A 72,089-nucleotide genomic window follows, 5' to 3' on the forward strand; every position below is an offset into this window, starting at 1 on the left:
AGTATTTATTTTGTAGCTCCATAAGATTCATCTTAAAGGACTCAGCTGGAAGCATTCCCAGAAAACCTGCAGTTTTGAAAATTCAGCCCAAAGCAGCTCAACTGGGATCATGAGACATTCTATGAACAAGAGCTTCCAAAACTCTGAGTCTGACCACCTGGGGAAGAAGCCAGTCGCTTTCCTTTCAGCTGAGCTAAGGCTCATTATTTATTCATCTACTAGAATTATATAGACCCAAGCCTCGAGGGAGTCCTCCACATGTACCCTCATACATGTGAAAGAGGATGAAGACTGCAATATGATTAATGTGGAAATGTGCTTTGATTGTATGTGTATAGTCTATAGTGGGTTGTTTGCCTTCCTGGGGAGGGGAGGGAGAAAAAACATTTGGAACTCAAAATCTTATGAAAGTGGATGTTAAAAACTATATGTGTAATCAGAAAAAAATTAAATGCTATTAAGTGGGGGAAAATAAACAGAACAAAATTGATTAATGAGGACAAAAAGGGGGTTGCAGATATTTCCTTTGGAATTTCAATAGAAATCAACACTGAATATCAGCTTCTGGGAGAACTGGGTGGGACTTTTCTATTCTGGTACCTTTTAAGTACATTTCCATAAAACATTGATAGTTGCTTCCTTGGGCATATAAGCCACATCATAAATGCTAAATTTCCAATATTATTTATTCATCTACTGGACTTGGGAGGATCCACATCTTTAAAGAGTCCAAGATATTGTACAGGAAACCCTTGAGCAATTAACAGTTCTCATTGGCTGGTGGAGAAGGAAGTATAAACCATGGAGAACAGAAATAGGAGAAGGAAAAATCCCATACAAATACCTAACAACAATAAGAGTTCATCTTTATATGTCATGTTTTACATGTTCTCATTTATTATCATAACAGTCCTATGAGGTCTGCAGAGCAAGCATTATTATTATTACTACTCCCATTTTTATAGATATGGAAACTGAGGCTCACATAAGTAATGTGATTTATGTAAGGTCACATAGCTAGTAGGTGGTGGGATTCTGGCTAAGCCTTTCTGGTTGCTGGTCCTGGGCTCTTCCAAGTCCAGGCAACAATATTTATTAAGACCTTACTATGTGCAAGGCATTATGGGTTAAGTGCTGGCAATACAAATACAAGCAGAAAAAAAGGACAACCCCTGCCCTCAAGGACCTTACATTCTAATGGGAGAAGACCACCCAAAAGGAAGCTGAAAAGAGGTGAGCAGAGAAGTGGGAATAGCGTAGGAAGGGACATGGTAGAGAAAATCCAAAGAGGCTGGGGTACAGCCTGGAACTGAATGGAAACATGCGAGTCCTTCTTAAAATGGAGCTTTGGGGAGGAACCAGCCAGTCAGAGGAAGAGGCTAAAGAGGCACTGGGTACCTCCATTGTGAGGGCTAAAGAGTGAAGAGGTTTCTGTGACATGGTAGAGAAAGTTTGGAAAGACAGGAATGCAGCCTAGACTATAGAAGTCCTTCTGGCCAGGCTTGGACTTGGGGGCCTTGCAAAAGACCCTGGGGCTTTATTTCTCCCCAGCTCAGTAAGAGAAGCTAAGGAGATCAGGAATAGAGAACGGGCGGAAGGAGTTTTCTGCTACAATGTTAGTTTAGTTTAGTTTTGTTTTGTTTGTAACAAGCTCATTAGAAAAAGGGAAACACACAGAAAGGAGGGAGGTGGCAGGGTCCCCCCCCCCAATGGTGGTGACATTGGTCATTCTCCTCAAATCCACACCTAAAGGGAGACTTAGAAAGATGAAAGCTAAAGGGACAAAGTAGGTGGTGCAGTGGTGGGCTTGGAGTCAGGAAGACTCATCTTCCTGAGTTCAAATCTGGCCTCAGATGTTTCTTAGCTGTGTGACCCTAGACAAGTCACTTAACCCTGTTTACCTCTGTTTCCTCATCTATACAATGAGCTGGAGAAGAAAATGGCAAACCACTCCAGCATCTTTGCCAAGGAAACCCCAAATGGGGTCACAAAGAGTCAGACACAACTGAACAACAACAAAGAGGCAAACAAGATAAAAGATAGTGGAATAATTTTTTGGGTCTGTGTGTTTGCTTCTATGACAAGTGCTCAAACAAGGGGCTGAAGAACTGAGTTTAAAATAGACATGGAGGAACTGGTGGTCCCGATCCTGTGCCCCCAGCCTTACTTGAGCTAGGTACAAGTGTCAGTCATTTCTAAGCATGCCCTTTTATTCTGCTTTATATCTTATTTCGCATAAACACCTGTGGTTAACCCCACCCTTAGCATTTCCTGGTGTCCTTTTGTCCTCGGCAAGATGGTGTGGGACAGCTCTGGGAGCCCCACCACAAAAAGTGACCTTTCTTAGCACAGGACTGGGATCTCAACCAGCAGCCCATTGAGCTTTCATTTTCTGTTAACGGGGACAATCATAAGTCTCTTGTGTGCTTTATAGCTACACATATAAGGACAAAATTACTACCAACTTGGGGCCTTTACCTCTATCTCATCAGACCACAAACCTAAACCTGTCGTGACGTCCTAGTGGGTATATCACTGACAGAGAAGGTCTCCAGAATTCACAATGGTGGAGCAAGCAGGAACCATCTGCAAATTTTCAGACCACTATTTAGACATGAGGGGTTGGGAGGGAAGGAATGGGAAGTAAAGGACTAACAGCAAATTCTACACTCAACTTTGCTTTCATCACAGTTGGATGAACAAGTCTATAAGAATATAACTACAAGCCTCACTCTGATTTTGCAGTAGCCATATTTAAAGGAAAAGTATGACCTATATTCAGACCAATATGATATTCTTTTTGTGACTCCCACAGACTAATAGTAAACACTCAAGAAATCTTTTTTAGGGAGAACAATAATTCCACTATTAGCAGGGATGCAGAACAAAATGTCACTTAACTCCACCCTGCCCCTTACAATCTTGATAACAGAAGCCTTCAGAATTTTTATTTTCATGGGCCACAAGTATAGGAGTGGAATAGAATTGAAAAAAAAAACCTTTTCAAATAAAAGGATTGAACCCAGGGAGTAGCCAACCAGATAGAATCAAATGGGTTCAAAGGGCAGATTTAGCCTAAGGCTATGGGCTTCTGCTTACAACCTAGCTAGCTGAAGCTTTGGGGTTTAAATTACAAAACAGTGAGAAAAATTCTGAACTTCTGTGCCAAAATAGCGAAATATTCACCCTTCAAGGAATGGGATCCCAGCAGTAGCAATTCGGAGCAAAACCAGCAGGTGGCAGCATAAAAGAGCAGATGATTGCACAGAGCTGTTCCTATGTGTCAGACCAGCAGATGGCAGCAGAGAGCATCCCAGTTGTTTGTGGCTAAGCTCATGCAGCGCACAACTAAATCCCATCAACACACGAGCCCAGATAAAAGCCCATCCTGAAAACTGAATTATCCTCCAGCACAGCCCTGAATGTACCCCTGGGTGTGGCGGAGGGGAGACTTTCCTTGACATTTATTTTGCTACAATGTTTAATTAGATAACCTTTGCTTTGAAAAAAAAGTATCCTGTGATGTATCTATTAAAAGCAAACATCAGTGGGGACTTGGGACCTATGACTATGAGTGGATGAATGAATGAATTAAAAGGTGCTTATTAAGTGAAGATCCAGATACAAAAAGTGAAAGTTTCTACACTGAAGTGGCTTGTTATTCTAATAGAAGGAAGGGTGTTTTGATTTGGTGAGTAGAGTCAAAGGGGAGTGGATTGACACAATCTTTCTAGAAGTAATAAGAGTATTGATTTGATGATCATTCCCAGAGCCAGAGGTGGAAAGGAAGGAAGAGGTATACATACGCTGCAGCAAAGTGCATGGCAAGAAGATGTTCATCTTCAAGGGTAGGTGGAATGGGAAACGTGGCTGGGTCCAGTTAGATATGGCAGGCCATGTGAGTTTTTGCTTGCACACTCCCCCATCAAGACAGCTTGAGTCCCAGGGTAAGAACTACAAAACTGAATAGATTTAAGACCCACCCGCCCCACCAAGGAGTCCAGAGGGTACAGTGGCAGAATGGATGGCAAGCAGACGGACAGGGCTGGCAACTGGGGCTGGCTAGATGTACATTTACCATATGAGTTTCTGCTCAATTACTCCCAGTCAAGAGAGCATAGGTCCCAGGATGGGAGGGCCAAAGTTCAGTAAATTAACTTCCCCTGGCATGAATGGATGAGCAAGAGAGTATAAACCTGGGGAAGTTTTCAGGGGATCAGTGACTGAGGTTGAGGCTGGGCTGTACTTTGTTGAATTGAATAGATTCTTCTAAACCAAAAGTTCATGTGTAGTTTAAACAGAGGAGCATACCACCCTCTTTCAGGCTGGGCATGATTCGGGTCTGTCTGGTGTTTAAGCTTCAGACTGGAATAAAATGTGGCATTCATAGACCATCTAGCCCATCCCAGCTTAGACTAGAATGCCCTTTACAAGATGGCAGCTTTCTCTTGAAGACCTCCAGTAAGGGTGTCCTAGGCTGGTGATGTCAAATTCAAAATGAAATGGGGGGGGGGGCCACTAATCCATATATAAGGATCCCTGCAGGCTTATTGACTTAGTTTTAAAATGTAGTATCATTTATGCTTTATTGTATTTTTATTTGTTTTGTTAAATATTTACCAATTACATTTTAATCTAGTTCAGGCTGTGGTCAGGAAGGTTGTGGCAGTGTGTTTGACACCTCTATCCTAGACCACACTAGCAGCTATGGGGCTTAGGGCTTCCACACAATAACGGGGAATACCATCAATGTGTAAAGCAATAGACCTTTATCATGGCATGTTTTCATTCATACAAGAGGAGGCCCAAAATGAAGCTCTCTGGGGTAAAGAATAAGGGGAACAGGGACAAGGATACAGCCACAGAGACTGCCCTCAGAATGTCAGGAGTAGTGGTCTTCAGAACATAGCAGGAAGGGGAAGTGAGTCAGCAATGATCAGCACTTGGTCTTAGCTTACCGGCCTTCACTAAGCTCTTGGACAGCCTCCTAACTGATGTGTAGGGAGACTGAGGAATAGTCACCTCCAAAGCAAGACAGATCCTTTTTTTTTAAGTTTTATTTTAAATTTCATTGCTGAGTTTTATTTTTCCATTGCAAGCATTTACAGATTAATCCCACTTTATGGTAAGTCTCTTGCAACAAAGTAAAACAACTATAAAACAAGATTAATAGTGCAGAGATCTTATCTTGAAGTACATGCAATATTTCACATCTGTAATACACACACATATACCCACAATTCTTTATTTTTTTTTAATTAACAAAAATCTATTTTCTCTCCCTCCTCTCCTCCCCCACCCCAGTCCCATCAGGAAAAGAAAAAGTAAAACAAATCCCTTTATAGCAAATATAGATAGCCAAACAAGACAAATTCTCCCAAGGGCTGCATTCAAACATCTATGTTTCATTCCACACCCTAAATTCATCACCTCTCTGTCATGGATAGCATGTTTCATTGAAGGTCCTCTGGAATCATGAATAGTCATCATATTGACCACAGTTTTTATTCCAACAACTCTCAAAGTAGCTTATTTTTACAGTGTTGTCATCATTGTATAAATCATTTTCTTTATTTCATTTTTCATCCATTCATAGAAGGGTTTTTTTATTATTTCTTTTTATAATATTGATGTTATAATACAAATTGTTCTTCTGGTCCTTCTCATTTCCCTCTGTCTCCATTCATCAAGTCTTCCCACGTCTCTTGAAATCATCTATTTCCTTATTTCTTACAGCACAATAGTACTCGCTCACATTCATTACACCCCAACTTATTGTCAATTTTGGGCATCCCCATATTTTGCGGTGATAGGGAAGTTGCCACTACAAAAAGCTGCTGTAAATAATTTTGTACATGAAGGATGTCTTACTCTTTCTATAATCTCGTTTGAGAATAGACCTAGCTGTGATATAGCTAGAGAAAAAGATATGCACTATTTAGTAACTTTCTGTGTGTAATTGCAAATTGTTTTCCAGAATGGTTGCACCAGGGGTATGCTGGAGCCAGCTCAAACCGGCTCCCTAGAGTCGAGTGTTTAATTTTCAGTGTGAGCATTTGCACCTTGAAAAATGGCAAATACTATAAATTGACCTAATATATTCTTTTGTTTATTATCTAGACCTAAGAAAGTGATGGAAAATACGTTAATAATGCAAATTAAACATAAAAGTATGTTGTGCCTACATTTTTTAAAACTTTCTTAAAAACATTCACCAGTGCATCCCTGGTTGAACCCATCCACAACTCTACCAATAGTGTATCAACACGTCTGTTTTCCCATATTCCTTCCAACATGTATATATTTTCTTTTTTGTCATCTTTGACACTCTGATGGATGTGAGATAAAATCTCAGAACTGTTTTGATTTGCATTTCTCTAATTAGTAGTAATTTGGAGCCCTGGATTTCTTCCCTTGATAACTGTCTATTCCTTAAACCATTTATCAATTTGGGAATATCTCTTTTTCTTAAAAATTTTAATCAGTTCTTCATATATCTTAGAAATAAGACCTTTATCAGAGAAACTTATTGCAAAGCTTTATTTTTTTCCCTGTTGTTTCCCTTTTAATCTTAGCTTTATCAGATTTGTTTGTGAAAAAAACCTTTTAATTTATGTAATCAAAATTATCTACTTTATATTCCGCAGTCCTCTGTGTTCCTGTTTGGTCATGAACCTTTTTCCTATCTATAGATTTGATAGGTAATTTTTTTTCATCTTTCCCTAATTTATTTATGATGGGACATTACCTCACTTGATATTAACAAATTTGTGAAGCAGACACAAGAGGGTTTTTGGTGGGGTAGGGATCTGTAATTCCACTGCTGTAAGTAGCTTCCTAATAATGAAAACCTCTCTACCAATGCAGATTGATCGGTGTTCTGCAGCTTCCAGGGTTCAGAGACTTGCCTGGGGCACTGAGAGGTTAGTTAAGTGACTTCTTTATGCTAACAAAACTACTAATAACAGAGACAAAATTCATACCCAGATGTCACGGATTTTATAATGGTGGGGGAGGAGAAAGAGGTGCATATTCAGGAGCATCTAGTGGGCTTCCTTCCTCTCTTGTCACAGGCAGGGAGACTTAAGGAGCTGGCCAGGGCAGGTGGAGGTTTACAAGTAAGGGGCATAGAGGTTTTCAGAAAGGGCACAAGTAGGGATATAAAGAAAGAGGAGGTGTCAGGTCTAGGTCCAGAATAGGGAAAGCTTTCAGCAAGTGAGCCAGCTGTAGGTTCTCCCCACCCTGAGCCTTGATCCATCCCTTCTTTGAGACCTCTGTTTTTCTTGAGATCACAACAAAATCCTCCTCCCCAGAGAAAGTCACTCTTTGATTAACCCTTAGCTTTCCTTGCCAACTTCAGCTCCTTTTGTACATTATTTCCTATTCTTTTAAGACTGTACCACAGTTTGGTATTCACCCTCCATCATTTCTCCTTCTTTCCTTATTCTGTACATTTTTTTTCATCTAAATTGGATGAGGGGCAGTAGAGTGAAGAGACTAGAGAATGGTCCTCAAAGTCCAGAGGACCTGAGTTCACGTACTAACACATACATGCTGCATAACCCTAGCCAAGCCCCTTACCTAGCCCTTCACAACCTGTTACCTTCCTGCCTCTTTAATATTCTGAAACCTTACTCCCTTCCACATACCCTATGATCCATTGACACTCTCTCCTTGCTGTTCCTCACACAAGACTCTGTCTCTCAACTCCCTGCAGTTTCACTGGCTTTTTTCCATGCCTAGAATTCTCTCATCTCTGCCTCTTGACTTCACTGGCTTCTTTCAAATCTCAGCTAAAATTCCACCTTTTTTTTTCTTTTTTTCTTTTTGTTAGGCAATGGGGTTAAGTGACTTGCCCAGGGTCACACAGCTAGTGTTATGTGTCTGAGGCCGGATTTGAACTCAGGTCCTCCTGAATCCAGGGCCGGTGCTCTATTTGCTGCGCCACCTAGCTGCCCCAAATTCCACCCTCTTCAAGGAGTCCTTCCCCATCTCCCTTAATACTGGTGTCTCTATAATTATTTCCAACGTATTCTGTTTATGTCTTGTTTGTACATAACAATTGTTAATGTACTGAATGAAAATCTGTATCCCCACATTATCCATAGGCTTGGTATGATTAGAAAACTGGAATGGTGAAGGATGGGATGGGATGGGATGGGATGGAATGGGACAAGGTGATATAGAATGTGATAGTATAGGATGAAATTGGATGGAATGGGATGGGATAATATAAAATGAGATAGTATAAGATGGAATGGGTGGGATTTGTGGGATGGGATGGGATAGAATGAATGGAATATCTCAGTGGAATGCAATAAAGAATACTTTCTGAGTGATCTAGATTCTAGAGGAATGACCTTATATACAGAGAGCCAGGTGGGTAGTTCCCCCATAACAACAAACTTCTTTTCTTGAACAATTAGGGAAAAAGCCTGGGCATGTATGATTGCTTGAGAGACACTGAAGTGGAAAGGTTAATTTGCTAGAGATTACTATAGTGGAAAGTGTGTTTGACCTGGCATGTCTTTTGCCTCTTTTTGTATCCCAAGCCTGGCACGTAGCAGTGAATAATAAATGATTATTGACTAACTGGTGCCATATGTCTTGGATTTACATTCCAGCTCCAACCCCCTGTAGTTATACAATCCTGGGGTAGTGTTAACCTCCAGTTTCTTCATTTATAAAATGTGGACTCTATGGAATTTAAGGTCCCAGGGCAGCAGACAGCAGTGAGTATCAGGTAGGGCTACAGGTCCCTGTGACAAAAAAAAAAAGCAACAGACAGTAGAGAGGGGGAGAATACATGGTCCCCAGAAACAGTAGTGGGTAGCAGGTAGACAAGGGCCTCAGAGGCAGTAGACAACAGATGGAATGAGCAGAAACCTAGCTCTCAGCAACAGTGGACGAGACATCAGCTCCCAGCAGCAGTGGAAGCTAGGGAAGCTAGGGACCCTATTGCTGTACTGTAACATAATCTCTCCACATTATGGAAAGTAGAGCACACAGTGATCATCAGACCAATGTAGGGCATTGTTAGGAGGGGCCAGATTTTATGGCAATAAAGAGGAAGTGAAGGCATCTAACCCCCAGAGAAGAAGGGGGTAGTCCCTCGGAGGTCTCTCAGAGGGCAAAAATTTCCATCACTACCCCACTCTGGTCTCCCAGAGATGGAGAGTCATGAGCATTAAGAGGGTAGTGGTATGAGGCAATTCTCCCTGACTTGTGATGAGGATTGTAACTATACAGAAAGTGTCATCATGTTGGCTATAGCCCTGATGCAACTCCTGCTTATAGTCACACTGAGACTCCCACTATGAATTACAAAGATTTGACTTCATATGGACCTGATTATTTAAACCCAGGATTTGGTCCTTATTGGGACTCTGCAAGATTCAGTCACTCCTTCAGGGAACTATAACATTGTTTGGGTTGGGTTGGGTTATGTTTCCACATTAGTTTTTCTCTTCCTCTTTTTGCCTTTATCAACCTTCTTGATTACCACAGGCATGGGATAGCATGGCACCTGATGAAGATATGGCCAACAATATTAGAGGTGCTAAAGCTCAGAATAAGCTGAGGCTGGCAAGGAAAAGTAAGGCCAAGAATACGGTTGGTGGCTGGTTATTTTTTAAGAGATGGGGGGGGGAAGACCCATTGCTTGGGGTGGATGGGACAAGGATAACTGACCACAGAGAGAAAGTAGAGCTGCTCAGTTCTTGCTTCTGTTTTCTTTACCAAGTAAAGTGATCTTTGCACTGGAGAAGACAGAACAGAAATGCCTTCAAGGATATGCCCAGAACAAATGAAGAAATCACTAGGGAGCAATCAGCTGCCCTTACTGAATTCAAGTCACCTGAACCAGATGAACTACCCCCTCCAGTCCAAAGGATGCCATCTTCCAAAAGAAATGGGTTAGCTTTAGGTTGGGAATAGTTCTTGCTTCAGGAAAAATTGGCTTTATTTCACTGAGTTTGAGAATATCTCTTTTCACACCTTAAGCCCCAGAGGGTTTTTTTTTTAATCCTTTCTTTTTTATGAATGAATTGGGCATTGGCCCCAATTGCTGTGTGGGTAAAAACCATAATGGACTTCTACTGCTTCCCGTGATACTCTTCAATTAGTGGTGTTACTTTTTTTTTAAGGAAGCATTTTTGAAATGCAAAGGAAGATGGCTTATTGACATTGTATCATGATTTACAGTAAAGTGTGATACTTTATTGGCAATTTTTTTGGAAAAACACAACAGCCTAGCAAAAAGTAGAGGGCAGACGTGAACAAGCTTAAGGATGGGATGAGATGTGCGAGGCAAATTCCTACAAGACTATTTATAGGGCAAGAGATGAGACTGGCTGATGGCCACATGATGACTCTTCCCCAAAATAAGTGTGTTATTTTCATTTCTGCCTGATTTTAACTGGTTGGAATCTGCTGTACTTCACACCACTCTTTAAAAAAACAAGTAAATTAGATTTACCAGGCCTCAGATTTGTTCCTTACCCTCTTAGAATTTATTGGCCTATGTTCTTCAGCCCTCCCTACTTCACACCAGGCAGGTATCCCAAAACTTCTTAAGACCTTCCAGAGGAGCCTATAAGAGCCTAATTACTAGGCCACTGAGCTAGTAAAGGCCAGTGTCAAATTCCAAGTATAGAATAAACACAAAAAGAGTTATCACACATAACCAAGAACGGTGTAAAGCTAAAATGCCAACCCCTTCCTGTCTGCTTCCATGTAAAAGGATTACCTAGCCCTCTCCACTCTAGAGGCAGCTAGGTGGTACAGGATAGGATAAAGCCCCCATAAAGTCAGGAATATCTGAGTTCAAAAATGATCTCAGAGACTAGCTGTGTGACTTTGGGCAAGTCACTTAATTTCTATCTGCCTCAGTTTCCTCAACTGTAAAATGGGATAATAGTAGCACTTATCTCCCAGGGTTGTAGTGGAGATCAAATGAGATGATATTTAGAAAGCACTTAACACAGTGACTGACACATAGTAGATGTTTAATCAAAACTCAGTTCCTTCCCTCTTCTACCACTGGTCTGGTCTGGTTTTGATTATTTTCTCTTTTAACAAACCAAACCAGGCCTGAATAACTTGAGCGGATCTTTTTCATTTTATTAACCTACTGAAGTTGTGATAATGTCTGGGATGAGATATAATGACCCAGAGTCATGAGAGGCGATCAATAAAGGCTACCCAGGAGGCTAGAAAGTCATTGGGTGGTGAATTTGCATTAAGCAGGTGGGAGGAAGTTAAGCTTAGAATCACAGCAGAAAAGATCAGGGAGCACAGGGCCCTGAGTGAGGAGCTAAAACAAACCAGGGCCGCAATCATTCAAGAAAAATTAACCTTTATCCTCCCACCAGGCAGGGCTGGATCCAGGAACACGAGCCAGAGAAGGAACTGAAGAGCCGTGAGGGGCTGATGCCTGTCCCAAAGGTGGGACATCTAGATCAGTGGTGTAAAATAAGGAATTTTTTTTAATCTTACCAATGAAAGTTGCTTTGTCCTTGGCTAATGCTTACTTTGCCGTTTCGCATGAAACCAAACTGATCTGATCAATAAACTAAGGAAGTACTGTGCCGTAAATTTCTTTCTGTGAAGTGTCATGAGCCCAAGAAGTCAGTCCCTCCCAGGCCTGAGGGGCTCTACAAAGATTCTGGCAGGGACCTGACTGTATTTGCTAAGTACGACGCCCTCCTTAAATGCAGGATGGTTGGAGCTCCAATAAATGTTTGATGATGATAATGACTTGATGGCCCGCCATTCCAATGTAAGGAAACAATCTAACGAAATCCAAGTAGCCACCAAACAAACAGAATAGCTCTTATAAAAAGTCCACCTGGTATGGACTCTGCAGTAATAATATCTTATGGTCTCTAATGGTAACACTAAGGAACATTGGTAAATACACCCTTCTGGCCTTGAGGAACTTAAGAAAATCATTAAATTGTACAATCAGAGCCAGAAGGGACCTGAGAATTCAACTCCTTTTCTTTTACAGGTCAAGTGAACTGCCCAAAACCACACAGCTAGCAAGGGGCAGAACCAGGAATCCAATCCAGGTACCTCAGCTCAAAATGCAGTGGTCCTTCCCACCATGCCACACTGCATCCCAAAGAAAAGTTGTCTGGGTGCACCATATTCAGCCAAAAACAGTGTTGTAAACAGAGTAGGCATTTAATAAATGTTAATTAAGCTAAATTGAATTGAACTGAAGAACAAGACAAGTTTCCACAAGGGACCCAGAGCTGGGTGAAGCAGCTTAAGGAAAACAGCAAAAACTTGGAAGAATGGTATTACTTCCAGACCAGTTGAGTTCCCAACCAACAATTCAAGAATAAGAAAAGGTAGAAATTTCTAGGCATCCAAGCAGGACTCTCAGCCACCCCTGCTCCTATCACAGGACTCAAGTCTCCCCAGACTAAAGCCTGAATTGAAAAGTTGCTTCCTTTTAGCCCTCTCAAAATGGATCCCATCCATCTTAAAGATGGAGCATTTTGGTCCTGCTCATGAACATAGAGGGAACAGGTGGAGCTACTATTGGTATATCTTGGGTGTACATGCAGCACTAGCAACTTGGTTGGAGCGTAAATTCAGCTGAGTGAGAGAGAGATGGACCATCCCTCAGAGAGGCTAGTCTGCAGCACATCAGGGACTGGGGGAGCACATCAGTGGGCCTTGGGATAGTCCAAATACAGGTACATCTGCGTAAATAAAGGGTGTGACCCATCCTTTCCCCTATCCTTCATTAATCAGTGACCCCAATTCCTTTTCCTCTCCAGGAGGCCCACTTCCCCCTACTACCTCCCCATAACACACACACACACAAACACACTCTTTTACAAGGGAAAGGACTGTGAAACCTGAAACACATGGACATAACCACTAGCAGTAGCACCTGGCAAAAGCTCTAGCTGTCCTGTCTTAGGCATAGCTCTACTTCATCAGACATAAGGACTTAAGGGTTTTCTTTTCAGGTATTTATATTCCAGTGCTTGTGAGGGAGAGGGCTTGTGTGTTTTCAATACTTAGGGGAGGTATTGTAGGGCCACTGATTCCCATTCCAATAGGAAGGGAAGAACACAGCAATCCCTGTTGTTGTTGAGGCATCTGAGCAAATACAACACCATGTGACAAATGAAGGCATAGGTTGACTTTTTTAGCATGTGGTTATATAAGGAAGGTGCATATAAGACTAAGGACTATGGATAGATTTTTACAGGGGACACCATGAAGTAAGACAGAACATGATTCAATAAATATATGTTTACTGTGGCATACCTGCTATCTGCTTTTGATCCCCTGGACTTTATCATCCCCAAGAAGCTCTTGGAAACCTAGCAGTACCAAGATTCTAAGACAAATTTTTATTATCCTAAATAAAATGAATTCTCAATGAATGCTCTTAGATAAAGATGGTTTGAAAACTGGTTCTTCAGATCAAAAACCAGTCAATCAGTCAACCAGCATTTATTAAGTGCTTTCTGTGGGCCAGGTACTATGCTAAGTGCTGAGGATAAAAAGAAAAGCAATCAGCCCTCTTGTGCAATGGATGGGCCAAGTGGTACAAACAATGAAAAAAACACAAGTTCAAATTCAAATTGGTACAAACATTGGGGGAAAACAACTGAATTTGATATTAGGAGATGTTAGTTCAAATCCAATCTCTTATTCTAACTGTGTGACCCGGGACAAGTCATTAACTTCTCTAGGCCTCCATTTGCTCATTTATAAAATGAGAAAGTTGGACAAGATGACCTCTAAGATCCCTTCCACCTCTGAAACTATGATCCTTAACCATGTGTGGCTCTTACTCATGTGTCCAGCAGTTGGGGGTGAAAGTGAAGGAAGAAAGTGAATTCCCAATTCATCAGTCTGGTCTTAGTCAAAGGGCTAGTAAAGAATACAGAGTGAGAGGAGGTTGAAACCATCATCTGAAATCAGATACCTCAGTTTCACATCTCCAGATTGTCTTTGTGTGCTCCAAGTGACCCTAGAACAAGGACAGAACCCAGATGAACTTATAGGAGGCATGTTGAGAGCCTAGAGAAACGTTATCATGCCAGATCTGAAGACCCTGACTCTTGAAGATCATCAACCCCATTCCTCCCCCTGCCATGGGCTAAAGATCATTGTACCCAAGTTCCAGGAACTGAAACCCACCCAGGTATATCTTTGTTTCTCCAGTGACTCAAATATCTATATCTCTTTTGACCTAAATTCATCCTCCATTGCCTTTCACACCATAATCTAATATGTCATGGGTTAGAACAGTAAACTCCCTTTTTTGTGCATTGGAAGGTGCCCATAAAGACTTCTTATTTTTAGCATTACTGACTACTCCTAATTCCAAGGAAGGGGGTGGTAGTCACAAGGAAGTATTTTCAGATATGGCCAATGTGTGGATTTGTTTTGCTTAAATATAATTCTTTGTTACAGGGGAAAGTTCTATTGGTGACAGGAAAGGTAGGAAAGTCATTGAGAAGTCATTCAAGCTTTAAAAAAAAAAGAATTGGGGCATCTAGGTAGTGCAATGGCCCTGAAGTCAGGAGGACCTGAATTCAAATCTAGCCTCAGACAAATGATACTCACTAGATGTGTGACCCTGGGCAAGTCACTTAACCCTGATTGCCTTGCCTAAAAAACAATTATTTTTTTTAAAGAAAATCTTAAGTGCCCAAGGCTGCTACAATAGATTGGGACACCGTGTCTTAAAATACCAATAATAACAAGCATTTATTGCACCTCAAATGAGAAATCTAGGAACATCATTAACATTTTTTTCAGGTTCCAAAATTCATACTCTCACAGGGATACATTTGACAGAGCTCTCCTCCCCCTCCCTGCTAGGCAGTTCTGACTTAATTTTCTCCCTCCTCGTCCTGGCACACTTGCTATTAACGATAAATGATTATATTTTTTTATTCCCACTACCAGCTGCAAGTTCATAATAACCCTTCTTGGGAGCGTCATCTTCAAAGCCAAATTCAGGTAAGCACTAATGGCCCCAGCATCCTTGCTCCAAGGGCATTCACTTATTCAAGGTGCACAAAGGACTCACTCAAATAATTTTTGTTGAATGAATAAATAAACAAGTCGCAAAGAAAATTGTTAGCTCAGTCGTGACCAAGTTTCTGTGACCCCATTTGGGGTTTTCTTGGCAAAGATATTAGAGTGGTTTGCCATTTCCTTCTCCAGGTGAGGAAACTGAGGCAAACACGGTTAAGAGACTTGCCCAAGGTCACACAGCTACTAAGTGTCTGAGGCTAGATTTGAACTCAGGAAGATGAACTCAGGCTAAGTTTGAACTCTTGACTCCAGGCCAGTTACTTTATCCACTGCACCACCTAGCCTCCCACAGAGTACATGTAAAGAGTTAGAGGAAAAGGCAGGGAAATGGTGCACCATCAGCATCATCTTAACTATTGGATTGGATCTGAGAAAAAAAAAATGTTTGAAATGCATACAGCTATACGGGCTACACCTTAAATGCATCTCTCCCCAGTTTCAGAACTACCATTCTTTATAATTATCCTCTTGACTCTTGAGGTCGGCCAAAAAATCTAGTAATTACTGACAATAATATCTAGAGACACCCCTTCCCCACAACCTTCCACCAACAAAAATCTGCTTTGTCTTCAAAAGATAATTGAAGTTTAGACTCCTCAATCTGTTTTGAGCATAGAGAAGGGGAAGTCTAAACTAATTCTAACATTTTAACATATTAACCTAACTCAAAAATCCATGTTATGCTCATTCCAGTTCCCCCAACTCTTCCCAACATTAGTAGTACTAATCTCCTCTTCCTTCTCCTCTCAGTGAGATAACTTGTCTCCTTTAAGAAAAGAGAGAAAGAATCGTCTGAAGTCTGATCCATCTGGATCCATCAGATACGGTTTCAGTTTATAGTCCCTCCATGGATGGTCTTAATTTTCAGACCTTATTGGATTGTCCAATAACGGAAAGAGAGAATGCTTCTCCCTCTCCCCCATCAGAAGGAATGGGATGTTACTGCTGTCCAGGTGGACACGGCAATGCCGGAGAGGGAGGACTCCCCCATGGTATCCGTGCTGGCACAAGTGGGCACTTGGATGGGGGTCAAGGAAGGGGGTGAGGACAGAGCTGTGTTGCCTAGGAGAAATGTGCCTGAAGAGCTGGTGTGCACAGATGGGCCCGGGTCAGCGGAGCTCCCGGCGTTGTTATTGATGGTCCATAGGCAAGGGTAGTGACTGCAGAGGAAAACAGCACCGTGAAGAGTACACCCCAATAGCACACTAAAGGCGGATGAGGGCAACAAGCCTGCCGAAAGCATAAGAGAAGCACAAGCAGCATGATGGAAAGCACAGGCACCTGGGGATAGGGAGCCTTGGCTTCTATTTCTAGCTTTAGCTCTGTCACAGATTTGCTGTCTTTTTTTTTAGGCAATTGGAGTTAAATGACTTGCCCAGGGTCCCACAGCTAGTAAGTGTCAAGTGTTTGGTCTGAGGCCAGATTTGAATTCAGGTCCTCCTGATTTCAGGGCCGGTGGTCTATCCACTGCATCACCTAGCTGCCCCCCTTTGCTAAGTCTTTAGAAAAGCCAAAAGGCATAGTATGGTCCAGTGGAAAGAGCTCTACCATCGACTGTGTGAAACCACCATGTGAAACTCAGTCGAATCTCTTAACTTCTCCCAACTTTAATTCCCTCATCTGTAAAAAGAGGGGGTGGAACTACGTGAGCCCTAAAATCCAGCTCTAAAGATCCTGTGGTTCTAAGAAGGCTGCCAATACTTTGTGATAAGCATTCCTCTCCTGCATGAAAGAGACAACTGACTTGCTTTACCTATGTAGCTGGATTTATGCTGAAATATATCCCATGGAGCATATGCCCAGTTGCCTTGACTGCTTCCCGTGGTAAATTCAGCCTCTCCTGCCATGACTACTGTCATGGAGCTAGACTCCTTGCTTTGTCTTCTGATTTTTAGAGCTATAATAAAGATAGGATCAAAGATAACCTCCAACCAATAGCTCCATTAAATATTCAGAATTACAGCATTGATGGGCCCCAAAGCCATTTCCCAGTAACAACGTGGAAAGAATTTATGGACATTATGTCGTGTACGTGTTTTCTTTTGCTTTGCTTTGACGATATACTGCCAGCTCTTTCAGTATTGGGTTTCCTTCAAGACTTTACTAGAATTTCCTTCCAATCCCTAGTTTCCTTCAAAACTCAATACAAGTACTCAATACAAAGGATCTTTCCTGATCCCTTCCAGACGTGAGTGCTCTCCCTGCAAAAATTACCTTTTCTTTATTTCGTACATATTTTTACATCAATACATTGCTTCTTCTAATAGAACGGAAGCTCTTGGAGGGCAGGAACTGCTTCATTTTTTTCTTTGTATCCTCGGCATCTAACACAGTACCTGGTGCATAGGCAGATGCTTAATAAATATTTGTTAATTGGTTGATTGGATTATAGGTATTATACTGGGAACATTAACACCCTCTGTATGATCCCAACACAGAACAATTTTTTGTTGAGTCCTATGACTGGAAAAAAACTCCAGAGGTGATCTAACTCATCCTTTTGCTCTTCTGGCTTATATATTATCTCAAGCAAGTTGAAACTTCTCTTAATCTCCAGGAAAAAAATCAATTTAACTTGCCTTCATTGCCCATCCTAGTGTCTCATAATCCTTCCCTCCAAAGAAATTCATCCTCATTCTTTATCTCATTTCTTCCCATAACCTAATCCAGTTTCTTCTCCTTTAGTCTTTATCCCTCAAACCAAATCCCACCATATGCTCCTAACCTTCTTTTAGGACGTCTACTAATCTCAATTCAAATAATTGTTCCCTAGAGTTGAGAAATTATCGGCCACTCTTACTTCATTTCCACTGGCCTTTCTTCCATCTTCTCTGGGCTATATGAATACTTCATGCTCCTTGCTCTTGGTGTAATTTCTTATGTTTTCCTTGAATTTCAAAATTCCTAGTTGTAGCAGTGCCTGGTATAGTTTTCCTTCATTTACCAGTTAGTTAACAAAAGTGAAGGAGTGAGTGAGTGAATGAATGGTGACTGCAGGAAGTTGGGATGAAATGTAGTTTGCCTGGTTAGAATTTCATCATGGGTCCTCCAGTTACACCTATTGCCTGTGCTGTGAGGGTCTCTCATTAGACCCTGCTTTTTTCATACACATCCATAGAGAAGCCAAAGGTGAAGAAGTTGGTTTATCAAAAATGCAGAAAAGGGCAGAGTCTGAACCAGCAGGCAGGTTGCCTAATTTATAATTTCCCTTCTACTTTTAACTCCCTAATCTTTCTCAGTCAGTCCTCATCTGGCACCTCAGAGGAGTGTATGCCTTGGACTGATTTGAAGAAAAAGATCTCAGACTTGAGCTTCTCCCCACCCACCTGCTTAAAGCCCTGACTCAGAATAAAGCAGAATGCAGTGGTGAGTTCATGTCTTCCCAATCTGTACTTCCCAGGAAGAAAAAGAAGCTTTCCAGCTTCATCTCAATGGCTCCCAATTCCATCCCTTCCCCCACCATGGTCATAATAAGGAAGGACCTAGATCAAATCAACTTCTGGTACCAGAGATAGGAAGCAAAGACAGCACAGTAGCAGGCAGGGGTCTGGGATTGGATTTCTAAGCAATGAATCCGGCTGCACATCCACAGTGTCCATGGAAATCCCCGAAATGACATGTGCACATGCTCTGCTTGATTTGGCCTTACCTGGGCCGGGGAGAGGCCGCTCCGTTGGTATGGGGGACTGAGAGCACACTGGCATGGGGAGCGGAGGATAAAGAAGTCCAGCTGTTGTTTCCAGAAAAAACTTGCAGGCTATTGCTTGAGCTCTCTATCAAGTTCACTTTGGGGAAATTACAATAATCGGGCTCAGGATGCAGATAGAGGGCTTAGAAGACCAATGATATTTTTACATTTCAGGACCCATCTAGGAACCAAATACAGTGGAATTCCCCTAAACTGTGCCCGTGAGCCATAAACAGCTCAGCTAAGGCTTCCAGTGTCCAAACTCTCTTTCCCTTCCAAATGGTTGTTCCCCTACATTGCATTATCATACTCCCCACACCCCCACACCCCACTGCACTTATTCCAGGGCTAAGCATGTCACTGGAGCTCAATAAATAATCTCAGAAGGGAAAGAGGAAAGGAAGAAAAGAGGAGGAGAGGAAGGGAGGGAAGAAGGGAGAGAGGGAGGGAGGGAGGAAAAGAAAGAAAGGGGAGGGGAAAGGGAAGGGGAAAGGAGAGGAGGAAGTGAAGGGGAAGGAAAGGGAAGGAAAGGAAGGGAAGGGAGGTTAGGGGAGGGAAGGGGAGAGGAGGGGAGGGGCAGGGGAGGGGAGGGAAGGGAGGGAAGGAGGGAGGGGAGGGAGGGGAGGGGGAGGGGAGGGAGGGGAAGGGAGGGGAAGGGAGGGGAGGGGAGGGGAGGGGAGGGGAAGGGAGGGGGAAGGGAGGGGAGGGGAGGGGAGGAGGGGGAGGGAGGGGGAGGGGGGGAAGGGAAAGGGAGAGGGATGAGGGGAAGGGAGGGGAGGGAAGGAAGGGGCAGGGGAGGGGAGGGGAAGGGAGGGGGAGGGAAGGAAGGGGCAGGGGAGGGGAGGGGAAGGGAGGGGGAGGGAAGGAAGGGGCAGGGGAGGGGAGGGGAGGGGAAAGGAAAGGGAAAGGGATAGGGAGAGGAGGGGAGGGGAGGGAAGGGAGAGGAGGGAGGGACAGGAGGGAGGGGGAGGGGAGGGGAAGAGAGAGGGGAGGGGGAGGGGAAAGGAAGGGGGAAGGGGAAAAGGGGGAAAAGAGGAAAGGGGAGGAGGAAGTGAAGAATTTAGCGCCAGTGTAACAGTAAAGCTATGTAATAATTTGGATTAGATTGCTACACTTTCTGAATTTTAACTAGTCACTTTATGGGAGTAACCAGCAAAGCAGGGAGCAGTGGACCAATGCCTAAGAGATGGGGATTTTTTTTTTAAGCAGGAGAGAGCTATTGGAAGTCCTGTGTTTGTGAAAGTGTAATAGTATCCAGCAAGGAAAGCAGAACACAAGTACTTAAATCTTGCTGTTCTTGCTTGTACTCTCTAGCATTCTGGAGTAGAGTAGGGGGGAAATATTGGATATAAATCCTGAGGTCCTGGGTTAGAATGATAGCTCTGTCAATTATTTTGTTATTTTGGGCAAATCACTAGACTTCCCCAAGGTTCATTTGTGAAACGAAAGTGTTGGATTAGGTGACCTCCAAGTCATCTTCAGCTTCTAAGTCTATGGTCCTAGGTTGCAGTGGCTTTTGAAGTCAGAATGTCTGTGTGAGCCCCAGTTCTAATAATGACTGGCCGTTTTACATTAGGATGTAACCTCTTTGAACCTCATTTTCCTTAACTCTGAAATGGGGACAATAACATTTTTACTACTTACCCAAAAAATCACCCTTGTTAACCTTAAAACACTATGTAAATGTGAATTACTAATATCGACATCATCATCTTCCAGATGGAAAAAATATTGATGAAATGCAAAGGATGGGTGTCCATGAATCAAACTAAGAATGAGACATTCAATGGATCCAGTTCCCACTAGAGACCATCTTAAGAGCCCCCCAATGTTGAAGCCCAAACTTTCAGGTTCCCGCTATTCAATGTAGCCATAGAGGAGACACATGATGAATTAAATGGGTTTGCTCCATGACTCAGCCATATGCATCCTGAAAACTATCCAAAACATAGTCCTGTACTTGAACTTAGGAAAAGATGGGTTCGAATCCCATTATGGAACCATGAGTAAATCACTTAAGCTCTCTGAACTTCAGTATCCCCAAATATAAAACAGGAATAATGTCTGTAGTACCTACCTCACAGTTGATATGAGGTTCAAATGAAATAACATATATAAAGTACTTTGCAAATCTCAAAGAAGTTTTAAATAATTATCAGTTATTATTATTGCTATTATCATTGACATCAGTCAGCCTGGAGCAAGGCTGTTCACAATTAAGAAAAGATAAACAATAGACATTTCTCCAAATATTGTGAGCAAAACTATAGGGATTTTTTTTTCAGAACAATCATATCTGATTAAATATATATGTGTATTTTTTTTTGCTGAAAAAAATAGCAGATGGGAGTGAGGGACAAAGCTGCTAACTTCAGTCTTCCTTCATACTGCATGTTTGTTTCACCCCCATTGCCCATGGGCATCATTAGCAGAGTCACACACCTGTAGAAGAATGGTTTCTATGCATGTAGGGAGGAGGGTAGGGAGCTGCCCTGCGTCCGTGGAGACCAGAGTAGTGCTCACAGCCATGGTGGGAGTGGGGAGAGGCCAAAGGCAGAGGAGCAGGGTACTGGTAGTTGGAGTTCCCTGATGTGCACATGGCATCTGGATTAGAAATGAGCCAACCTCCCACTGGAAGAAACAGAGAAAGAAGACAAAAATGTTCCAGCCCCCAAATTAGATGGCAAGTTATATAATAATTCAATTCAGCACACACTTATTTGGGGGAGGAGAGAGAAGGGAGAGCTGGGAGGATGGGGTATGTACTGTGTTCAGAGGGCTGTATCTCTCCCATTGCACAGTTAGGTGAACAGGGTCCCTTGTCTTCATGTAGCTCACAAGTTACATTTATGATCATATGTTTCTCTGTGTCCATTATTCAGTTCCACCACCCCCTTTTTTTGCTAATAAAGTCAGCTCGTGTGAGAATAGCCCAATGCTCTTCATCCACCCTCCACACCAAATCTGAAGGACTCCCTAGGACCAGTCCTAGGCAATTAAAATATCAATGTCATTTTGCAAGTGTCATAATTATAATAAAAATTGTAATGAAATGTAATAAAAATGTTGAGCCACCTCTGACTTGAGCCAAGCAAACCACATAAAACACTCGGCTCCCTATGAGAAACTTGGGAGACATCCATGTTAAATGCTTTACTGAGATCAGTGAAACACAGATAAGTTTGATGTTTCTGCACAGTGGGTAGGACTTTCATGTGGGCTACAACATATGCAAGGTTGTGTGTGTGTGTGTGTGTGTGTGCGTAATATATTAATATATCATCTCTTTAGAAAATATCTATCTCTGGAGATGCCTTTTAAACTGTACTGTCACTTCTGGGGGAATATTACAGCTATAATTAAATAGCCACTGTGGCATAGGGCAGAAAATGAAGAAAGCTACAACTGTTGTGAAATGATCCAACTATTTTGGAGAGCAATTTGGAAGTATGCCCAAAGGGCTATAAAAATGTGCATACCCTTTGACCCAGCAATAGCACTTCTAGGGCTATATCCCAGAGAGATCATACAAATGAGAAAAGGACCTACGTATACAAGAATATTTATAGCAGCTCTTTCTGCGGTGGCAAAGAATTGGAAATTGAAAGGATGTCCATCAATTGGGGAATGGCTGAACAAGTTGTGGCATATGAATGTAATAGAATACTATTGTGCTATAAGAAATGATGAACAGGTAGACTTCAGATAAACCTGGAAAGACTTGTATGGACTGATGCTAAGTGGAGTGAGCAGAACCAGGAGAATGCTGTACGCAGTAACAGCCACAGTGTGCAATGATTAATATTGATAAACTTAACCCTTCTCAGCAATACAAGGATCAAAGACATCTCCAAAGGCCTCATGATAGAAAATGCTCTCCATGAAGAAGAAAGAACTGTGGGGTTTGAATGCAGATTGAAGCATACTATTTGCTATTTTTTTCTTCTGTTGTGTTTTGTTTTCTCCTCCTGTTAGTTCTAATTCTTCCTTACAACATCACTAATGTGAAAGTGTTTAATAGGAATGTATATGTATAGCCTATATTAGATTGCATGCCATCTTGGGGAGAAAAATTTTAAACTCAAAAGCATACAGAAGTGATTGTTGATAAATCAAAATAAATTAATTTTAAAAAAAGAAATCCACAACTGTGTTCACCCAAATGATCTCCTAGAATGCACTTCCTTCTTCATTTCTGCTTGTTGAAATCCTGCCCTTCCTTTAAGACCCAGCCTTGGTGCCACTTCCTCCATGAAGTCTTCTTTGATATTTCCCACCTGCCCACTCCCCAGATGAAAATATCAGCTTTCTCCCTAGTTTTTTCCTGGAGTTATACCTGGATCTTTCCCTCTGCCCCTATCACATTCTACCTTGTATCATATTTATTTGTGTATTTAATGCATTGTTTCAGCAAAGTGCTTTCCTCTATATTTTTGTAATAACCTGTCACAAAAGACAAGGGTCTAGAGGGTCTAGAAGAGTAATAAAGTTCTGGTGACAAAAAAGGGATGAAGCAGGAATCTCTGAATCTCCTGGGCATCCTCAATCCAGAAATGGAAGTGTTAGGACTAAAAAGGGAAAACCCTCGGGGATGCAGCACAGAGAGGGAGTTTTCAGTGTGAAGTCTTGTGACCCCAGGCTCCGAGACAACAACAGGAGGGAAATCAAAGGCATCAGAGAGAATTTCCAATGACCCTGGGACTTAGGGATTTTCCTGTCAATCATGCAGGAAGTGGCTGTTGTCATTACAGACACTGGGACCAGGCATGCCTTCCACTACCTGGTGAGATTTTTCCTTTTCCCTTCTCTGTGACTTTGATATCTGGTGGTGAAATGGGAAGATGTGGAGGGGTGAGAGGGTGGAGTGGGCCAGAATGCTAGGAAGCAGAGCAAGAGCATCTTTAGGTAAGTACTCTGCCCTTCCTCATGGATTAACCAGAAAGCCAGATTTGGGTCCTGGGTTCAGGACTAGTGTTGAAATAGTAAAAACAGAGAAAGCAGAAGGGACCCTCTAGAAAGCACTTCAGAGACTCTTAATCCAACACCATGTAAATCTTTAGAGTCAAGGGGCTCTTACTTTTACCTGGAGTCTGCAAACTTTTTTTTAAATATTTTGATAACTACATTCCAATGTGGTTTCCTTTGTAATGCAATGTATCTGATTTTATGCATTTAAAAATCTTGCTCGGAAGAGGGGTTCATAGGCTTCTCTGGACAGGGTCCATCACACAAAGAAGGTTAAGAATCCCACTTTAAACAGTCATATTGTCAGGTTTTCCCATGTAAGTAATTTTTGCTCCCAGACCCTGATTAATATTCAAGATGACAAAACTCTGAACATCACTAGGAGTTTTGCAAAAGGTATAAATTTCCATTGAGCTGGCAAAATACCAATCTGGGCCCTGTTGGAAGGTTTCACTTTATCTTAATTAATCAAACCAAGTTATTGGAGAATTCCTCTAGGATACTCTTACCTATGATTTGCAAACATTCAATGAAACTTACAGTGGGAGTACGTAACATGCTGGCTCTCTGAGATAACTTCTGGAGCATCTTTTGGGTGGTTTCTGAAAGAAGAAATAGAGCAATGTCTGATTTCCTCATTCTTCAGGACACTTCCTAAAAGAACTCATGGCACGCCTTGCCCCCCACCCTTTACCAATAAGCCAAACATTCCTTCTCCTAGGTTCTACTATCCCATTTACCCCAACCAGGGCACTTGTTTGAGATTTTATATCTGAAATAGAGCACATGCAACTATCAGTTATCCACTGACACTTTCATATAAACTGTTCCAAGCCCAGGGTTCCATAGTCCTCTATTGTAAGAATTCTCGGTAGAACAGAGAGGATCTCAGAAACTCTTTTTTTAGGCAATTGGGGTTAAGTGACTTGCCCAGGGTCACACAGCTAGTAAGTGTCAAGTGTTTGGTCTGAGGCCAGATTTGAACTCAGGTCCTACTGACTTCAGGGACGGTTCTCTATCCACTGTGCCACCTACCTGCCTCAAAACTTTTAATCTTTTTTTTTTTGGCTAGGCAATGGGGTTAAGTGACTTGCCCAGGGTCACACAGCTATAGTAAGTGTTATATGTCTGAGACTGTGTTTGAACTCAGGTCCTCCTGAATGAAGGGCCAGTGCTCTATGCACTGCACCACCTAGCTGCCCCTTCTCAGAAACTTTTGTCAATATGTATCTGTTGCTAACCTTATAACAAAATGACAACATTTTTCAAATTATTTGGTGTTTCTGTGCCCAAGACCCCAGGCAGTTTGCAACCCAGTCCAGCACAAAGATATACAAGAAAAAAAAATCACTCAATAGCATGTGACCTCCCTGAAGCTTGACTGCCATGCCCACCTAGCCCTCCAGTCATAATAATCCAAACTGGGGCAGCTAGGTGGTGCAGTGGATAGAGCTCTGGCCTTGGAGTCAGGAGGATCTGAGTTCAAATGCGGCCTCAGACACGTGATACTTACTAGCTGTATGACCCTGAGAAAGTCACTTAATCCTGACTGCCTCAACAAAAAGCAAAAAAGAAAAGGAAAAAAAAAGGAAAAAATAATAATAATCCAAACTGCAACTATGGTTAAAAAAGGGGCACAGGGGGGCAGTTGAGGAACACCAGCCCAGAGGTTCCAGATCTCACTGCAGTTGTTTAGTGTCTATAGGCACCCACAAAATGAGGAGCACCTCATTTCCTTCTTCAAAAACTTTCAAGGGCTCCGTATTGCCTGTAAGACAACATATAAATTCCTTTTCTCCAACCTCTTTTCACATTATTCCTCATTGCCAAAATCTCGAAGCCAGCCAAAGTGAACTACTGCACCCTAAACTCATTATATAATCTGTCTCCATCCATTCCCAAAGGTATTTGCCGAGCATCACCTAGAGAAATCCTTTCCTTTTCGACAATGTGGCGTTCAGGTGCTACCCCCTCCATGAATGCAATCTTCATCTCTTCAAGCTAAAAATGATCTCCCCTTCATTTTGCCTAGGGTTTTTGGTCTTAATTTCTCTTTTGCCCTTGTCAATTCTATCTCACACCATACGTCCCTAACACAGCACCATGTAATTTTCTTTTTCTTTTTTTTCCCTTTTTTTCCTTCTTTTTTTCTTTTACACAGTGTCTAGCACAGTGCCCTGGACGAGGAATGAAGGATAGACTTTGCAAAGAGATGGACTTAGGTTTGATGTTGATAGAGGGGAGAAGTCTTAACAATTGGAGCTGTCCAAAAACAGAATGTGCTGTCTTGGGTAGCAGTGTGTCCCCCTTATTGGAGGTCTTCAGACAGAGGCTGGATAGTTACTTGCTGAGTATATCATAGGAGAGAATCTCGCCGGACCCCCCACACACATTGTTTGGCTATTGTAAAGTCCTTGAAGGCAGAGATTGGCTTACTTTTGTCTTTGTAACTTCAGCACCAAACACTGTGGCTGGCACATAGTAGGAACTTAATGGACATTTGTTGATTCATTAAATTCCACCCCCATTCACTCACCTCACCCCACACCCCTCCACACACACACCCACACACACACACACACACACACACACACACACACACACACACACACACACACACTGTAGCCTCAGGAAGAGCATAATTTTCCTACATTGTTTTCTACAGAATGTTAAAGAAAGACAGAGGTAGAATGATACACTCACAGTGGAAAAATTAGCATTCAGACCCAGAGGTTTATTCAAGCTTTCTGTCTAATTAACATAGGCTTCATCGAATCATACCACTTTTAGAACTGGAAGAGAAAATCCAATTAACAAACTCCCTTATTTTATAGATGAAGAAACCAAGGCCCAAAGAAGTTATGTCATCTGCCCAATGTCATACAGCAGAAGAGGGTCTCTGAGTTCATTCTGAGTCTTGGTGTTTATTCTACTACATTGTGCTATCTCCCGTTACCCAAGTTTCCTAGGCAATTGATGCAAATTAGGACTAATTGAGTAAAAACTGAGTTAAAAAATCTGAATTATATACTATTTTTAATGTATTTTTACCACTGTCAAACACCTACTTGGGTATTCAAATGGGACTAACAAAGTATTTCCAAGTAGAAGTCTTAATAGCCTCTCATTAAGGCAAAAATTAAAAAATCTGTAATTACCATATCAGTAATTTATATGTAAATGAGGGCTTCAAAGTACTTGCAAGATAGTTCATCCTCTTAAACAACATTGACATCTAGCTAGCTTAGCAAGCCCTTTCTTAGGTGGTATCAAGACGCTCTTGGTCAAAATAGTCATCGATTCTACGTTGGTGGAATTTAAACATGAGATTTCCTTGTAATCACAGACATCTACTCACCGTTCCTTGGCATCCAAGAAGGCTTTGGCAAATGGGTTGTACTTGATTTTGAGAGCAGTTATCTTGGATTTGCAAAAACAACTAGCATTAGTGGAGATAATGATAATAATAAATGCACATGTAGCACTAATTATGCAGCATTATTTGCTTTACAATAATTACCACATTTGATCTTCACAACAACCCTGGAAGATAGGTGTTATTCTTTTCCCCATTTTACAGTTGAGAAGGCTTCAGAAATTAAGGGACTTGCTCAAGGTTACACAGCTAGTAAGTGTCTAAGGTTAAATTTGAACTCAGGTCTTCTTAACTCCAGACCCTGGGCTGTATTCACCAGCTGCCTATGCTAAGGCACAGACCAGGTTCTATACTCACTCTTCTGAACTACTATGAAACTGTTTCAACTTCCTCCCTTACCAAATACCTTCTCTCTAACCTGCATAGGATCCTGACCACATCCACAATGTTTGGAAAAGGTCATCCTAATGGATGACATGCAGAAAATTACAACTAATACTAAATATTATAAATATAATATAAATACTAAATATTATAAATACTAAAGGATGAGGCACCAGGGAACAAAGCCTGGGCTCTGATTCTTTATGCCCCAGCTGAAATACACTAAGAGTAAGACTGCCCTGTAAAAAGTCACTTACCTATTCATTTAGGCAACTGATACCCAGCAAAGCAAAGATAATACCAACTTCCTTCATTTTGTACTGGAGGGGAACAGGTTTGTTTTGAAAACTTGGAGAAATAAACCTTTTTTGTACTGATTTTCTATAAGCCTACATTAAGTAATTGGGCAAAGGATACACTTCCTTCCATTGACCTGTCTCACCAACTGAGAGTTTGTGGTCATGCTAGTGCCCTGCCTGTACTTTTCCAAGGACCCCACTGGCAGGTGTACCCTACTCCCGGTACTGCCCAGTCTGGAGCTCCGATTGCCAGAGTAAGGAAGAGAGGGAGAAGGGACTCATCTTAATGGGTAGGCCAATCATGTACTTGTGTTCAGAACCAGAGATCTTTAGTTCTAGGTGGACCCTTAGAGATCAGTCAGTCCAATTTCCTCATTTTACAAATGATAAAGCCAAGTGAAAAGTCAAGTGACTTATCCAAAATCAGCATAGTGTGGGGCAAAAAGCTCTGGATTTAGTGTCAGAGAACCTGGCTTCTTATCCCAGTTCTGCCCCTTAATATCCGTATGATCTTGGGCAGTTCAATTCCCTTTTCTGGACCTCCATTTCCTCATCTGTAAAAGCAGAAGGTCAGACTTGACCAGCAGCTCTCACATTTTTTTGGCCTCTGGACCCTCTTCCACCTATAAAAATTATTGAGGATCCTCCCCCAAGAAGCTTGTATCTGTTGATATTTACCATATTAGAAATGAAAAACTTTTTATATTATTTTGGAAAGAGTTTTGACCTTGCAGTGCCTCTGACAGGGTATTGGGGACCCTTGGGCAACTCCAGACTACACTTTGAAAACTGCTAGACTAGATAATTTCTAAGGAACTTCTACTTCTAAATCTATGATCCCATGAGAGTTCACACAGATGGTTAATGACAGAGACAAGATTGGAATCCTCACTTCCTGCTCTTAGTAAGTAGGACCCACAAAATCAGGAAACCCCAAGGAAGGGCAGATAGAAATATACATACATTCACTTTCGAAGTCCTTCTATAGAATGTATATGAGAAGAGAGGGGGCGGTATCACACTACACAGCTCCTGGCTCACCAGCCCAGAACAAAGAACTTAGTCGATGCTGTAAACTAAAGGCATTTGTGATGCTGCTGACCTGAGGTTTTGGCTCTAAAGTGACTCCTAATCGTGACCTTAGTGGTATAAGGAGGAGAAGTACTGGCAGGTGAGACTGGCAAACACAACAGAGAAAAGAGAATGGCTTGACTTCCTAATTTTCTGAATACATTTGAATTCCAGGAGAGAAAGAAAGAAAAGAAAGAAAGAAAGAAAGAAAGAAAGAAAGAAAGAAAGAAAGAAAGAAAGAAAGAAAGAAAGAAAGAAAGAAAGAAAGAAAAAAGAAAGAAAGAAGAAAGAAAGAAAGGAAGGAAGGAAGGAAGGAAGGAAGGAAGGAAGGAAGGAAGGAAGGAAGGAAGAAGGAAGGAAGGAAGGAAGGAAGGAAGGGAGGGAGGGAGGGAGGAGGGAGGGAGGGAGGAAGGGAGGGAGGGAGGGAGGAGGGAGGAAGGAGGAAGGAAGGAAGGGAGGAAGGGAGGAAGGGAGGAGGGAGGGAGGAAGGAAGGAAGGAAGGAAGGAAGGAAGGAAGGAAGGAAGGAAGGAAGGAAGGAAGGAAGGAGGGAAGGGAGGGAGGGAGGAAGGAAGGAAGGGAGGGAGGGAGGGAGGGAGGCAGGAAGGGAAGGGAGGGAGGGAGGCAGGAGGGAAGGGAGGGAGGGAGAGAGGAAGGGAGGGAGGGAGGGAGAGGAGGGAGGGAGGGAGGAAGGAAGGGAGGAAGGGAGGGAGGAGGAAGGAAGAGAGGAAGGAAGGAAGGAAGGAAGGAAGGAAGGAAGAAGGAAGGAAGGAAGGAAGGAAGGAAGGAAGGAAGGAAGGAAGGAAGGAAGGAAGGAAGGAAGGAAGGAAGGAAGGAGGGAAGGAAGGAGGGAAGGAGGGAGGGAAGGAAGGAAGGGAGGGAGGGAGGAAGGGAGGGAGGAGGAAGGAGAGGGAGGGAGGAAGGAGGGAGGGAGGAGGAGGAAGGGAGGAGGAGGAAGGAAGAAGGAAGGGAGGAAGGGAGGAAGGAAGGAAGGAAGGAAGGAAGGAAGGAAGAAGGAAGGAAGGAAGGAAGAAGGAAGAAGGAAGGAAGAAGGAAGGAAGGAAGGAAGGAAGGAAGGAAGGAAGGAAGGAAGGAAGGAAGGAAGAAGGAAGGAAGGAAGGAGGGAAGGAGGGAGGGAAGGAAGGAAGTCTTGCTCCCCATCTGGGCTTGGGAATGAACAGTGACAGAAAACAGCTGGGTGGTATAGATAGAGCTAATAGACTCTGCCTGGGGAACTAGATCATTACTTTTTATTATTCACTCACTGAGGTATACGATTATACAAACTATTTTCGATAACAATAACCCATTACCTAAAATACCTCCAGAGTTAGAGAGCTGTGAGCACTGAGCACTTGTTTTGGTAGTCCTTCATTTTCCTTTTACCTCCTGATGATTTGTATTGGGGGTGGGGGAGAGCGGGTAGATAAATGTCGCTGCTTCCAGCTCAGCAATTGCTCTGGGTTTTGACAAGTAGAGAAGTGATTAGATACTGGAGTGAAAAACGCCCAGACAGGGATAGCTGCTGTGAGGATAAGAGATGAGCACTAGCAGGACATTGAACAATGACAACAGGGACCATGTTGCTTTCAAACCTTGCATCGTGACAAACATAGGCCAGGCCTCTACACCAGAGATTCTTAATCTGGAAGCTGTGAATTTGTTTTGCTAGAATATTTTGATATCTACATTTCAATATAATTGGTTTACTTTGTAATCCTAAATATTTTATTTTTTGCATTTAAAGATATTATTCTGAGGAGAGATGAATAGTCTTTATCAGTCTGCTTCCCTTTGGCAAGCAGATCCTGGATCCTGCATCTATATCCTGGACACAAGAAAAGATTACAGACTCCTCCTCTACACTGTGTCTAACAAATGTATTGTGAATTTAACAGAGACTAGGCAGATGCCCAGGCTGGGGATGTCCTCAGGAAGCTAAAGACTTGGAAGTGACCTAGAACACGTGAGTTCTCTTAAGAAGCCCAGAAATCAAGGGCCTATCTTGAAATTAAGTAGTCACTGAACTGGAATGAGAAGCACCCACATTTAGATTCCCCATTCATTCATCTCTGCACTTATTCCCTAAGCTTCAGGGCTAGAAAATTGCTGTGCAATATGATTTACAAATATGATCGCTAATAGAGGTTGACTTTGACCAACAGATCTTTTATAAAAGGAAAAGCTTTGGATCTAGAAATATTGTAATTTTAGAAACCTGCTTACCCTGTTGATTAATGGACCTGTGATTTCCTAGGCATGAGCACTCCCTCTACTGACCCAGATCTCAAGCCTTGCATAGACAGCCAGTGTGGAAAAAAAAAAGTCATCACCTGTGGCCATTCTTCTGGTGATGAACTTTTCCTCATTTGACTAGCTGGTCCTCAAAAGAGACACATGATCTATCAACAACCTGTGCTCGAATGCTTTCCAGCTCGGTGGGATCTGCCGGACCTTACCTTTAGCTATCATAGCTTTTGTGAACATAGGGGTGCCTTTGTCTCATGATGTAGCAACACCACTAGGGGCCAACATGTAAATAAACTGAACCCACCTACCTCCTCATTCTGATAGGCGGTCACAGCTATGAACTGAGTTTCAGGAAAGGAGCAATTCATCACCATCCGGTGAGTACTGCCAACTCGAACTACATGAACCTGGGGTTCGTATTTATGCAGAGAGTTCAGCATTATCTGTCGAAGAAAAAGAGAGAGGGCCAAGAGAGATAAACAGGAAAGTAAGAGATAAAAACTAGCCTGATGCGGGCAAGGAAAGCCAGGAGGCCTTTGCCCTGTCATGTACCTCACTTCGATCACCCATACCCTTCACCAATAGCAGCTTGCCATAGCAATAGATGGAGAAGGGAATTTTCATTCAAAGCCACTGGTAGTGAAGTCTCACTTGTGCTCAGCTGCATTTCCCTCACAGTACTTTATAACTAAAATAGCCTCGCAAATAGCTGGTCTTCTCAGGCAAGTAGCAGTTTTAAGGACAGGTACAAAGAATGTTGATTTCACTTATTTTACTATACTTGCTTTCCTCACAGAAAGGGAAAGTCAGGCTCTTAATTTAGTTACTGGAAGGCAGCTAAGTGATACAGTGGATACAGCATTGGGCTTAAAGTGAGGAAGACCTGATTTCAAATCTGACCTCAGACAATTAACCTCTGTCTGCCTTAGTTTCTCCAACTATAAGATAGGGATCATAACAGCACCTAACTCACAGGGCTTTTGTGAGGCTCAAAAGAAATAATATTTGTAAAGCACTTAGCTTAGTACCTGATACACAGTAGGCAATACTATATTAGTTATTATAATTATATTATATATAATATTATATATTATAATAGCTGTTATTATTATATAAGTGATTAATAAATGTGTTTCCTTGATTAAAGGTTCACATTTATCTTGTAGCACAATTGGAAGAAAAGCACTGGAGCTGAGTCAGACTTTTACCTCCTTGAGGCTAGAGACAGCTAGGTGGTACAGTGGATAGAGTGCCAGGCCTCAATTCAGGATAAACCTAGGTTCAAATCTGGCCTCAGCTACTAGCTGCGTGACCCTAGATAAGTCATTTAACCTCTCTTTGCTTCAGTTTCCCGCATGCTAAAATGAAGATCATAATAGCACTGTGGTTGTAAGAATCAAATGAGGTAACATTTATAAAGAGCCTGGCATGCAGTAGGTGCTATATAAATGCTCATTCCCTTCCTTTGGGGTCTGCAATAGTTTCATGTTTTATCTTTTATTGGCACAATGCCTTGTACATGGTGGCTGCCTAATGTTTGTTGAGTTGAATTGATGCATACTTTATCAACATTGAACATTATTATTAAAGCTTGACCCACTATACCTATTCCTTATCCTTATCTGTTACACCCTGGGAAATCAGTGTTTAAGAAAATAAAATCAAAGATTCAGAGCTGGAAGGGACCTTAAAAGTCATCTAGTCTAACCTCCTTTATATGGTTACAAACAAAGGTGACTTGCCTAAAGTCACAAAGCTCATAAATAACAGATCTGGGATTTGAACCCAAGACCACTAAATCAAAATCCAGCATTTCTCTACAGTACCAGGAGGTCCTGAGAAACACTGTCTCTGTCTCTGTCTCTGTCTCTGTCTCTGTCTCTCTCTCTCTCTCTCTCTCTCTCTCTCTCTCTCACACACACACACACACACACACACACACACACACACACACACACACACACACACCACACATATATTTTTGGTGGTCAGGAAACTGTAATGGAGCTGAAGGAAAACAGTATACTACAATGGGAGTTAGGAGACCTAGATATAAGTCTGACCTCTGCCACTTATTGGCTCAATACCTTTAGCAAAGCAATTAACCCCCCTGAACCTCATTTTCCCACATTTGTAAAGTGTGTGGGGAAGAGGGGAAGAGTTGAACTAGACTGAATTGAATTGGATTCAACAAACATCTATTAATCTCTTTTTTAAATTATTTAATTTTTTTACTTTTTAATTTATTTTTAAATAATATTTTTTCTCAATTACATATAAAAATATTTTTAACATTCTCTGGGCTTTAAGTTTTGAGTTCCAAATTCTATCCTTCCCTCCCGCCTTGAGATGGTAGGCAATCTGATATAGGTTATATACATACAATCATATAAAACATTTCCATATTAGATATTTTGTGCAAGAAAGCTCAAACAAAAGAAAGGTTATTAATCTCTTGGTTATTGATCTCTTTGAGGTAAGCACTGATCCAAATGATGTGGAAATGAAGACAAAAAAATAGTATTCTCCAACCTGTAGGAGAGAGCTTACTTTCTATTGAAGGTGAAAGGGAATAAAAGATACAATTAAAAGGAATTTGAGGAGAAAGAGGATGCTAACAACTAGGATGGCTTTCCTCTTGAAAAAGAAGAACCATAACTTGAACAGGGCAACTGGGACTCTGTCCCAGGGTACCAAAATTTAGAAGGTGCTGATAGAACTTGTGCTCCTTTTAGCAGGTAGAAACTACTGAGTTTAGTACCTGGTGAATAAGAATAATCCATTAAAATAGATAGCTTCCAGATGGTAGCTTCCTCTTCTTCCCAACACGATAACCATACTGCTTCCTCCTCCGCTCCCAGTCAACCTCCAGAGGTGGCCTCAAAGTACCTCAGGATCTCTGCCCACAGGGTAGGTAGCCTACTCCCTCAGACTCTTTCTATGTCTCCCCCTTGCATGCATATACACAAGTACATATATGTGTACATACATACCTGCCCACTGCCTTATGCACCATGGTCTAAGGTCTTTCTACTGCCACCAACTTGTTGCCAGTATGTTTTATTGTATCTTTGCCCCAGGTACTATATTCTCTGGGCAGGCTTCTATCACCAATAGACAACACGGCCTTCATTTTGAAAACTGATTGGACGGCCTCAACAGAGCCTCACTTACCTGATGCTGTTTAGTCACTTTTCAAATACAGACACATACAAATCTGTTTCTAGCTCTTTGATAGCCTTGAAGAGAACGTTCCTGATTTAGGGATGTTTTGTTTAGGTTTTTTTTTCTTTTTCTTCTTCTAAAAACCAAAGCTGATTGAATATTCTATTGATAATTATCCAAAGTGGAGGCTGTAATTATTTCATTCAGGGGCGGCTTTTTATTAAGGTACTTACCTATTGCCAACATGCCACTTATACAAAAAAACAAGAGGAATAACAAAAGTCTAATACTCACAGACAATGTTTTCCCCCTCATCTGAAGTCCTGTATAAAAGCCTGAGTACACAAGACAAAACTATGAAAAGGCCCCCATGATTAAGTAAACTACTTCACTACACCCCTCTCTCTCACTCTCTCTTAACATCTGAAAGTCCATTAAAATCTGAAAGCACCAATTAAGAGCTGTTTATTCCTCTTTACATTTGGACTCCAGGGAATAATTGCCTTCTGTGGAATAAGAGCTCTGTGAGGGTCCCTCTAATTGCCTAAATGCACCCTTGATATTTCTTGTTTGGTGACTCTTGAAGTCCTACCTGCCCACCTCCATTGAGTTTGTTGGTAAGCTTCACTTTGCTGAAGGAGATGGGGGCTTTCATCCAGTGGGCACCAAAGTTGGGAGAATCTGGGTGGATATAGACGCAGCTGTGGTTGGAGGCTTCTGGCTTGCCGGCTGGCACCCATTCACCATTGACATATTTCCACCGGTGACTGTCAGTCGGGGTGAAGTCTAGCAGGAAGGAGTACATGGCGTTGGGATCCAACCCAGTTACACTGATCTTCAAGACAGGAAACATGCGTCTTCAAGCGAACAGAAAAACATAAAATGTTACAGAAAGAAGGAACTTTATGGGTTCGTAGATCATGGATTTAGAGCTGGAAAAAATCTAATGCAATGGTATCAAACTCAAATAGAAATCGGGACCACAAAATCCTACATAAGGATCCCTACATTCCCATGTTGACTTAGCTTTAAAATAATACTATCTATGTTTGATTGTATTTTTATGTTTTTTGTTAACTATTGCCCAATTACATTTTAATCGGACTCTGGCCACACTTAGGAAAAGTGTGTTAGATGGGTCATTTGACACCTCTGATCTAATTCAACCCACTCATTTTAAAGATGGGGAAATGGAGGGGTTAGGAACTTGTCCATAGCCATACCACTAATTAAGGGCCAACTGGGACTAGAACCCAGGGCTGTGACTTGTTAAACCGTGCTCATTCCCACATGTTGCTGCTCTGAGACAGGAGCTCTAGCAGGTATCATGTCTTTGGGGAGGATCTACAAAATTATTTTTGTTTTTGAAACTATGGAATCAAGCTAATATACATATATATATATATATATATACATATATATATACACATATATATATACATATATATATATTTCTTTTAGACTGCTAACAGTGCTTTTTAAATGAAAAACAGGCTTCTTGTTCTGTTATTTTACTTACTTTATTTCTGTTATTTTACTTAGTTAAAATTTTAATTTATATTTTAAAATATAAAAATAAGCCATTTATACCATTTGTTTATAGAGCTGCTAGGTAGTGCAGTGGATAGAGTGAGGGCCTGGAATCAGGAAGGCCAGAGTTCGAATTTGACCTCAGACACTTAGTAGCTGTGTGACTTTGGGCAAATCACTTAATCCTGTTTACCTCAGTTTCCTCATCTGTAAAATGAACTAGAGAAGGAAATGGCAAACCAATTCAAGAAAATCAGACACAACTACCAACACCAACAACTTATTTTGCTTTTAGGAAATGTAGCAAAGATATAACATCATAAACTAAGAACTGAATTCAGGAAATATAAAGGGCATATTGGCTATAAGCTGAGAAAGTAGCAAATATAGTAGTAAAGAGTGAATTTGACCAAAAAAAATGAACAATTATCAAGTCAAATAAAAAATCTGGGGGAAAAAAGTATTTTCTCCAAATAACATGAGAATGATGGGCTCACAAAATAACTATAACCATGTAACAAAATGAAACAAAAAAAAGAGGAGAGAAGAAAAGAAAATAGAAACAATATATAAAGTAACTTCTTATTCAGCTCCAACAAATAGTTTATATAAATACTATAAATACATAAATATGACATAAATACACTTGAACAATTTTCTCTTTTTTTTTTTAGACCCAACTTGTGATTTTTTTTTTCAGTGCAGAAAACTTCTAGTGTGGAAATTCTTTCCACTAATGCAGAATGTCTGAACCTTAGACAGCTGCCTAGGGCAAGGAGAAGTTGTCACTTGCCTGGTGTCACACAGCCTAATGCAAATGGCCCCAATCTTCGTGACTCTAAGGCCAGACCTTCTGTCCAGCTGCCTCTCCCTTGCCTACATTTAGTGGCCATAATAATGGTTAAACCTTTATATAACATTCACTATGTGTCAGGCACTACGCTTAGTGTTTTACAATTATTATCTCATTTGAGCTTCACAACAACCCTGAAAGGTTATTATTATCCCCACTTTACAGAAGAGGAAACTGAGGCAGACAGAGGTTAAATGACTTGTCCTGGTCACACAGCTAGGAAGTGTCAGACCAGATTTGATAGCAAGCCTTCCTGACTCCAGACCCAGAGTTCTATGCACTATGGCACTACCTAGCTGTGCCCTTAAGGATAAAATAATTTAGATCTTGGCTATACACAAGCAGTTTGAAATTTACATGGAAAAACAGAGCTTTTTAAAAGCTAGAGATATTTCTTTTGTTGTCTTTTGAATCCCTTGTAATGGCAGAGTGGCCAAGAGATGAATCTCTAAGTCCTCAGAGATTACATGGTCTAAATCAATCCTGAGGAGGTGCTGATAGGACAAGTTAGTGTGATTCAGGGGATAAATACAGGCAAGTGTCATTGAAAAAATGCCACGAAGACACTCTTGGTCACAAGCCCTGGAAAAGCTTACCAAGATGGAAAATAAGGGTATGAGGCATGTACTTTGGATCATAGGTTGGGAGAGACTTTAGATGTCATCTGATCAAACCTCTCGTTTTTTACAGATGAGGAAACTTGACTCCTAGACAGGTAAAGTAACATGCCCAAGGCAGTAACTGATGGAGTTGGAATTCAGACCAAGGTCTTTAATGCCAAATTCAGCAACCCTTCTCCTGCCTCTAGATTTTTACCCGGTGAAGACATACTAGGGCATGAAGCCTTCTGGCACAGCTATGGATTTTAGTACTTATACCCTAAGAAGACTGTACTACTCATTTTAATGTATTCTCACCCATATTGCACACACAGTGCTTGGCATGTTTGTTGAAGGGAGTTGAATTGGCCTTTATGTCCCTTACTAGAACTTGAGTTTCTTCAGGATGGGGAATATGTCATGCTGCTCAGTAGATAGACCACTAGGCCTAAAGTCAGGAAGACTCATCTTTCTCAGTTCAAATCCAGCCTCAGACATTTACTAGCTGTGTGACCCTGGTCAAGTTACTTAACCCCAATTACCTCAGTTTCCTCATCTGTAAAAATGAGCTGGAAAAAGAAATGGCAAACCATTCTAGTATCTTTGCTAAGAAAATTCCAAAAGGGGTAATGAAGAGTCGATATGATTGAAAAACAATTAAACAACAACTTCCCCTTTACCTTCAGTGACTAATAAAATTCTTCACACAGAGAATTCTCAGTGTTCATGGAACTGAATTGCAATGCAAACTGTGGAAGCCTATTCTACTGAAATGTACATGAGACTATACTTAACAATGAGTCCCCAGCAGCACCCCAGGTGACATTCACAAAGATGACTCTCAATCTCTATCTGAAGTTCATTGAGGTAGACTTTGTCAAGTTTCTGGTCTCTCTCTTAGAATCAAAGTCATTTTGTGTTAAATTGGAAGGGACCTAAGAGGCTGAATTTTCCAAATTCCCATCCAGTTTACTACTCACCAGCTTCTAAGAGGTAAAGATGAGAAGATGGCATATTCCAGGCATGAGGAAACAGCAAAGGAATGAATATGGGAGGTGGAGTGCCATGTGTGAGAGGCAGCAAGAAAACCACTTTGGACTTTTTATGAAGTATGTGAAGGGAAATACAATGAGGCTAGAAAGGGACACTGGAGCCAGACTATGAGAGGAGATATCAGAGGAAAAGAATGGAATGCCACCAATAATTCCTGGAAAGACCTTCCAGGAAGCAACTTGCCATAGACAAATGAGTCTTGGAGGATAGAATCAATATGGAGCATTCTCCACCTTCTTCCTTTGTTAAAGTGTCACCTAGATTAGTTCAGTAAGTTACAAAGTATATACATCTCTGGATGCAAAAACAATCCAATGGGAATGTCTCAACTCTTTATGGTTCAGACTTAAGTCCTTTTTAATGTAAATAAGATTTTTCCATACTTTGAGTCTTATGAACCTGAGTGCTTGTAAGGGGAGCTAGTGGCTATACCCAGGCAAGTGCCAGACACTGACATCCTCATGTTCTGCCTGTTTGGGGTGTGGGATAGGGGGGTGACAAGCCAGAGAAGTGAGAGGTCCCCAAAATGTACTCATGCCAGAAAGGAGCCTCTGACACAAGAGCTAGTTACATTTATTTAAAGCTAAAGGCTTATTAGAGCTGATGACTTCATGTTCTCGTCACAATTTTCTAAACTGTTATAATGCCACCTAGCAATTATATAGTGGCCCAAATTGAGACAAGTAAAAGCTGGTCTGTGGTATATGATATTGTAGACATGGAGAGGAACAGCCTGAACTATTAGGGTCACTGTATGCCTATCCAATGGAGGAAGTGGAGAAGAGCCAGAGAAAGATCTCGTCTAGAAGCCTAAGATCCATGTTGAACTTGAAAGGGAAAGTCCAATATTAGTAATCTACAGGGAAGGTTTAATGTAAGAACCTGAGAGTTTCCTTTTCCTATCCCCACTTCCCATTATGGTTATAAAAACAACTTTGTGTTTAGAAAGTTTTTCTCTGTGAAGACACAAATGAATCAACATGGATGGACTCAGGTGAGCAGGACTGACCTCACACTTATGCAGAATGGGTAACATCATCCATGGTACACTCAGAGGAGACCCAGGAAAGGCATATGTACCTCAAGAACACCCTGCAGAGTTAAGCAGGGTTATCACTGTTATTATTTCCTTCAAAGAATCTTAAATAATGTTAATGGATACAAGGGAGATACCTTTCTGGAAGAGTCTTTTAGGCAGCATTTTGCTCTACCAAATCAAATACTGTTTTTTTAATGCTCAGCAAACAATAAGGATGCTAGGATCTTATATTCTCCAAAATCTTTCTATCAATTGTGTAATGGTAAAGATGTAATCTACTGTAAAATACCTTTTCCAAAATTGTGCCTATTCCCTAGTAATAAACGCTTAGCAACAATTCCCTATGTGAGTTTATAGAATATTCTCACAAGAAATTGACATGGTTGGGAAAGCAGGAAATTAAGTCAGTAGTTGATAAAATGAACTTGGTTGCCTTAATTCGACATTAACAAGGCCTAAGATTTCTTTCCTACACCTTTTGAATCTATCCCTCCTTCCTCAACACATAATCTATCCGTCCTAACCTCAACATCCTCACAACTAATTATTCTGGAAAAGAAAAGACTAAGGAGGAACATAATCACTGTCTTTAAGTCTTTGAATGATTATCCAGCGAAAGATAGTTTTGACTTACTCTATTTAGCTCTAGAGCAGAGGTGTCAAACTCATGGCCAGTAGGCCACTTCTGAATGTGGACCAAACCAGATTAAAATGTAATTGGGAAATGTTTAACAAAATAAATAAAAATACAACATAGGTAATATCGTGGTTTTTTAGTTAATATGCAGCCCACAGAGGGTCCACTTCTATTTGAGTTTGACACTATTCTTCTAGAGGACAGTAGTAAGACTACTGGCCAGAAAATGAAGACAGATTTTTGCTCAACATAAAGAGAAATTTTCTAATAAATGGAGTTGTCCAACAATGAAATGGGCTGCCCCTGGTGGTTGTGAGCCCCATATTATTATTGTTGTTGTTCTTCAGCTTTCATTCTTGAAGAAGACCAATGACATCAGGAGGGTGATGTCTTGACTTGCAAGTGAATTGGATTTAAGTGAGGGAGGGCTGTGCAAAGTCACCAGCCTCCTCTCTACTCAGTCATCAGAGTCCAGTGGAAAGACATAAGTCAAAATGACTGGTGATGGCCCTGTGGCCCATATCAGGTAAAGAATAAATGATCATTTTTTTCAGGAGTATTATAGAAAGGATTCTTACATTGGATAGGAGTCTGAACTATATGATTCATATATATATATGTATATGTATATATACACACATATATTCTTTTTAAATTTTGTTTTATTTTAAATGTTAATATTTTATTTTCCCCAATTACATTTAAAAATAATTTTACATTCGTTTTTTAAAAACTTTAAGTTCCAAATTCTTGTCCTTCCTCCCTTCCTTCTCCCCCCATTGAGAAGGCAAGCAATTTGATATAGGTTATACATGTACGATCATACAAAACATATTTCCATATTAGTCATGTTGTGAAAGAAAACACGGACCCAAAAAAAACCCCAAGAAAAATTTAAAAAGTTAAAAAGAAGTATGCTTCCATCTGCATTCAGACTCCATCAGTTCTTTCTCTGAAAGTAGGTAACATTTTTCATCATGAGTCCTTCAGAATTGTCTCAGATCATTGTATTTCTGAGAATAGCTAAGTCATTCATGGTTGATCATCATACAATATTGTTGTTACTGTGCACAAGTGAACTTTATGATTCCTAAGATCCCTCCCAAACTCTAAGATTCTATCATTATGGACCCTTATCATCAAAGAAGAGGACAACCCAGTTCTACCCTCACAGAGACTCTAGCCTGGTAAAGGAGAATAGACAGTATATTACACTCCCCTCAATTCCTGTGTGGAGATGGGGAGTCCACAGGTATGGAACAATATATACAATGTCAGATTTTTTTTCAATATATCAAATAGTTCTGCTAAATACTTTTCTATTTTTTTCTCTTTTTTTTCCCCCAAAGTCTTTGTTATAAGGGATGGATGGCTCTCTCAAGAGAAGAGAGATGCAAGGAAAATAAAAGCAAAGTAAAAATTTTAAATATCAATAAAAATCTGTTTTTAAAAGACAATATGATATATACAAAGAGAGAGAGAGACAGACAGACAGACAGAGAGAAGACAGAGTAAAGGGAAAGGTTCTAGATAAAGTCAGAAGTCAATTCAAGGCAAACTTCTTTTTCAAACTTTTTTTAAGCATCTACTTTGTACTAAGGACTGTGTAGCAGGCTCTGATATTTACTAAAAATGGGTAAATTTATATAAGTCCCAATATCTATGAGCCTCAGTTTCCTCAGCTGTAAAATGGTAAGTCCAATAAGGAGTCCACTGGCACAAATGGCAGCCCATCTGTGTCTTCTCATCCTGTGAACTACTTTTCTCTGTCCCTTCATCAGCGCTCCAAAGAGGATGTGCCCAATATACTAGAAATTTTGCTCTGAATCTCTGGCTATTTCAGTTTTACCAATGGCTGCTCATGTGTTACACTCCACTCTTGCAGCATGAACAGACCACCTCATGACCAGCTCATACATGAGGTCCTTTATGCTCCTTCTCCTTCATGAGTCTTAGTTGGCAGCATGCTGCAGTCTACACATGCTTACCCTCCATCTTTCCATGGCCCCTTTAGCCTCCTGCAAATAGGACTGCTCTAAAATCCTAATCTTCCACGATAGCTTCACTGGGAGAATACTTAGGTCTTAGGGGTCACCTTTAACAATACTGAAGAAGCTAGGATCAGGAAAAGTACTGTATCTCCCCCACAGATCGTGAGTTCCTTGAGGTCAGAGACTGTTTTTTGCATTCCCCAGTGCTTGGCACAGTGCACTTATATGTTTATTGACTGACTGATATAACACTTCAATATTCCAAGTGCTGTGCAAACATTATCTTATTTTATCCTTGAAGAAACCCTGGGAGTTAGGTGCTATTATTATCCCTATTTCACAGATGAGGAAACTGAGGCAAATAGAGGTTAAGTGACTTGCTTAGGGTCACACATCTAGTAAGTATCTGAGGTCATTCTGACTCTATGTCTAGGGCTCCATCCACTGCACCACCTAGCTACAATAGATTATGAAAGTGCAATAAGGTGCATGGTGCTACAGTAATTTTGATTGTTCCTTGGTCCAGGTAGCAGGACCAGAGAATAATTCAGGAGAAAGCTGGAATTGCCTATATATTTTATTAAATCTGAATAACTGTGGCTGAAAGCTTTATGAATAAGCATTAAAAAGTTCAATTTAACTTCCCCTTGGACACAAAACCTCATAATCATCATTCATAATTATTATAGCTAATATTCATAATCACAAATGTTATCTCATTTGTTCCTCATAGAAATCCTATGATATATATGACTTGTTATCCTAGATAATAATCCTAGATATATGCTACTTATTATTCTCCATTGTACAGATGAGGAAAGGCTGAGGGTAAGAAGTTAAGAGACTTGACCAGGGTTACACAGCTGATAAGGGTCTGCTTCAAGATTTGGACTCAGGTCTTCCTGATTATGCCCAATGCATTCTAGGGTTGTTCCTTCTTCATCTCTCCCAAATGTCACTTCCATCCTGTTATATCTCTGATTTATTTTTTTTACTGTGATTTGCATAACCTTTCACAAACAGTCCAAGCACCATTGGGAGGGAAGATGGAGCATTGGGGGGAAAGGGGAGTTGTCCTGTGTTGTCTTGGTAACCATCTTACTACACCTGAACATCAGTGATCAGTGATCCAATCCATCCTCTGAGTATCTTGGTTCTGCATTCCTGGGGTCTTCTTGCAGCTATCTTTCTCCCATTTTCTCTGGAGAATGCCAAATACCTAGGACCCCATTGCTTCCATCCATGCTGTGTCCTAGAGATAGCATGTTTCTTTTGGTGGGGGGGCATTGATATTAATTTGATTAATTTATTTATTTTTAGTTTTCAACATTCACTTCCACAAGATTTTGAGTTCCAAATTTTCTCCCCATCTTGTTCCTCCTAACACCCCAAGATGGCATACATTCTGAATATCCCTTCCCCTAATCTGCCCTCCCTTCTATCTCTACTCCCCTTCCCCTTCAATTTTCCTGTAGGGCAGGATAGATTTCTATACCCCATTTCCGGTATATCTTATTTCCCAGTTGCATGTGAAAACAATTTTTTTTAACATTTGTTTTTAAAACTTTGGGTTCCAAATTTTCTCCCTACTTCCCTTCCCACCCCCACCCTCTTTGAAAAGGCAAGCAACTTGATACAGGTTATACATGTGTAGTCATGCAAAACACTTCCATAGTACTCATGTTGTGAAAAACTAACTCTATTTCCCTTAATCCTATCCTGCCCTCCCATTTATTCTATTCTTTCTTTTGACCCTGTCCCTCCTCAGAAGTATTTGCTTCTGATTACCCCCTTTCCCAGTCTGCCCTACTCTCTATCATCCCCCTGCTCTCTTGTCCCCTTCTCTCCCTATTTTCCTGTAGGGTAAGACAGATTTCCATCTCCAATTGTATGTGCATGTTATTCCCTCCTTAAGCCAAATTCTATGAGAATAAGATTCACTCCTTCCCTCTCACCTTCCCCTGTTTCCCCTCCACTGTAAAAGCCTTTTCTTTTCTGTTTTTTTATGAGATAATTTACCCCATTCTACCTCCACTTTCTTCTCCTTTAATCTTCAACTCGCCCTGTGTCCTCTGTCAATCTATCTATCTACCTATCTATCTATCTACATACATGTATTTTTTTCCCTCCAATTACCCTAATACTGACAAAGGTCTCATGAGTTATAAATATCATCTTTCCATGCAGGAAAATAAACAGTTCAACCTTAATAAGTCCCTTATGATTTCTCTTTCTTGTTTACCTCTTCATATTCCACTTGAGTCTTGTATTTGAAAGTCAAATTTTCTATTCAGCTCTAGTCTTTTCATCAAAAATGCTTGAAAGTCCTCTATTTCACTGAATGACCATTTTTTACCCTGAAGGATTATACTCAGTTTTGCTGGGTGGGTGATTCTTGGTTTTAATCCTATCTCCTTTGACCTCCAGAATATTATGTTCCATGTCCTCCAGTCCCTTAATGCAGAAGCTGCTAAATCTTGTGTTATCCTGATTGTGTTTCCACCATACTTGAATTGTTTCTTTCTGGCTGCTTGTAATAATTTGTGTCCTTGACCTGGGAACTCTGGAATTTGGCTACAATATTCCTAGGAGTTTTCCTTTGGGGATCTCTTTCAGGAGGTGATCAGTAGATTCTTTCAATTTCTATTTTGCCCTCTGGTTCTAAAATATCAGGGCAGTTTTCCTTGATAATTTCTTGAAAGATGATGTCTAGGCTCTTTTTTTGATCATGGCTTTCAGAGAGTCCAATAATTTTTAAATTCTCTCTTCTGGATCTATTTTCCAGGTCAGTTGTTTTTCCAATGAGATATTTCACATTGTTTTCTATTTTTTCATTCTTTTGTATTTGTTTTACAGTGTCATGATTTCTCTTAAAGTCATTAGTTTCCAATTGCCCCATTCTAATTTTTAAGGAAGTATTTTCTTCAGTAAGCTTTTGGACTTCCTTTTCCTTTTGCTTTTTAAGACATTCTTCTCATTGGCTTTTTGGACCCCTTTTGCCATTTGGATTAGGCTATTTTTTAAGATGTTATTTTCCTCAGTACTTTTTGGGGGGTCTCCTTTAGCAAGCTGTTGACTTGTTTTTCATGATTTTCTTGAATCACTCTCATTTCTCTTTCCAGTTTTTCCTCTACTTCTCTTACTTGCTTCTCAAAATCCTTTTCAAGCTCTTCCATGGCCTGGGAGTGATGTAGGAGCTTTTACTTTGTTGTCTTCTTCTGGTTGTATGTTCTGATCTTCCTTGTCAACAAAGATTCTATGGCCTGACTTTTTTCATGGTTTGCTCACAATCCCAGCCAATTCCTTGAGTTATAAACTCTTTGTTAAGGTAAGGGTCTGCTTCCTGTGTGGAGAATGTAGTGTCCCGAGCTTCAAAGGTTTTGTGCAGCTGTTTTCAGAGATACTTCTAGAGACCTGTAAATTTTCAGTTCTTCCAAGGTGGTATGATAAGGGGCGAGGTGTTTACTCTCTTCATGGCCTGTGCTCTGGTCTATGAGTGACCACAAGCACTCTTTTCTGCCTTGGAACTGTGAGGAGGATTTTCTCTTTACCACCACTACAAGCTCCACCATTGCCAGCACTCTTACCTGCCCCAGGACCACCCCTCAGAACTGTGACCTAGATCCAAGCACAGACAAAGCAAGAGAACTCTGCACCAGCAAAGAGATCCCTACAATCCCCATCTGATCAGCCACTTGATTCCCCCTCAGTCTGTGGGCGGGAAGCTTTGGAAGCAGCCGCCACCCCGGGGCCACATGTGGGGACTGGGGCTAAGACCTAGACTCTCTCTCACCACAGTCACAGACTTTTCCTACTGACCTTCTAAGTTGTCTTTGGTGTTCCTGGGTTGAGAAGTCTGGAAACCACCACAGCTGCCCATGATTCAGTCCTCTGAGGGCTGCTCTAGGTTTGCTGAGGCCTGTTTTGCCTGCATGCCCACACTAATCTGTGTTCCTCTCTCCACCTGGCACAATATACCTTTTCCCAATCAACCATCCAGGTTGTCTTAGGCTGGAAATTTGTTTCACTCTGTCTTTTTTGTGGGCTCTGCTGCTTTAGAATTTGTTTAGAGCCATTTTTTACAGGTATTTGGAGAGGTTTGGGGGTGAGCTCAAACAAGTCACTGCTTTTACTCTGCCATCTTGGCTCTGCCTTGAGTGTTTCTAATACTACATTCTTAAACTAAGGCTATGCATTTCTAAAGATAATGTTAATGAGCTAATTGCAAATATCATTGAACAGTATTTTACATCATACCCTTAGGCCTAAGCCCCTTGTCTAGGCTTCACTAACACTAGCCTTTAATAAATTCAGAAGAGGGAAAGATCATTTCTGACTAAGAGACCCAGAAAAGGTCTTCATAGAGAAGCTATTATTTGAACAAGATCATGTATGATGATTAAGAATGATACAGGGGAAAACTTGGTGGTGCAGTGGATAGAGTGGATAGCTTTAGAGTCAAGGAGAACCTGAGTTCAAATCTGGCCTCAGACACTTACTAGCTGTATGACCCCGGGCAAGTCACTTAACCCTGATTGCCTCAGAAAAAAAAAATGATACAGGTGAAGTTGGAGAGATAGAGGATGGGAGTGTGTATGAATCTTTCTCCAACTAGACAGAAAGTTACCTGAAAGAAATGACTTCTGTTGTAACAAGCATTTAATCAATACCTGTTGACTTGACTTGTAAACAGATGGTACTGGCATAGATATAGAGCTACAAGTGATCTCAGAGAGATCTGAGGGGAGATCAGATCTCATCAAATCCAACCCTCTCATTTTATAGCTGAAGAAACTGAGGCCCAGGAAGGTTAAGTTACTTGTTCAAGGTCACACAGGTAATAAGTAATAGAGATGGGATTTGAACCCAGGTCCTTTGTATCTAGTCATTATTTCCACTATACCCCACTGCCTCCCAGAGACTTTTACATGCAATTTTTGTGACCAGGGCAACACAAATCACACCTAGTGCTACAGATCATGTTCAAACTGGATCAACATGATCATGCTATATGGAGACCTTTGGGGGAAGCAGGTTCAAATCAGGCCAGAGTATAAACCACTGGGAGAAGAAGCAGGTCATATAATATCTCATATGATATTATATGTTTTAAATAATTCTTCATGATAATTAGGTGCTAAACTCGCCTATTTCTGTGTTGCTGAAGGATTTTAAGCGCTATTAGCACCCTCAAAATTTGGCACCCTGGGTAAAACCTCACCCCATCCTAGTTGCATTTTTCTCAGAATTCCCCCAATTCCTAATATGGTACTGCTGAACACTGTTCTAGCTGCCCAGTAAAGACCGAATGAATAGACAAAGAAGAAATATAGCAAACTGAAAGGTGCTAGAGATAACATCATATCTGAGCTTCAAACTACTCTAATTAAATGAGAAGAAGAAAGATCAAGTAACTCTTCATATAACAGAACTTGAACTCTTTTACATATGTTCTGTTTCTTCTCACCCAGGGCAGTCAGATTGATATCAAAGAAAGACAACCTGTGAGAAACAGAAATTTCCTTTAAAATCTGTGCCAAGACCATGGATATCAAAAAGCCTCCCTTCCTCACATTAATCTCATCTGTCCAGCTGCAGCAGAAGGGTGGGAGGGCAAGCCTAGGAACATATGGCCTAAGACTCACGTCTACCTCCTCAGTGGTAGAAGAAAGAGAATATCTCTTCAAAATCAAATCAAAAGGCATCATCTTCCTTGGTGGGCTCATTGTCAACATTATCCCAAAATTCTTCACAAAATCCAGGGGCTCACAGGAGTAGGGAGAAAACAGGACAAACCTCATTGTTTCTAATTCACACAAAGGGAACAAAAATCAGGAACAAAATTCTATATTCAAATTCTTTCTGGGCACTAGTGTGTTTTATGGCCAAAGAACTGACATGGCCCCAGTCTACAATGAGCTACTTTTTTATTAGAAACTTAATAGCCATTAATATTAACAAATAATCAAATAACCATACAAAATAAGGAGTAAAGTAGTACATAAAATCCTTTACCTTTAATAAGATAGAACCAAATAAGTTAACAAACAAGTCTAAAAAAAGCTTTTGTTATGTCCCCTTCTAGATCTATCTTAAGTTATCCTGTATATATCTTGTCTGTATATAGTTGTTTGCCTGTCATCTTCTCCCATCAGATTGTAAGCTTCTTTGAAGGCAGGGACCATTTATTACTTTCTTTGTATCCCTAGTACTTAGCATAGTGTCTGGTACACAATGGGAGAAAAGCCAGCACCTCCACTACATCAGCTTCTTCCCAGAGTCCTTCTCCCAAGGGATCTGAAGCGAGTCTAGAATAGCATGACATCTCTCTCAAAGCTGGAAGCCAGGAGATTAATATCTTTCTTCTCTCACACTTTCACCGATTTTATCCCTCACTCAGGCACAAAGCACTAAGTAATCAGTGGATCTATACCAGTGAGGAGAGTCTTATGCATGAAAGTCCACCTTAGCCAAGGGTTAGATAGATAGATAGATAGATAGATAGATAGATAGATAGATAGATAGATAGATAGATAGATAGATAGATAGATAGATGGATGGATGATGGATGGATGGATGGATGGATGGATAGATAGATAGATAGATAGATAGATAGATAGATAGATAGATAGATAGATAGACAGACAGACAGACAGACAGACAGATAGATAGATATATAGATAGATATAGATAGATATAGATAGATGGATGGATAGATAGATAGATAGATAGATAGATAGATAGATGGATGGAGATATATATACATATACATACATACACATATATTCATATATATGTACATATTTATTCAAGTATGTGCCTATATAGAGCTGTCATAAGTATACATATGTATATATAATATGTGTTTGTCTTTTTTTATGATTGTGCTTTGATCACTCTATAAAGTCTCCTCATATTTCTTTGTATGTGCCATATTTCTACAAGGCTATCATGTTACCTTCTATTTAATATACCGTATTTTATTCTTTCTGTCTCCAGATGTTGGATTAGGAACTGCTTCTATCTCAGCTTACACATTGAGCCTCAGCTCTCTAGCTACCCTAAAGAATGCCAGGTTTTCATGTTTGTGAAGGTTGTAGGCTTTTCTGTGCTGGTCTGGTGCTCTTAAGGGACCAACTCTCAGGCTTGGTATAAAACAGAGCTCTTACAATATTTGAGGCTATTGAACTTCACCTTCCCTGGCATCATTTCCGAGAATTCATCTCAATACCCTGGCTAACCTCCAAGTACTCAAGTACTAAAACCCTGTGCTGCTTCCTCGATGACGTTTGTACCTTGAAGAGGATGATGTCTGGCCTACACTTGTGTCAGCTTGGTTGGGAAGGTGCCAAAACCCCTGACACTCTCTTTACTGGCAGACACATGATGAGCAGTAAAGCTTCCCTGAGAGGAATGAAGGAAGATCAGGGAAGATGACAATATTACCTGCTAACAGAGTCAAGTGTTTGAAACATACATCCTTTTTTTCCCTTGGCAATAGAGTCATTTCACTACTGAAGATTGTCCATAGCACAGGAAGGCAGAGTATTGATGGAGAGGTGGAGTCAAGATTACAGAATGAGAGGAAATATTTTTGCCTAGCTCTCCCAGCACACCTCCTCTACAACCTAGAAGATCTGCCAGGTAGAATTCTGATTGGAAAAGCCAAGAAAAAGTCACAGTGAGTAATTTTTCCAGCCCAAGGCAGCTTAGGAAGAGAAAGAGGTATGCAGACACTGGAGTGAAGTCTGGCTAGGAGTTTAGGGCAGAGATGGCTCCAGAGAAAGAAGCAGTGAAGCAGAAAGACATCCCAGAGGACATCAGAACTAGTCCTGGGAACAGGAACAGTGCCATCTTGCAGCACTGTCACTATCACCCAGTTCTGGGTCACAGATCCAGGGCACAGCCAAGAAACAAAGAGGCTGATCAGTGGAACAGATTAGGTACACAATATACAGAAGCAATGAGCACAGTAATGTAGTGTTTAATAAACCCAAAGATCCCAGCTATTGGTATAAGAACTCACTATTTGTCAAAAACTGTTGGGAAAACTGGAAAGTAGAAACCAGGTAAAGGTCAGCATCTCACATCATATACCAAGATAAGCTCAAAATGCTTATATTATTTAGACATAAAGAGTAACTAGTAGAGTCTGGGAGAATTTACACATCAGATCTATGGATAGGGGAAGAGTTCATGACCAAACAATGGAGAGTTTCACAGTATGTAAAATGGATAATTTTGATTACATAAAATTAAAAAAGTTTTGCACAAGCGAAATGCATGCAGATAAAATTAGAAGAAAAGCAAGAAACAGGAAAATATCCTTGCAACAAGTTTTTTTTATTTTTTCTGATAAAGGTCTCATTTCTAAAGTATAGAGAGAACCAAGTCAAATTTACGAGACTAAGAGCCATTCCCCAATTGATAAATGGTCAAAGAATATGAATAGGCAATTTTCAGAGGAAGAAATCAGAACAATCAATAGCTATATGAAAAAAATGCTCTCAATCACTGATTATAGAAATACAAATTTAAACAACTCTGAGGTACCACCTCACACCCATCAGATTGGCTAAGATTACAAAAAATGAAAATGACAAATGCTGGGCAGGATGTGGGAAACAGATACACTAATGCACTGTTGGTAAAACATTAGTCCAAACACTCTGGGTAACAATTTAGAACTATGCCCAAAAAGTCATTAGATTTTAAATGCCATTTGGCCTAACCATACCACTACTAAGTCTACAACCCAAAGAGATCAAAGAAAGACAGAAAAGGCCCATATATACAAAAATATTATAGCATGTTTATATTCATTGATATGAGGTGGATTTAATGAGAAGCATTTATAAAGTACCTACTATGTAAGAGGAAGCTAGAAGACTACAGACCTCACTAGGTCTATCAAAAAGACCTAGGTTCAAGGCAAGTCTGTGACTGGCTGTGTGGCTCTGGGCAAGTCATTTAAACTCTCAGTGCCCTCAGGGAGAAGAGATAAGAAGAGAATAAGCATTTCTAATGCCTATCATGCCAGGCACTGTGCTAAGTGCTTTTTACAAATATTCTCATTTGATCTTCACAACAACCCTGCAAAGTAGATGCTATTATTCTCTCCACTTTGCTTTTGAGGAAACTGAGGCTGAGAAATCTTAAGTGAATTGCACAATGTCACACAACTAATATAGCATGTGATAGCAAAGATTTGGAAACTAAGATGTCCCTCAATTGGAGAATGGCTGAACAAGTTATGGCATACAAATGTAATGGAATATTCTAAAAAGTTGTGCCCTAAAAAATGATGAAGGAGATGGTTACAGAAAAAACTAGGAAGACTTGTATTAACTAAGGCAAAGTGAAATAAGCAGAACCAGGAGAACAATTTATACACTAATGGCAATATTGTAAAGATAAACAACCTTGAAATAATTAGTAACTCTGACTAACACAATGATCAACCACAATACCAAAAGACACATGATGAAACACACTATCAGCCTCCAGAAAGAGAACTAACGGACTCAGAGGGAAGACTGAAGTATATTTTCTTCTATTTCTTTTTTTTTCTTGCTTTTTTTAAAGAAGACTAGTGCAGAAATTTGTTTCACATATATATACATGTTTATAATGCATTTCATTTTTCTTGCCTTCTCAGTAAGTGGGGGGGAGAGGACAAGGAAAGAATTTGAAATAGAAAATGAAAATTGAATTTAAAAAAAGAATATTGATAGTAAAGAGCACTGGACTTTGGACTCAAAAAAGATTTGGTCTGGAGTATCATCAGCTCTAGTTCTTACTAGACGTAACCTTAGGTTAAGTAACAATCTAAGACCACTAGGTGGCAAAGTAGAGACAGTGCTGAGCTGGAATTAGGAAGACTGAGCTCAAATTCATCCTTAGACATTTATTGTGTTCCTGAGAAAGTCATTTATACTCTGTCTGTATCCTCATCTGTAAAATGGAGGTGATTATAATAACACCTACTTCACAAGGTGAGAATCAAATGAGATATTTGTAAAGTACCTTGCAAACATTAAAAGAGCTATATATTTATTATTATATCTTCTAATCTTCCAGTTTCATTTGTGAATTTTCTCTAGAGCCAATCAAGCTGAACCACACTTAAAGGAAAAGCCACAATATTCTTTTTTCAAACTGTCCATGAGTAATGGGAGACTTGCTCTCTCTCTACCAGGTTACAGCTCCCTCTCACATAGCAGTAAATGTTTGTTGAATTGGGTTAAATTCATGTAACAGTTTGCCTTGGGCAGCACATGGAATGGTGGAACCCTGTTATAAAGTGTCTAATTTTTAATAAGAGCAATATCGTAACAATGATCAATTGTGAAATTGATCATAGCTTCTATGATCAAGCAGCCAGGTGGTACACTGGGTTTAGAGTCAGGAAAATGAGTTCAAATGTGACTTCAGACACTTAGTAGCTATGTGACCCTGGGCAAGTCACTTAACCCTGTTTGCCTCAGTTTCCTCATCTGTAAAATGAGCTGGAGAAGAAAATGGCAGACCACTTCAATATCTTCACCAAGAAAACCCCAAATGGGGTCACAGAGAGTTGGACACAATTGAACAAAAACTTTGATCAAGACAATTCCAAAGGACCCATGATGAAAAATGTTATCCCCCCACAGAGAGAACTGACAAACTGAGTGCAGATTGAAAATGACTTTTTTCACTTTCTTTGTTTCCTGTTTTTTTTTTTGCAATATGACTAATATGGAAATATATTTTACATGACTTCATATGTATTACTGATATCACATTGCTCGTTTTCTCAATGGGTGGAAAATTTTCAAAAAATGAAGACTAAAATAATTTTTTAAATAAAGTGGTTAATTTAGATCTTAAAATATTTGGCTCAACTTATTGCTGGTCTATTTGGAACCCCTTATATACCTTTATGCTGAGAAATCAGGTATTTCAAAGGATATAGCATTCCCTTTAACCAGAATCATTTCCATTCTATTTTTTTTTCCTTTCTCACTTGCTCAAAGGACTACATCTGGAATTCAGAAGAACCACCCTAAAAACTACACGTGAGAAAATACATGTAACATAGCTTTACTCATCTTTACATAAAACTTCAAGGTTGACAAGCCCCTTCATCCCAACAATATCTAGAAGGAAGGAGGGAGTACAAATATGACTTCATCTATTTGACAGGTGAGGAAAATGGTGCTTGGAAAGGTGAGTGACTTGCATAGCGCATAAGCTAGAATCAGGACTCTGGCCCAGCTCTTCTATCTCCCAAACCAGTACTCTTCCCTCAATACCAAGGGGCTGTTTTCTTTCATTTGCCAAGCACTTTATAATTGTTTTGATTAGTTATTCCTCATAGAAAAGAGAATCAGTGGTTAAAGAGCCTGCCTCCAAACCAGGAACACCTGGGTTCAAGTGCCGCTTCTGAATTCTGGGGTAGTCATTTAACTTCTCAGGACTCTAAGCAACTCTCCAAGATTATAAATTTAGAGAAGGTGCCGGCCTGCATGGGAAGGCTGAGTTTGCCCACCTGAGAATTACCTAAACTAATTCAATTAAGGTCCAGTCCCTATTCCTACTCCATTCCTTACATGTTGTAGTGTAAAATGGGAATTATCCCGTTTTAGCAAGTGAGAAAACAGACATGGAAGAGGAAAGTAAATTGCCAAGGAGCTCGAAGCTGGGATTAGAAACCAGTAGCCCAGGAGCAGCAAAGTTTGACTTTTTCAGTCTCTGAGTCAAATTGACCCTTATTTCACTATGGAATCAAGCTATGCCCATTCATGACTCAAAAAGATCATCTACTTTAAGGAAGTGATATCAACAATAATAACTAGCACTTATATAGAACTTCAAGGCTCTCAAAGCATTTTATAAATATTAACTCATTTGATCCTTACAACAGCCCTGCAAGGTAGGATCTATTATTAGCCTTATTTTATACATGAGGAAACTGAGGCAGAAATTAAGTGACTTGCCCAGGGTTACACAGCTGATGCCTAAGGCCATATTTGAACTCAGGTCTTCCTGACTATGGGTTCAGCACTCTATTCACAGAGCCACCTAGATGCCTGAAGTTGATTTTTCCCTCTTTCATCAGGAGTCAGGAAGACCTTAAGTTCAAATTCAACTGCAGACACTTATGAACGGTGTAATCCTGGGCAAGCCACTTAACTGCCTTTAGCCTCAGTTTCCTCATCCATAAAATGGGTATAATAATAGCATCTGCCTCCCAGGTTTATTATGGGGATAAAACGAGATCATTTTTGAAAAAGTAATCTGCAAACCTTAAGGGTAGCTAGGTAATACAGTGAATAGAGCAACTGGGCAGGGAACCAGGAAGACTCATCTTTCTGAGTTCAAACCTGACCACAGATACTTGTGTGTCCCTGGGCAAGTCATTTAACTCTGTTTGTCTCAGTTTCCTCATCTATAAAATGAGCTAGAGAAGGAAATGGCAAACCACTCTAGTATTCTTGCCAAGAAAACTACAAATAAGGTTGAGGAGAGTCAAACATGACTGAAATGACTCAGCAACGGCAAACCTAAGTGCTATATAAATGTATATGTAATTAACCACATAAATCCTCATTGAGAGAAAAGGCCAGAGGAACCCATCTAATCCAGGTCCCAGCTACCAAAGCCCTGACCTGAAAGGATATGGAGAGGGATAGAAAGAGAAAAGGACATAACTGATAGGAGGAAGAAAGAAAGTGCAGAGGCCACAAGAAAACAGACTTGCCAGAGATCTGCCCACACGTAGATCAATAGAAAAAGTTTATGCCAGTAAAGAATTTAACATTTAAATTATTTTTAGTAGTTTGTGAAATATTCTTATTCATTCTCTGCTGAAACATATGAACTAATAGTTCTTTCTCTCTGTGAGACCTGGGCAGTGGAGGTACCCCAGAAATATATTAAATTAAAAGAGTAGGATTTGAAATCTTGGATCATCTGTGGGACCTTGGTCATCATTCAAATGTCTCTGAGCCTCAGTTTCCTCATATGTAAAACCGGACTGATTATGACTGCTAAATGAGAATAAAATGAAATATTTGTAAAGCATTTTGCAAACCTTAAAGCACTACATAAATGCTAGTTGTCATCATCATCTGGACAACCTCACAGGGACGGTGTGAAGATCAAAAGATATAATATTTGTAATTTTTGTCAGGTTCTATATATAATACCTGGGGGAGGGCAGGGGTCTCTACCATTAGAATAAGAACCTTACAGGTTCAAAAAGAGATTTCCATTTCTTTCCAATAAGGGAAAGCAAAAAATTACATTTATTATCTCATCTGATCCTCACAACCTTATATTTTACAGATCAGGAAATCGAGGTTTGAGAAATATTAAGAGATTTACCCAGAGACACACAGCTAGTAAATGTCTGAGGCACTGTGCATGAACACAGATCAACAAAGAGGAAAAGAGGCTATTAACTTAACTTAAATACAAATGTTTAAAATAATCCAATAGTTACATAAGGGAAGAGAGTCAATGAAGTTTCTAACCATGTGTAGAGAACAAAAATATTAAATTAAATTCCTGGCTGTTGTTCCTTCTGCCCTGATTTCATTATTCCCATTGGCAAAGATGGCTCATTCCTTTCCCTTAGGAAGTACCTTCATGTCACAAATAATATTTTGAGTTCCAAAATTCTACTAGGGCACAAGGAAGAAATTATTTTATTTATATATACAAGTACCTACATAAATAAATATGCATACATATATACATACATACATATAATAAAGCAAAAGCCAAAAATGTAGGTATCTCGCTCAAGGAAAAGCAGCCAATTGGATATTTAGTTGATTTTAATTTTTCTGTTAGCCAACACTACCTCTCTCTCTGTCTCTCTCTCTTCCTGACCCCAGGAACTGCCAAAACTCTTGCAGACACAGATGCTTCCTCATTTCTGAGGCTCTCAAGTCCATAGGTACACCCATGGCTCATCAGCTAAAAAACGGATGCCAATTTTGCCATTTGAACAAGCTAGTTATTTGTCTTCATAATGCTTTTATCTCCATGAGGTGAAAGTTTCTTATTCTCACTTGAAATCCCCTGTGAGGACTGATTTTGACAGAATGGAAGAATCAATGAGTCTTCCTTGAACCACACCATAAAGGATCATCTCCAATTTTGTTACCTGATACAATTTGGCATTTTAGAACTTGGTCAAATATTACAAAAACCGTACCCTCCCGAAGAGCACACACCCTCCGAAGTAACTCCAATGGACACTTACCTCAGACACAGGAAAAGTAGATACAAGAATAACTCCTCTTGTTCTTTCTTTCCATTCTTAGGAAGCTGGAAAATGCTAACACAGCTTGCCTCACTCAGACGATAACATTCTAGGTTCGATACCCAGTTGACTTTCGACTTACACCTAATCAACTGTCTCTCAACCAGAACATTACAGGTTGCTCAAAGTGTATTGAATATGAACAGGGTTTTTTTTTTTGTAAGATTCCCAGCAATTTGCCCAGGGCTGTGAATAATACAATATATCTTTCTAATATAGACAGTCCTGTCCAATTTCCCCAAACCTACTCAACTCAGCTCAAAGAGGTGACTAACTACTCAGCCTACTATCTTCTCCCAGGTTTTTGCAATGCTGCCTGAGAAATTAATTATGTTAGCTTGGGGCTAGGGAGGGGGAGGCTAAAGGGGGGCACTTTGATACAATTCTCATGACCTTGTTTAATCAGCTCACACGCTGTTCCCATTTGAAAGGCTGCATGCACCCTGTTCAATATTCAAGATATATTTTAACTCCCAGCCCAGCCAGAACAAGGCAGAGGATCAACTCACCTGCCATTCTTGGTCACGATCATTTCATTAGTGACTTCCTTGAATCTCTGCCAAAGGGCTGCATCCTCCAGGATTATCTGAAGCTGCTTTTCTGTGGGGTCCCCTTTCTCCCTCCCTGCCTGGAGCTCACTTTCCACCACATTGAGCAGGCGGGAAACCGTGCAGTCACTGGCATTCTTACAACCCTGGTCGTTCATGGTGGCTTTGCTCTTCACCAACTTCTTCGGGCAGCCTCACACTCCACTCCTTCTTCACCTACCTCTACTGATCAAGCCCAAGCTGAAGCAGCTGGCCAGCTGGTCAGGTTGTGCCCCTTGCTCTGTCTTGATTTCCTTCTCTGATACCCCTTAAAGTCCACACAGTATACCACTAGCATGTTAAGGGTTCGGGATTTTTTTTTAAACTCTCTTAATTACTCATTGGATCAGGTGGGAGAAAGCCTGACTTTCCCATTGGCTGCCACAGATAGAGTAGACATTTAAGAAGAGTACTCCATTCAAATTATCAGGCTTTTATCTTCTTGTACCTGAAGAGGTCTAATCAGTGTGTTTGAGGACCATTTTTCCATTAATGAAAATTGTTCCCGGCCCAGATTGAAACAATACAGGGAAATCATGTTTGTGTAAGCCTACTGGCATATGGCACCAATGTGTAATAAAGTTTAAAGAAGTCAGGCCCTTGGAGGAATTGATGCCAGAATAATCTCCACATAGAACTGACCATGTCACTCTCCTCCTTAAAAATCTTCAATTACTCCCTGTTGTTCCCAAGATAAAATACCAACTTAGCCTGGCATTTGAAACTCTTCACTGTCTGATGCCAGCCTGACTTTCCAGACTTATTTTGCATTAGTCCTTTTCATGGCCTCTATGTGCTGGCCAAACTGGTGTCCTTACAATCTCCCATACTTCACATTCTATCTCCTACCTTCATGCTCTCAGCACAGGCTTTCTACCATGCATGTCTGCAGACCCTTCCACCCTCCTCATAGTCATTTCTTAGCTTTCTTTCCAGCTCAATGCAGTTACCACCCTTATTACAAATCTTTCCTGATCTCTATAGTTATTACTGCTTTCTCCTTCTAAAACTCTTTTTTTTTTTTGCTTATCTACTTACATGTACTACTATTCCCCCAGCAGAATATAAACTCTTTGAAGGCAAGGACCATTTAAAAATGTTGTCTTTGCATCCCCAGCACCTAACACAATAACTTGCACATAGTGGGCCCTTAATAAATATTTCTTGAATTTCATTGAAATGAAAAGGATTTTCTTATGCAGACATTGGTGAGTAACCTTGATAAGGTTATTGATTATTATTGATAAAGACTTATTGAGCCTATTCTCAATCTTTTACTAATATCAAGAATTATTGGTTTATTAATATAAGAATTATTGAATCTTTCTATCCCTTCTCAATGTTGAGGAAAGGAAAGGAAGGAAGATATCTAATAAATTAAATGTTCACAAAATAATATGAGCAGAATACCCATAACTCCTGATAGGACAAATGCAATGTTTTTTGATTGACTGAAAGTAAGCTGGGAATGAATGAGCTGAATCAATAGGACTCTAGTGGATAAGTCCCAAATTCAGCTTGGGATGACAAGTAAGCAAAATGGCCATGGAGACAAGAGAAAGTGACCCAGCCAAGCTGGCCTGTTGACACAGTCAATAAAAAGAGCCAGGCAAGAATTTCATTCTCCTGAAGATACTCTTTGGTGGGGGGGGGGGGACCAAAAAACAAACAATTTCCTGATTTACATAAGAGTTTCATATTGGGAAAGGAAAAAGAAAATGTCTTCCATGGAGGACAAAATTCCCCAAATACCCTGGCCTCAAAGAGCCCCAGTTCATTTATTCCTATCTGGGGCAGAGTACTCTAACAAGGTGATAAGAAAAATGGTTCTTAGCTATCTGACTCTGATGTTTCATTGACCTTACTCCTTGCTGGCTATCCTCAGCATTTGACTTAAGAGCAAATTTTGCTCTTGAGTATGATGTCTTCTCAAGTGAAGGGACCAAAACTAAAGCTGCCACTGTGAGAAAATGACTTCCCATTAGATTTAAGATCTTGCTGTCTGAACTCTTGTGTGAAAGGACTCACAACTTACGAACCCTGGCATAGTTTGTAAGAACTGACGAAACTTCTAGGACCTTACCAGTTATCCAAATAATCTCTGTTCAAGTTTCAATCAAACACAAGCCTTCCCAGATCATTAGAACCAAACCTAGGATATTTATGTGCCATGACTTCTTTGGCCATTCTCCAGTTAATAGGTATCTACTTAGTTTACAATCTGTTACTACTTCAAAGAGTGCCACTGTAAATATTTTGCTGTATGTGAATCTTTCTTTTTATCTTTGATTTTCTTGGGGTAAAAGGCTGGCAGTAGGAACTCAAGGTCAAAGAGCATAATAGACAACTAACATTTACCAAATAATTTGATTAATATATTAATATTTAATAATAATAATAATAACTGTTTTTTACATCTTAATTTATTTTACTGGAAAAAAATGAGACTGTAGGTCATTTAACAGTTAACAAAAGGAGATTTACTTGGCCATAGCATGAGAAGGATATCCAACTAAGCTATAAACTAAGGACACTCAGAGTTGATTCATCTAGGCCAAGGTTCAAGGGAACTTGAGGACACGATGCCGGGGCACAATGGTCACTGCACATGGTGGTCCACTAGCCAAGCACCAGAGTGGGCTTACAGTTCTTCCTGGTTCTTTGTACTCATGCCACCAGTAAGTGAGGTTAGTAACCTGAACCTTTAGTTTCTTGGGCCAATCAAGTCTCAAGGATGGCTTCAATATTTTTTAAGAAAAAACTAACCTAAATAAGATAAATAGGCAATGGAGTATAGAAATCTATCCTGCCCTACAGGAAAATAGAAGGGGAAAGGGATAAAAGAAGGGGGGTAGATAGAAGGGAGGGCAGATTAGGGGAAAGGGTATTCAGAATGCATGCCATTTTGGGGTGGGGGAGGGACGAGATGGGGAGAAAATTTGGAACTCAAAATCTTGTGGAAGTGAATGTTGAAAACGAAAAATAAATTAATTTTTTAAAAATAAAATAAAGAAGAAAAAGAAAGAAAGAAAAAACTAACCTAAATCACCTGAGAGTGGGAACTAAAATATTGTTCTAACGCACTGTCTCAGAGAACCATCCCTTATAACAAATAAAAGGGGGGAAAAACAGTTCAACAAAACTAACAAACATATCAACCAAGTTCCACACGATATGTAGTATTCTATATCCATCCTTTCTATGAAGCTGTGTCCCAGAGTCTACGTCTTTCCAACTCCTGCAACTGAATTTGTCTTTCAAAGTTAATTTGTGGTCATATTTTGTCTTGCTTGTCCTGGTTCATGTTTTTTGAAGCTTATCTGTGGTATGAGAAACATTAGTTTCAACTCTGCTTAGGAGACATTCTAAGTCCTGGCCAAAACTCTGATCCAATTCTTTTTTTTTTAATAGAATTTTATTTTTTCCCCAATTACATGTTAAGATATATTTATTTTTATAAGATTTTGAGTTCTAAATTTTTCTTTCTCCCTCTCTCCCATCCCCCCTCCCCAAGACAGCAAGCAATCTATAACAGGTTATACATGTGCAATCATGTTAAATATATTACCACATTATTTATGTTGTGAAAGAAGAAATAGAACAAAAGGGGAAAACCATGAAGTGAAAAGAAAAAGTGAAGATAGTATGCTTTGGTCTGCATTCAGACTTCATAGTTCTTTCTCTGGATGTGTATGGCATCTTTCATCATGAGTCTTTTGGAATTGTCTTGGATCATTGTGCTGTTGAGGAAAGCTAAGTCTTATCATAGCTGATCATCACATAATGTTACTGTTACTGTGTACAGTGTTCTCCTGGTTCTGCTTACTTCACTCAGCATCTGTTCATATAAGTCTTTCCAGGTTTTTCTGAAATCTTCCTGCTCATCATTTCTTATAGTACAATAGTATTCCATTACATTCATATACTACAACTTGTTCAGCCATTCTCCAATTAATGGGCACTCCTTCAGTTGCCATTTCTTTGCCATCACAAAAAGAGCTACTATAAATATTTTTGTACATGTGGGTTCTTTTCCTTTTTTTATTATTTCTTTGGGATACAGACCTAGTAGTGGTATTACTGGATCAAAGGGTAAGCACAATTTGATTGCCCTTTGGGCATAGATCCAAATTGCTCTCCAGAATGGTTGGATAGGTTCACAATTACACCAACAATGCATTAGTGTCCCAATTTTTCCACATTTTCTCCAGTATTTATCATTTTCCTTTTCTGTGATATTAGCCAATCTGATAGGTGTGGGGCGATTCCAACTCTGATCCAATTCTTAGGAATTACATGATTCCAGCTGGGTCTTTCTACATAATCAGAAGGAGAACATGCACCCAACATTCCTCCACACAAGCAAGTCTTGAAAATAATCACTTGGAACATAGTCAGCATGAGACTCATAAATGGCTCATCAAGAGAGGCTAATTCCTACTGCCCTTCTTCTTGAACAACTTACTTATGTCAGGCTTTTCATTTCTTCTTGGTTTACAGAGAAGTTGAGTGTGGGATAACTCATCCTTTAGACTCCTGCCTATGGATACACATCTTTGCTTTCTAATAATGCATTGATTGTACCCTGTTTTAAGTAACCTAATAGATGATTCTCCAGATTGGCACAAAAGATAATTCTGCTTATTGAACAGAACAATGTTTTTTTTGTTTTATAAAAGGACTTATACTAGAACATCTTTAAATGGCAGAATCAGAGTCAACAGTCAATAAACATTGTGTTAAAGTGCTGGGGATACAAAGGCATCACAGACTCCGCCCTCTAGGAGTTCAAAAAAGCAGTGGGGGAAGACAATATATAAAAAGAAGCTTATGGGAAGGAGGAGGCTGGGCATGAGGTCCTGCTGAAGTGCTGTAGCCAGGATGGGAAAATGATCTGAGGAGGTGTGAGTTATAGGGTTGAATTCATCTTTCAGAATGATGAGTTTCTGGAGATCATGAGATCTAGGAGATTACCTGGGTGGGAAATAACGATGGCACATTCCTGTAATACATTTTAAGGAATTCCATTTATCAGAATTCAATTAGTATGCAACTTTTCAGAATACATCCATGATGTACTTGCACCCATATTCTTCTGCTATGGGTGCTGGAAAGAGCTTGGTCCTCATTGGGCCCTGTTTGAAAAGATTAGTCAAAAGTAAGTACCTCAGGGCAGCTAGGTGGCACAGTGGATAGAGCACCAGCCCTGGATTCAGGAGGACCTCAGTTCAAATCCAGCCTCAGATACATAACACTTACTAGCTGTGTGACTCTGGGCAAGTCACTTAACCGCATTACCTAGCCAAAAAAAAAACCCCTCAACCAAACAAAAGTAAGTATCTCAAAAAATAAATAAATAAAAAGTAAATACCTCCTTTTACTGAGCTTTGCTTTATTGCACTCAGCAGATACTGTGGGTTTTTTTTTTTTTACAAATTGGAAGCTTATGGCAACCTTATATCAAGCAAGTCTATTGGCAACATTTTCCCAACAGAGCGTGCTCACAAAATGTCTCTGTCTCACATTCTGGCAATTCTCACAATATTCAAACTTTTCCATTATTATTGTTATGGTGATCTGTGACCCTGCCCATGTAAGATGGAGAACTTAATCAATAAACATTGTGTGTGTTATGACTGTCCCACCTACATCTAGGCAACACCCTCCATTGCAATGATTAGCATTTTTTAGCAATAAATTATTTTTAATTAAAGTGTGTAGATTTTTTAGACATAATACTACTGCACATTTAGTAGATTACAGTAGAGTGTAAACACAACTTTTACATGTACTGGGAAACCAAAAAGTTCATGTGACTCATTTTATTGTGACACTGGCTTTATTGTGGTGGTCTACAACAAAACCTGCAATATCTCCAAGGTTTGCCTATATTATTCTTGCTAAGTAGATCCTAAGTTCATTTGTGACTGCCCTGCAACAGAGTATAAAGGTTGACACCTCTCTAAATTTCAGTACCCTGGAGAAAAGCCCCATTCAACTCACCCTAGTTACAGTTTTGTTTCCAGCAATTCCTAATGGAGCATAGCCCGCATATGCACCTTCAGGGTTTCATTCATCAGTGTCATTGTGGAAGATTAATTTAAATGTACTTTGCTTTTACCACCACTGCTAGATCTACACTCTGCCATCATCACTCCACACCTTCTCCTTCTATGAGATACATGCTACCCAAAGAAGTCACTCTTCTAATCCTTATCACTGCCATATACCTAGCTTGGATGGCAATCTCCTCAATCAGTTATGTCCTTCAGAGACTGATTTTAACAAGAGCTGAGCCTAAATGAGGAAATTAAGGAGAAAAGTCTGGATGCAAATTTAATAATTTGTTATTAATATAATGATAAAATTATCATTTCTCTTGGGAGCTTCCAGAAGGAGCTCTCTATCTCCACCCTCTCCAAAAATAAGGAGGGAGGGGACCCATGGCAATGAGGTGCTGATATGGTATGGGTCCTAGGGTTGAAGTGATCTTGCAGGGTGCTTGGGCATGATGGCAATGTCTGGGTAGAAAATGAAGGCTTATCTAGGTCCTTCTCTTAAATGGTGGTTCCGGAAGGTTACAAGAAATATTGTGAAGGTAAAAATGATAAGACATGGTGACAGATTGGATACATGCAGTGAAGAAACCGAGACCCAGAAGGACAAAATGACTTGACCACAATCACACAGTATCTCAGGTCTCTGAGGAACAGGTCTAGCAGACCAGAGATGTCAAACAGGCTTCAGTAACACTCCTAAGTGTGGCCTGAGCAGATTAAAGTATAATTGGGAAACACTTAACAAAATAAATTAAAATACAGTGGAACACAGAAAAGGTTAATGTATGGTTTTCTAAGTCAACATGTGGCAGCAGGGATCCTAACGTAGTTTCCTGGTCCCTTTTCCATCTGCAGTTATTGCTACAGTTGTTGCCTCTCAATAACAATGGTCTGCCTCCAATCACAGAAAAAAAAATCAAATAGTAAACTTGGACTTGATGAGATATCCAAACTCATTAACAATTTAAGAAATTTAATTTAAAACAATGCTTATGTGACTAGGGGCAAAAATAAATGCTTCAAAGGAGCTGTGATTCCATCCTTGAGGGCACCCTCTTGTTACACCAATGCGTCTTTAAGTCCTTTATGCCTTAGAAAATGTTATGAGCCAAAAAAGTCCATTATCCACAAATGTCAGTGGAAGTAGCATTCTGCAGACTACTAACTCAATGGACTGGTCTTCCAGCTTCATGTCACAGACTAGTCGATGTGTAGTTTTCATCCAATTGTGGTCAGGTTTTGGGGGTTTGGGGTTTTTTCTCAGTATGGCTTGGTAGTTTCTCTGTTTTGAATCTATTTCCTTCTCACCCACCCCTGTCATTCACAAGTAGACTCTGACATATGGTTGAAGAAACAACACATCCAACTAGTTTACTGGCACATATATCTTGGATTGATACTGCCTTGGGACGATGAAGTGGGGCCCAGAATTGAACAGGAGGAGAGTGGACAGGGTTGTTTTCAAAATTTACAGTGACTCCAATCTGCTCCCTAAAACAAAGGCCTACATAATTTTAATGTTAATTCTTCCAGTGATGCTGTGTGGTTATTGAATCATGCAATATCGGTCTCTGAAGCACTAAAGTTGTGGGTTACCCAAAGGCCCAGAGAGTGATAAATGGCACATGTGAAGTGGAAGTAACATATTATCAAAAGAGTTTTACATGAGGGGGGATGTGGGGGTGAAGGATATCATCAGAGATATGTATGGGGTATGAGAGAGCAGATGGAATCATGTGGAGTGAAAGGGATAACTGAGATACCCTCTAGAAGGCCAGTGAAAGATATGCACATGGCCATATGAGATATGTTGTTTAAATGGATAGATATGGCTCACAGGTGGCTCATCTAGAAAGTTTGAATCCTCAGGCAGGATTCAAACTCAGGTCTTCCTGACTTTCTTCACCCTCCATTCTCTTCACCCTGACACCTAGTTTTCCACACTTTTGTGATGAATGGTCATAGCCCAAAAATCTGCCAATCATCTGCTGCAGAACCTCCCTAAATTTACCATTGGTGGTCCTTAGGCAGAAGCTCTGATCTTGGCTCAGGCCAGTAGTAACCTTCCCAACTTGTTAGAACTTGCTGGAAAGTGTGCTTTGTTGCCATGGTTCTAGTCACCTTGGACAAGTCTTAATGTTTCTCAGCCTCAGTTTCATCTATAAAATAGAGATGATAACAATAGCACCTACTTCACATCATCGTTGTAAGGATCAAATGAGATAATATTTGTAAAGCACTTTGCAAACATTAAACATAAAAGTTTAGCTATCATCATCATCATCATCATTATATTATATTATATTATTATATTATATTATATTATATTATATTATTATATTATATTATTTTATATTATATTATATTGTTTATTTATTTATATTATTATTATTATATAACATATTATTATATATTATACATTGGTAAAGAGACTACCCATAATGATGAAATTACAGATACTTTGAAGTATTATAGAAACATAATGTAATATGTAAAATGTAAAATGTAATGGAAATTACATGTATAACATAATGGAAATATAATGTGTAATAGAAAAATGACTAGAAACCACCTAAATATTCAGTGATTTGGAATAGGCTGTCACGTTGACAATAGATTGTTATCCATCAACTCAATGAAGTACCATACTGCCATAAAGGACAACAAATACATAGAATAAACAGAAAGGGGATCGATAGGAAATAATGCAAAATTGTAAAAAGATCTAGGAATGGTACATTTAGGCATTGGCTACAAAGATATAGTTGAATATATAATTTGTTATATGAGGATTAGAAGAAGTCATAGTATTAGGAAGAAGCCAGTTGCTTTATACATGCTTATGTGCATAAATTTACTTCTTATTGTAAAGTTGATTTAAAAACAATTTTTTTTAAAAAGGAAAAAATGGCCTCCCTGACATCTGATAGTTGTGTTTTGTCCTCTGCCATACAGCGGCCCACACCTCAGAATTAAAGGACAGAAATTGAAATGGGCTCAAACCGTTTCATCTGCCCTGAGCTGAGCCTGCATCGGCAGGAGCATGCAACACAAGCCTGCTGTGCACAACCAGTCCCTGCGGTTCTAGGAAACCCAACACCTTTCTCCACCACCCCCAAACACCCCACCAGGTAATCAACCTGAGCCCAAGGACTTGCTCATAATCAGACAGAACAAAAAGACAGCTGCTTCCACCCTCTTTCTTTTAATCACCAACACGCTGCCCTGGGAGATTATTGGATTTGGGGTGATTTAGGGGAGATTAATCTTTCATTACTGTCAGAGGTCAGTTCCAACATAATGTCATAAAAACCTTTTTAAAGAAGCACCTCCCCATGCTGCCTCCCCCATTTGTGACAGACTACATTTTATGAAGCCAGTGGCTTTGCACTGTGCGTTCCTGGTAACCAAATTCTTGGAACCCATGATGTAAGAAACTACTCTGGGTTACTCCTGAATGCTAACTCAGCATAACAATAATAACAACAATAATAATAGCTAGCATTTACATAGCACTTTAAGGCTGCAAAGTACTTTCACAGATCTCTTATTTGATCCTTACAACAACCCTAGGAGATAAGTGCTATTATTATCCTTATTTTACAGTTGGAGAAAATGAGGCAGAGGTTAAGTGACTTACCCAGAGATACACAACTAATTGTTTGAGGCTAGATTTGAACTAAGGTCTTCCTGACTCCAGGCAGCCAGATGGTACATGGATAGAGTGCCAGACCTGGAGACAAGAAGATTCATCTTCCTGAGTTCAAATCTGGCCCCAGACACTTACTAGCTGTGATGACTCTGGACAAGTCACTTAATCCTGTTTGCCTCAGTTTCCTCATCTGTAAAATGAGCTGGAGATGGAAATGGCAAATCACACCACTAGCTTTGCTAAGAAAACCCCAAATGGGGTTGTGAAGAGTTGGACACAACTGAAAAATGACTGAACGACAACAACTTCCTGACCCCTGGTCCGATGTTCTAGCCACCATGACACCTAGTTGCATCATCAAATTTATTTTAAATCCCTTTTCTAACCTATTCATGTTTTTGGAATATACAACCAAGCTCCCGAAGTCAGGAGTCTTTTACATTGTGGTTGCCATGCTGTGTGGCTGTAATTTCATCTTAAAATTAACTCCTTTAATGTCCAGAGAGTTTCTCTAGTTCCACTTTTTTTTGATTTGATAAACAAGTCTGCATTACCACTATCCATATGTCAACAATCTCTAAACATCCCTGTCAGTCAACACACAATTAAGAGTTCACTAAGTAGCAGGACTGTACTAAGCACTGGGAATTCAAAGCAAGGCAAAGAGCATGATGCCTGCCTTCAAGGAGCTCACATTCTAATGGGGGAGACAACATACAAAAAATTGTATATACAAAATATAGATAAAGATAGTGTAAATGAAAAGTAATCTGAGAGGGCACTTAGCAATGGGACAGGGGCAGGGAAACCAGGAAAGGCCTCCTGCAGAATGTGGGCTTTGAGCTGAGTCTTGAAGAAAGCCAGGAAAACTAGGAGATGGAAGTGAGGAGGAAGAGCATTCCAGACATGTGAGATAGCTAGGAAAGATGCTAGGCAGTGACTAGGGACATTATGTACAAGAAACAGCAAAGCCAGTGTTGCTGGATCTAGGTGTTTGGAGGGAAGTAAATAGTAAGAAGACTGGAAAGGTAGGAAATGCAAGAAGAGGTCAAGTCATGAAAGGCTTTAAAAGTCAAACAGAAGATTTTATATTTGATTTTAAAGGTAATAGGAAGCTAGATGACACAATGGATACAGTGTCTGGAGTCAGGAAGATTTGAGTTCAAATCTAACCTCAGACATTTACTAGGTATATGTCCCTGAGGCAAGTTTGCCTCAGTTTCCTCATCTTAAGTGAAGAGTCTGACATGACTGAAAAATGACTAAACAACAGAATCTATTGAATGAAGAGGAGAGTGAAGAGTGACACAGTCAGATGTGAACTTTAGGAAAATGACTAGCAATTGAGTGGTAGGAGAAATTAGAGTGGGGAGAAACTTGAATTGTGGTGGGGGGTGGGGGGGGTGGGGAACCAAACAACAAGTTATTTCAATAGTCCATGCGTGAGGTAGTGAGAGCCCACACCAGAGTAATAGCTATGTGAATAGAGACGGAGGGACATGGAGTAAAGATGTTGTGAATGTTGAGAAGTCAAGACTTAGCAACAGATTGGATATGGGGGATGAGTAAAAGTAGAATAGAAAATGACACCAAGGTTGTAAGCCTATGAGACTGGGAGGTGCCTCAACAGTATAGAGGGAAATTCAGAATGGGAAATGGTTTTAAAGGCAAGATGATGAATTCTTCTGGTGACATCTTGAGTTTGAGATGTCTACAAGACATTCAGTTCTAGATGTCCAAGAGACAGCTGGTGATGCAAGACTGGAGGTCAAGAGAGAGGCTAGGGCTGGATAAATAGATCTGAAAATCACCAGCATAGAGATAATAATTGAATCCATGGCAGCTGATCAGAGAACCGAGTGAATTTGTATAGAGGAGGAAGAGAAGAGGGCACAGAACTAACACTTTTTTTTTATCCAGAGAAAAGTTTTATTTCTTGGTGTTACCTGGACAGAATAGGACATAATTAGGACTAGAGATGGTGAAGGATGGGAATGGGTGTTATGAGTTAGCCCACAGCCCAACTCCTTCCTTCAGAAAACATTGGCAGAAGAAGACAGACATTTAAAATAAACACCTTCAACACACACAATCACAATTTTTTTTAAGTAGAGATTTTATGGCTAGTAGATAGGATGATATAATTTACAAACTAGTGCACAGTTATACACTTTCAGAACTAAAGCTGCCAAAGTTAGCAGCTAAAGTTAAGTGCTAAGATTAGGACGTATGATACAAAAAGATGACAAGTTACAAAGGGGACTGAGAAAGAGAGGACAGAGAGGCAGCAGGGGAACCAGGACAGAGTAGTCATAAAAACCCAAAGAAGACAGACACATAACACTCACTAGCTGTGTGACCCTGGGCAAGTCACTTAACCCCAATTGCCCTCACCCCAAAAAACCAAACAAAAAAACCAAAGAAGAGAGAGTAGACATAGAGAGACAGTGATCAACATGACAAATGCACCAGAGAGGAATGAGAAAAGACAGATCTGCCATTAAAGCATCATAAGTTGCTTTGAAGAGTTCCAGTTGAGGGATAAGGTTGGAAGACAGACTGCAAAGGTTTAAGTAGTGAGTGAGAGGAAAGGAAGAACAGGCAATGAATGTATATATACAGTTGGGTTTTTTTTCTATGACTTTTCCTAATAAAAAGAGAAGAGATATAGCTGATAATTTGAGGAGATAGTACAGGCCAATGAAGGTCATTCTAGAAAGCGGTATCTCAACTTCAGAGTCCAATACGTTCCTGGAGTGGATCCCCTTCATTGCTCTTCACTGGGCTCAGATCCCAGTAACCTCTACTATGGACTCCCTTTTCTGTATCTCTGATGGCTCTTAGAAGCTTACGGCTTTCTCCATGATTCCTCTTAAGAACAGGAAAGAATAGAGACAGAAGCAAGAGTAAGACCATCCATTCATGAGCCCTGGCCCCTCCTCTTCCCACAGGCCAATGGCAGTTCATCCTCCTCACTGAACACAGCCAGGAAGGAAAGGTTAATCATTAAGTTGCCCCCATAAGAATTTTTGTACACATTATCAGTGCTGGTTCACTAGCCAATCGAAAAGCTTTTCCTCTTTGCACAGAATAAGCAAGTGAGAAACAATCATAAAACACCTTTCCATGAGGGCAGTTGTATAAGGCAGGGCACACTGAATACACTCATAAAGGCTGGACTTTTAACAGCCAGTTCCCCTTTACCAAAGTTTTAAGGTAGATGAACTGTGCCAGCATGGCCCTGAATTGCCCAACCTGTCATGTTGCTATGAATTAGAGGAAGCCTAGTTGTGATATGGCCCTAGCCTCATGATTATTTGGGAAGCCTATGGAAGGGAGGAGAGAGGAGGTAAATCAGAATTTTCAGTACAAGTTAATCACACTTCCCAGTATAAGTAATTATATCATCACTTCTCAATCAGTCAATAAACATTTATTAGCACCTATGTGCTATTTATTAGCACTATGTGCTAAGCACCACACTAACTAAGCTTTGTTTGTTATTCCCTCATTTCAGCCATGTCCAATTCTTCACAACTCCATTTGAGGTTTTCTTGGCAAAGGGAGGGATTTGCCATTTCCTTCTCCAGCTCATTTTATACAAATGAGGAAACTGAGGCAGAGTGAAGTGACTTATCCAGGGCCACACAGCTAGTAAGTGCCTGAGGCTGGATTTGAACTCATGAAGATGAATCTTCCTGATTCTAGGCTGGCACTCTATCCACTGCAGTGCCACCTAGTTGCATGGTGGATCATACCTTAATAGCCTATTCATATTTGTACATTTTAGTTAAGTTTTCATATTTAGATAAGAAACAGCAAGAAGTTGGAGATCACAGAATAAAGGTAGAAGATTATGTATAATAAGGCTAGAAAGATGTTAGAATGGGTTGTGAAGGGCTTTAAATGCCCAACAGAGTATTCAATATTTGATCCTAAAGCTACCAGGGAGTCACTAGTTGACTGAATAAGGAGGTGACATGGCCAACCCTGTGCTTGAGGAAAATCATCCCAGCAGCAATAAGGAAGATGCACTGGAGTAGGGAGAGATCTGAGCCAAGGAGAGCAGTAGAGCACAAACTGCAGTAATCTGGGCCAGAACAAGGATGGTGGCTGTGTTAGTGGAGAAAAGGAAATGAATGCTAAAGATATGGTAGAGATAGAAACAATAAAATCTGCCCCTGATCGGACACAGAGAGTGAGAGGGAGATGCCACCAAGGATGTCTGACAGGGTAACAAAGTAATGGCAGTGAGGGGCAACTAGGTGGTGCAGTAGATACAGCACTGACCCCAAAGTCAGGAGGACCTGAGTTCAAATCCGGCCTCAGACCAAACACTTCACACTTAATAGCTGTGTGATCCTGGGCAAGTCACTTAACCCCAATTGCCTAAAAACAAATTAAAAATAAAATTTAAAAAAAGTAACGGCGGAGCTCTTGACAGGCAAAAACAAGGGAGGTTCAGAAGAAAGGCGGAAAAGACATGTCATGAGCTCAGCAATGCAGATGACAACTCTTTCACATCTGCTCATATTCAACTCCCTCTGTTCCATGGGAAATGAAAAGGGGAGGGGCTTTTATTAACCTACCAGAATCCTGGAGCATAAAACCCACCCTCCATGAAGTTCCTGCCCCAGCCCCAAGATGATCAAGAAGACAGAGGGCAGGGAATTTCACAAAAATATCTGTGCAGCGGTTATATTAGAAGCTCAATCCACGGTGACCTCATCACTTCCTTGAGGGGCAAATGTACAGAGCAGAAGGGAGGTTGGGGGTTTTCACAGCAAGCAAGAAGGGGTAGAAAGAAGGAGAGTTTGGCTAGGAAGGGTGAAGGGAAGGTGTGGTTGGGTTAGAAAATACTCCCATGGGGGAAGGTGGAATGTAACCTGTCACCCACACCTCTGTTGGCAGATCACATGCCCCTTGGGGTCATGACTCTCACTTTGGAGATTACTCTCCTAGATGACTTTAGAAGCCCCATCCATGTTCATTCATTCATTCAACAAATATTTACTGAGTACAGGGAAAACAGTAATCTTGGTTACTGTTGGAAAGTGAAACAAACGTCACCAGCTCCAGGCACAGCCAGTCTTGCTCCACTGTTGATCTGCATGGCAACCAGAGCATTGTCCAGGGGTTAAGAGGAAATCTCTCTACTCCTGCTCCTTTGCAGTTTTGCTCAACAGAGTCCCCAGGGTCTGTTTTGAAGGGATGGCAAGCCCTGGACTGAACGAGAAAATTTGAATATTGACAACCACTTATAATGGTGTGACCATGGGCTAGTTTGTTCACTCGTTTGCACCTCAGTTTCCTCATCTGTAATATGGGGGGTAAAACTGGTTGTATTCCACACCTCCTTAAGTTGCTGAGAACCTTAAATAAGGTCATGTATGTAATGCAGTTTATGAATCATAAGGCACCAGATGAATGCCCATTAGTACTGTTTCTCCATATATTACTCAAGGATAAGTAATATATATATTCAATATACTCAAGGTGGT

At 40.4% G+C, this 72,089-nt stretch overlaps 1 protein-coding gene across 1 annotated transcript; it reads right to left on the bottom strand.

Moving 5' to 3' along the window:
- Nucleotides 1–5,060: 5,060 nt before the first annotated feature.
- Nucleotides 5,061–56,996, bottom strand: TBX19 (T-box transcription factor 19). Its single transcript, XM_078156507.1, has 8 exons — nucleotides 56,800–56,996; nucleotides 34,867–35,131; nucleotides 31,418–31,552; nucleotides 27,090–27,151; nucleotides 24,272–24,333; nucleotides 21,209–21,397; nucleotides 18,728–18,863; nucleotides 5,061–16,238 (listed from the first exon to the last, which is right to left on the bottom strand). Exons 1-8 carry the CDS (start codon nucleotides 56,994–56,996, stop codon nucleotides 16,001–16,003), a joined length of 1,284 nt encoding a protein of 427 aa, XP_078012633.1. The 3' UTR covers nucleotides 5,061–16,000.
- Between the last annotated feature and the right edge of the window lie 15,093 nt (nucleotides 56,997–72,089).

This window comes from Phascolarctos cinereus, unplaced genomic scaffold (assembly GCF_003287225.1).
Source record: "Phascolarctos cinereus isolate Bilbo 61053 unplaced genomic scaffold, phaCin_HiC Scaffold_5;HRSCAF=322, whole genome shotgun sequence".
NCBI lineage: Eukaryota > Metazoa > Chordata > Mammalia > Diprotodontia > Phascolarctidae > Phascolarctos > Phascolarctos cinereus.

Coding starts and splice junctions, on each gene's coding strand:
- TBX19 (XM_078156507.1), bottom strand. CDS start 56,996: ATGAACGACCAGGGTTGTAAGAATGCCAGTGACTGCACGGTTTCCCGC. Junction 21,398..24,271: donor GCATGTTACGTACTCCCACT/GTAAGTTTCATT, acceptor TGTTTCTTCCAG/TGGGAGGTTGGCTCATTTCT. Junction 16,239..18,727: donor GCGGCCTCTCCCCGGCCCAG/GTAAGGCCAAAT, acceptor TTTCCTCTGCAG/TCACTACCCTTGCCTATGGA.